The sequence below is a fragment of the Lucilia sericata genome, unplaced genomic scaffold, assembly GCF_015586225.1.
Source record: "Lucilia sericata isolate MDLA Ls3-8-SP2 unplaced genomic scaffold, ASM1558622v1 Contig002095F_arrow, whole genome shotgun sequence".
In the NCBI taxonomy this organism is placed as follows: Eukaryota; Metazoa; Arthropoda; class Insecta; order Diptera; family Calliphoridae; genus Lucilia; species Lucilia sericata.
This window is the reverse complement of record NW_023995945.1, coordinates 1-55000: the sequence shown is the minus strand read 5'-3', so window position 1 is coordinate 55000 and position 55000 is coordinate 1. Positions and strand designations below refer to the sequence as shown.

Below are 55000 nucleotides of genomic sequence, written 5' to 3'. Positions count from 1 at the left end.
TTTCTTGTTATAGAAATTTTCACAAAATTTTCTTGTTATAGAAAATTTTCACAAAATTTTCTTGTTATAGAAAATTTTCACAAAATTTTCTTGTTATAGAAAATTTTCACAAAATTTTCTTGTTATAGAAAATTTTCACAAAATTTTCTTGTTATAGAAAATTTTCACAAAATTTTCTTGTTATAGAAAATTTTCACAAAATTTTCTTGTTATAGAAAATTTTCACAAAATTTTCTTGTTATAGAAAATTTTCACAAAATTTTCTTGTTATAGAAAATTTTCACAAAATTTTCTTGTTATAGAAAATTTTCACAAAATTTTCTTGTTATAGAAAATTTTCACAAAATTTTCCTGTTATAGAAAATTTTCACAAAATTTTCTTGTTATAGAAAATTTTCACAAAATTTTCTTGTTATAGAAAATTTTCACAAAATTTTCTTGTTATAGAAAATTTTCACAAAATTTTCTTGTTATAGAAAATTTTCACAAAATTTTCCTCTTATAGAAAATTTTCACAAAATTTTCCTGTTATAGAAAATTTTCACAAAATTTTCTAGTTATAGAAAATTTTCACAAATTTTTTAGTTATAGAAAATTTTAACAAAATTTTTTAGTTATATAAAATTTTCACAAAATTTTTTAGTTATATAAAATTTTCACAACATTTTCTTTTTATAGAAGATTTTCTCAAAATTTTCTTTTTATAGAAGATTTTTTCGAAATATTCGTTTTATAGAAAGTTTTCTCATAATTTTCTTTTTGTAGAAAATTTTCTCAAAATTTTCTTTTTTTATAGAAAATTTTCTCAAAATTTTCTTTTTTTATAGAAAATTTTTATATAAAGTTTTCTCAAAATGTTTTTTTTATAGAAAGTTTTTATAAAATTTTCTTGTTATAGAAAATTTTCATAATATTTACTTGTTATAGAAAGTTTTCATAATATTTTCTTGTTATAGGAAGTTTTCATAAAATTTTCTTGTTATAGAAAATTTTCATAAAATATTCACTAAACCTTCTTGTTATAGAAAGAAAAATTTTCTATACAAATTTTTTTATTGAGAAATTAAAAAATTAATTACAAAATCCTTAGTTCAAATAAGTTTTATTAATTTTTTATAACAATATCTTAAAGATTTCCTCAAATGTGTTTTACGTTTCAGGGGTAAATTCCCAATGATTCAAATAATTCATCGGGAGCTGAATAAGAAAGATTACCAATATCATGAGTGGTAAACAGCTCAGCAGAGGAGGAACCTGTAACAAATTCAAAAGTAAACAATAATTAATTGGTTAATTTAAATTAAAAAGTAATTTGCATAAAAATTTTACGATATTCAACTTACCAAAATTATCAAAACACATGTAGCTCTTTAAACCCCCTTCAAATCTATAGCAGGGTGTTGTACCTATTGTCACGGGTACGGATAAACTAATTAAAGCTTTCTTATAGCCATTAATTAAAATCGCTTCCAATGTGTATTCTATACTGAACACTAATTCAGGGTCATTTTTGATAGTAGAAATCTGGCTATGAAGGGGTATATTGACATGTGATGTGCATTCACATGACAGATGTTTTTCATAATTAATAATTTGTTTAATTTGTTTAAATTTATTGCTGGGGCTTTGTGGTGTGTGACATGTGGTAAAACAATTTAATTGAATTAATAATTTACAATCGGGTTGTGTTGTTCGATACTTAATGTGATAGGGAACTTTTTGCCCTGGAGTAAAACCACTGCAGGGTATTTGTAAGTTAATTTGACCAAATTCATTGTGACAATAAGCCACACAAGGCTGCAAGAAAGGCGAGAGGACATTATAAAAGGTGAAGGAACATATACATATATTTTTGTGTATTAATAAAACAAAACGATAACAGGTATTGTTGTGTTTTACAAAAATTTTCTTGTTTTTGTTATGAACTTTTGTAATAAAATTCATTACCCAACTTACCTCTTGGTATTTGATATCTTTTGTTAAATCCAGTTTATTTTTAACAACAATTCTTTGGTGAAATTCTTTATTAACTTTCTTTGCATGTTGCATTTGCAGTCTCAAACCATACTCAGTTTCTCCATATCGACAGCGATATGTTGCTGGCGCTTGTTGGGGTATTGTGAAACAAAATCTGTATGTATATTCAACATGTGGCTGCAGCAGTTGTTTGCAGTTCAATGAATCCAGTTTAAGTTGTTCGCAAACATGTTTTTGCTGCTGGTTGTAAAGTGTTTTGTCTGATGCTACTATCTCATGGGTACTGAAGTCATTGTGCATTATATTTTCCTTAGTTTTATCTAATTCCCACCATTGTATCGTAGTTTGGCCATAAAATTCGAGTATAATTGCTGCAATAGTAAAGTAATGTTATAAATATAAAAATCTAATTTAATGTGAAGACCATAAAGAAACAAGAAGGCTGGAAAAAAATATACTTATTGTATATATATATTAGATATGGAGTAATAAACATAAACAATATTTTATCTAATCTAAGATTGTGTTCACACTTTTGGCTAACATCACAATTAACTATATTAAAATTAAATTTAATGGAAACGTTTATGAAGAGTGAATACGAATATGATCTATACTACTTCGTTGTCCAATAATTTTCTTTATACCAAGCAAATTATCTTGAAAATTGCCGCAAAGACGGACAGACACACGACAGACAGACAGACAGACAGACAGACAGACAGACAGACAGACAGACATACAGGCAGATCCTGAACCGATTATTGAGATCAATTCGAACGTCGATTTCTAGTAAAGGATTTCTACCACTTCGTTGTCCAATAATTCATACCAATCTTGAAAATTGCCAAACAGACGGAATGCCACACGGCAGACAGACAGACGGACAGACAGACAGACAGACAGACAGACATAGCTAAATCGACTCAGATAGGGATCATGCACCGATTAGTGATATCAATTTCTAGTTAAGGAGCTTTAATGAATCTCCAACACCTAACACATCCTCCTTCTTAAAAAATATGCATTTGTATATCATCACAGTATAACATTTACTTTCCCATGAAGAAATCAATAATATGATCCTTAAATTTGTAGCACAACTCTCTTACACAGTTATGTTTACAATTTTGTTTACTTATACTCGATATTTGATACAACGTCGATCGACCAAACTCCCACCCATTAACTCACCTTCTATCTGACGCTGTTTTACACTACATATTGTTAATGAACCCGCCACTTCTTCACCGCCATAATAGATATTGGCAATGCGTGACAACTGAAATTTACATGTAATTGACATTTTATGCCAATAATAACAATAATTTAATTTTCCACTTAAATCAAATAATATTTCACAGAATTTTGCTAAATTGCACGTTTATTATATGTAATTGATGAAATGACAAAATTTCGGAAAATTTTCCACACACAAATAGGAGGAACAGACAGGCGGCAACCGATATGACACAACCGAAATCTGTATTGATGGTTGAACGCTTGAAATGAGACTGTTGCAAATCAAGCAGAAAAACATCCACTTGACTTTCTTTGGCCGGTTGTTGTTTCTCAGATTTTTTTTGTTTCGCTTCGAATGGGCTTGTAAGTAAAATCGCAGTTGTGTTTTTGTTTAGTTTGTTGCCGTTTGATGTTTTATTTTAAGAGGACTGTATGTTTTACTTGTAAACAGTTGCTTATTTTTTATTTCTTCTCATATAATCAGATTTTTATAATTTGTTGAACAAAAAAGCGGTTATAATGTTTTTGTTTTGTTTATAATGATAAAGCTGTTAAAATAAATACTACCGAGTTTTTGTTTGTTAACAAAAATAAATATTTGTAAAAGATAATTTTAAGTTTTATTTCTCGTTTATAAATTATAAAGATTTATAATGGATAAAAAATGAATTTGAACATCTTAGGTTATCTTATAGGACCTGGTATGCACATAAAGAAAGTAGCTTTGTCATCTTTTCCTGTATACTCGTGGAACAATTTGTTAAATTGTTTTTTTGTAACCTACATCACAATATGCTATTTGAATAGTTCACGCTTGACTATACTTCTTCTAACTAAATTGTTTGAAATAAGTTTCTTTTAAAAATACCAAATGTGTAGAAACTGTTTTGGTTACTCTAAGTAATTAAACGTATACAAATTTGGAACTATTGGGTCAATAGTATTGGCACATACCTACCAAATATACCAGTTTGGAAAATCTAGTAAAGTAGTGTTTGGCTTATTCGTATTTCTTAAAGGTTTAATTACATATATCTAAATAAAATACTAAACGTTTAGTTTATGATCTGATATCCTACAGTTAACAACTGTTAGCAACAAGAAACTTTAATGAATAATGAATGATATCATGGGTTCGCCTTTAACTAACTAACTAACTAACTCACTAACTAACTAACTAACTAACTAACTAACTAACTAACTAACTAACTAACTAACTAACTAACTAACTAACTAACTAACTAACTAACTAACTAACTAACTAACTAACTAACTAACTAACTAACTAACTAACTAACTAACTACTAACTAACTAACTAACCTAACTAACTAACTAACTAACTAACTAACTAACTAACTAACTAACTAACTAACTAACTACTAACTAACTAACTAACTACTAACTAACTAACTAACTAACTAACTAACTAACTACTAACTAACTAACTAACTAACTAACTAACTAACTAACTAACTAACTAACTAACTAACTAACTAACTAACTAACTAACTAACTAACTAACTAACTAACTAACTAACTAACTAACTAACTAACTAACTAACTAACTAACTAACTAACTAACTAACTAACTAACTAACTAACTAACTAACTAACTAACTACTAACTAACTAACTACTAACTAACTAACTAACTAACTAACTAACTAACTAACTAACTAACTAACTAACTAACTAACTAACTAACTAACTAACTAACTAACTAACTAACTAACTAACTAACTAACTAACTAACTAACTAACTAACTAACTAACTAACTAACTAACTAACTAACTACTAACTAACTAACTAACTAACTAACTAACTAACTAACTAACTAACTAACTAACTAACTACTAACTAACTAACTAACTAACTAACTAACTAACTAACTAACTAACTAACTAACTAACTAACTAACTACTAACTAACTAACTAACTAACTAACTAACTAACTAACTAACTAACTAACTAACTACTAACTAACTAACTAACTACTACTAACTAACTAACTAACTACTAACTAACTAACTAACTAACTACTACAACTACTAACTAACTAACTAACTAACTAACTAACTACTAACTACTAACTAACTAACTAACTAACTACTAACTAACTAACTAACTAACTAACTAACTAACTAACTAACTAACTACTAACTAACTAACTAACTAACTAACTACTAACTAACTAACTAACTAACTACTAACTAACTAACTAACTAACTAACTAACTAACTAACTAACTACTAACTAACTAACTAACTACTAACTAACTAACTAACTAACTAACTAACTAACTAACTAACTAACTAACTAACTAACTAACTAACTAACTAACTAACTAACTAACTAACTAACTAACTAACTAACTACTAACTAACTAACTAACTAACTAACTAACTAACTAACTAACTAACTACTACTAACTAACTAACTACTACTAACTAACTAACTACTAACTAACTAACTAACTAACTAACTAACTAACTAACTAACTAACTAACTAACTAACTAACTAACTAACTAACTAACTAACTAACTAACTAACTAACTAACTAACTACTAACTAACTAACTAACTAACTAACTAACTAATAGGGCTTTTGACCTCATAACTATGTTAACTGTCCTAGTGTCTCTATGCAAATTGCCAAAATTTAGTTTTATATAAGTTTAATTATTGCCGATTTTCGTAATGATTTGACTCTAGCCCCCACACAACGTACCCTCCAGAAAATTACTTGAAACTACACAATTCACTAAAAAATACTGGTATCACGATGAAATTCGGTACAAATAACTTTTATATAAACGTAAATCCCACCAGTTAATTTTGAACGGCTCGGCCAAATTATTGTCCTAACCGCTATACAACTAGACCATCCGATTTGGAACTTTTAGCTCATAACTGCACAACTGAGACTTATATAAGCGCCTAAAGTGACCCTAGCCCTCATACAAAGTGTCCATCTGAAAATTAGTTTAATGTTTTTTTAACTTAAGCCTTTTTGCTTAATTGTAAGTATAATTTATCTTCTATTGAACATAAAATTTTTAGAAATTTCCACATATACTTAAAAACAATTGACAGTTAAAATACTTAGTTCATTTACTTTGAAGCACATGACCTGACTACCAATAAAACGTATTAAACCAAAATAGTATCAAGAATATAAACATACCCTTGCCACAGACACAAGTCAGTCAGGGAGTATGGGTTTCACAAATACATTTATTCATAAATCTAACAAAATAATGAAGGAAAACAAGGATAACAAGCTGCTAAAAAACAGAAGAGGAAAAAACAATTTAAGGAAAATTCATAAGATCTACTTATGTATGTAAGAACGAAGAAGAAAAAAACAATTATTTACTACACATGATACTTTTTTAACAACTATACTTTGAAAATATTTAGACAAATTTTTGAATATTACATATCGTGTGTTAAACGAGGTCAAGGTTTACTAATTCAAAATATTCACATCAAGATGGCAAATAAGGATGTAAACTAAGAAACCTACTAACTACAATTATAGTGTCTGTTTGATTTAAAATACAAAACATGACAACAAAAGTTATAAAAACTCTATGGCGCCAACTTATTGATTCCCACAAAAAAGCCAAAAAATTCAAGCAAAAACAAAACAAAAAACTAAAATAAATCCTAGACAATTGAAATGAAAACTACTACAGATTTGAAAATTTGGCAGGATAATAAAACACACAGTTATTTGCAAAGGGATGCTGTAAGAAGAAGGTTGTGTATTTATTTAGAATAAATAAAAATAATAAAATTACAAATTAAATAATAAAAATATTTTAATAATACAAAAAAAAATATTAAAAATAAAATGCCCACTACTTGTACCTTTGAATTGGATCGTTTAAATCCAATTTATTCTTCTGGTGAATATGTTAATGGACGCATTATACTTAAAACCGATAAAATCAAACGAGTAAATTGTGAGTGCAAAGATTTTCTTTTGTAGTGATGTAATAATTAATTATATTTTATTTTCATTCATTTTAACGCCTCTCAGCTGTCTATGTTACACTGGAGGGCGAGGCCAAAGTTCAATGGTCCATTAGTGGCAAAGAAACGGCCAGTTATTGTGGTCGTCAACAGTATTTGTATTCACGTGCCAATGTTTTCGATAACTCCGATTTTGCTGCCGGTAAACATGTTTACGTTTTAACTTTACGCATACCACCCGACTGCCCATCATCCGTTAAGGGTCCTTATGGTTATATAGCTTATAATATTTCTGTGGTCATCGATAAACAGCGGAGTTTTGATGAAGTCTTCCGAAAGCCTATATGTGTAATACAGACCTTGGATTTAAATTTTCATCCGGAATATTCGGTAAGATTAGAAAATTTTTATTTAGTATGAACATTTTCTTTAGAAAATTTATATTTTTAGTTGAAATTTAAAAATTTTAGTTGAAAATATAGAATTATAGTTGGAAATAGTTTTCAAAGGTAAATGTTTCTCATTTGTATATGGATGTATAATTAGTCAATCAGTTAGTTAGTTAGTTAGTTAGTTAGTTAGTTAGTTAGTTAGTTAGTTAGTTAGTTAGTTAGTTAGTTAGTTAGTTAGTTAGTTCGTTCGTTCGTAGTTAGTTCGTTAGTTAGTTCGTTCGTTCGTTCGTTAGTTAGTTCGTTCGTTCGTTCGTTCGTTCGTTCGTTAGTTCGTTCGTTTCGTTAGTTCGTTCGTTCGTTCGTTCGTTTCGTTCTTTCGTTCGTTCGTTCGTTCGTTCGTTTCGTTCGTTCGTTCGTTCGTTCGTTCGTTCGTTCGTTCGTTCGTTCGTTCGTTCGTTCTTCGTTCGTTCGTTTCGTTCGTTCGTTAGTTAGTTCGTTTCGTTCGTTCGTTTCGTTGTTCGTTCGTTCGTTCGTTCGTTCGTTAGTTCGTTCTTTCGTTCGTTCGTTCGTTCGTTTTCGTTCGTTCGTTCGTTCGTTTCGTTCGTTCGTTCGTTCTTCGTTTTCGTTCGTTCGTTCGTTCGTTCTTCGTTTTGTTCGTTCGTTTTCGTTCGTTCGTTCGTTCGTCTTCGTTCGTTCTTCGTTTCGTTCGTTCGTTCGTTCGTCGTTCGTTCTCGTTCGTTCGTTCGTTCGTTCGTTCGTTCGTTCGTTCGTTCGTTCGTTGTTCGTTCGTTTCGTTTCGTTCGTTCGTTCGTTCTTTCGTTCGTTCGTTCTTGTTCGTTCGTTCGTTCGTTCGTTCTTTTCGTTCGTTCGTTCGTTCGTTCGTTTTCGTTCGTTCGTTCGTTCGTTCGTTCGTTCGTTCGTTCGTTCGTTCGTTCGTTCGTTCGTTTCGTTCGTTCGTTCGTTCGTTCGTTCGTTCGTTCGTTCGTTCGTTCGTTCTTTCGTTCGTTTTCGTTTTCGTTCGTTCGTTCGTTCTTCGTTCTTCGTTCGTTCTTTCGTTCGTTCGTTCGTTCGTTCGTTCGTTCGTTCGTCGTTCGTTCGTTCGTTCGTTCGTTCGTTCGTTTCGTTTTCGTTCTCGTTCGTTTCGTTCGTTCGTTCGTTCTTTCGTTCGTTCGTTCGTTCTTTTCGTTCGTTCGTTCGTTCGTTCGTTCGTTCGTTCGTTCGTTCGTTCGTTCGTTTCGTTCGTTCGTTTCGTTCGTTCGTTCGTTCGTTCGTTCGTTCGTTCGTTCGTTTCGTTCGTTCGTTCGTTCGTTCGTTCGTTCGTTCGTTCGTTCGTTCGTTCGTTCGTTCGTTTCTTCGTTCGTTCGTTCGTTCGTTCGTTCGTTCGTTCGTTCGTTTCGTTCGTTCGTTCGTTCGTTCGTTCGTTCGTTCGTTCGTTCGTTCGTTCGTTCGTTTCGTTCGTTCGTTCGTTCGTTCGTTCGTTCGTTCGTTCGTTCGTTCGTTCGTTCGTTTTTCGTTCGTTCGTTCGTTCGTTTCGTTCGTTCGTTCGTTCGTTCGTTCGTTCGTTCGTTCGTTCGTTCGTTCGTTCGTTCGTTCGTTCGTTCGTTCGTTCGTTCGTTCGTTCGTTCGTTCGTTCTTTCGTTCGTTCGTTCGTTCGTTCGTTCGTTCGTTCGTTCGTTCGTTTCGTTCGTTCGTTCGTTCGTTCGTTCGTTCGTTCGTTTTCGTTCGTTCGTTCGTTCGTTCGTTCGTTCGTTCGTTCGTTCGTTCTTTTCGTTCGTTCGTTCGTTCGTTCGTTCGTTCGTTCGTTCGTTCGTTCGTTCGTTCGTTCGTTTCGTTCGTTCGTTCGTTCGTTCGTTCGTTCGTTTTCGTTCGTTCGTTCGTTCGTTGTTGTTCGTTCTTCGTTCGTTCGTTTCGTTCGTTCGTTCGTTCGTTCGTTCTTCGTTCGTTCGTTCGTTCGTTCGTTCGTTCGTTCGTTCGTTCGTTCGTTCGTTTCGTTCGTTCGTTCGTTCGTTCGTTCGTTCGTTCGTTCGTTCGTTCGTTCGTTTTCGTTCGTTCGTTTCGTTTTCGTGTTCGTTCGTTCGTTCGTTTAGTTCGTTCGTTCTTCGTTCGTTAGTTAGTTGTTCGTTCGTTTTAGTTTTTTCGTTAGTTCGTTAGTTAGTTCGTTGTTCGTTCGTTCAGTTCCTTGTTAGTCGTAGTTAGTTCGTTGTGTTCGTTGTTGGTTCGTTCGTTAGGCCTTCCTTACGTTTCCGCCTCTGCCTAAACCCTTTTTGTCGCCGCTATAGTGGTGTAGGGTATAAAAATAGGAAATGGAATTTCTTAGTTAATAAAATTTAATTTTTAAATAAACAATTTTCATATTTCCAGCTACCGGTTAAAGAGGAAAACGTCAAATATCTCTGCCAATGGCCATGTACATCGGGACCACTATGTTTTACATTAATGCTACCTTACTCGGGCTTTATACCCGGACAACATGTAAAATATTTTCTCGAACTAGACAATCAGTCGCCACACTATGACATTATGGGCGTAGAAGCCTCACTAAAACAGCATTATGTATTTTTGGCGCGTAAACCAGTAAAACGTAATTTCTATACAAAATCTTTGGCAAAGAGTTCAATCGTTGAGCGTACATTGCGCTTGACCAAACGTTTGTATGAGGGTAATGTTTACATACCAACCGATACACCAAGGTCAACTTTAAATCTCAACTATATTGTGTTCATACATTATACATTACAAGTTAAACTAAAAACGGGTGCTTTTCATCATGATACGGATATTTCAGTGCCTGTGGTCATTGGCACAGTGCCATTGAGGCAATTCGAAGAGGAACAGAGAATAATGCAACGTAACTTTAATCGTGATTGTAATTTGTGCAGTGGCAGTACGTTGGGTGGCAGTTTGGTAACATCACAGCCAACCTTGCGTTTGCGACAGGAATTGGAGAATTTAATGGGTTCACAGGATATGGAAGAGGCGGAATTAAATCGGGCGGTGGAAAAGATGTTGGAAGATGAACCGCCATCATATGATAGTTGCTGTAAGTGGAGTTGTGTTAACAATTTGTTTAAAATGTTAAGAAATTACAATTTTTCTTTTAGTACCGCCTTCCTTTAGTTTTGCCACCACTTTTGGTAGTTTCAAGCAACAGGCCTTAGAAGTGGCCGAACTTAAGGCTGAAGAAAATCGTCGTATTAACATACAACTGCCACAATTTCCCGGCTATAATACCTTTAATTCTCATACTCAGGCTCCGAGTCAATCTAATGATTCTTTGTTACAATCGGGTAATATTTATAATTCATATGGTTCTATATATACAGACCACACGGGAAGATCTTTAGATACCCTGGATGTTTTAAGTTGTAGTGGTGCTGTTGTCGAGGATATAGAAGCAAACGAATGCGAACGTGTAGCTTGTAAGCAGTCCAGTAATAGTGACATTGTGGCTAGAGTTATGGCCGCGGTTAGTGAAAATGCTGGTCAGGCTGATATTGAATCGATTGCAGAGACTGAGGATTATAATGATAATGATTTAGAATCATTAGGATTTTCCGATGAAAGTGTACAGCTTGAAATTGACAATTAGTGTGGTGAGAAATTGAATTAGTAACTGAAACAAAATAAATCAGGTATAGTTTTATAGTTATATGAAAACAAGTTATTAAAAAAACCATATTAGCCATAATATAGAGTCAAAATTGCAGTATTTGTGAAATTTAAACACGTCCGTCCATATTGTGCTTTGCTAAGATTAAAATTTCAATCTGAGAATTGAGATGATTTTCGGACTATTACAATTTGAACGAATTAAAAAGGTTAAAAATCGGCCCATGATTTCACACACCATCTCCTTACAAATCCCCTTCTAAAATATCGTATTACGAAAATCGGAAAATCTAAATTCTAAGAATTCCTTTAAACTTTAAAAATTTCTTATTTTTACGATTTTGAGATCGATAAATAAATAAACCAGGACGCCATACGTCTCCTTAAAAAGTCCAAAAAAGGAGAGTATCATGTCTAAGCATGGTTCGAATATAATTTTTTTAAAACTTCTCACATGACTCGAGACTATTCTGCTTATTTTATCAAATTTGTAAAATGTAAAGAAATATAGTATTGTACAATATGGAAGCTTATGACCAATTGCAGATAATTTTATTTAAATTATATTAAAAATTGTACAAACTACTAATAACTCTTATAAATTACGCCAAAAATTTAGACTAAATTGTATCAATCTAGTGCTAAACTTTAATTAAAAATTATTAAGTAATCAAAATTTATTAAAAATCACATTAAATAACATTAACTTGATTAAACAAACCTATAATTACACATAATAGTTTTTTAACGATTTTATGAATCTAAAGTAATTAGAAAAATTTTTAATAATTTTTAGAATTTGCTTAATTTAATTCTAAATTACAAATGCCTTAAACAAAAATAACTACAAATTTTATTGTGTCTTATTATAAAATGTAATTGAAATAATTATTATATTAAACAAATAATGCCTTTCTAAAAAGAAAACAATTCTTAACTAATGACAATAATGAATAAATAAATAAAATTTTAACATAAATTTATATAATATGGACAAAAAAAAATACCAAATGTTATATTTTAATAACAGACATTGTAATAGTAAAATAAATATGTTAAATAACAGAACTTGTTTGAAACTAATTATTTAAAAAGCTTTTCAGAATGAGCTTTTAACAGTGAATGCTAACAGTAAAGTGAACTCACAGTGGTTAAACAATTAGTTTTTTGGAAATAATTTCGTCCACTATTGCATATATTGCAACGAAATTTAATATATCATGTCTAAAGTGATTTGGAAACCTGTTATTTTGTAAGTTACGATATCTGTAACATATCGAATAATCATTGCCTATAACCATATACAGGCGTTAAAGTCAATTATGGGATGATAACCATCGTCAATTATGGGCCGATAATCATCGTTCATATTAAACTTGTTTATGTCAAATTTCTTTGTTTTAAACCATTAATACTTTGAAGGCGATCTCATATGGGAGATAGGGTCAATTATGGACAGATCGTTTTACAATGTGTTAGAGAGATTTTGGTTTGTATAAAACATGTGTACGATGAATTTGAAGACAGTAATGAGCGTTAAAATCATTTTCTGAAGGGGACTATATGTGGGGGGTTGGGTCAATTATAGACCGATCCTGATTTAATTTGGTAGAGAGATTTTTATACATGTATTATTGATCATGTCGAAGTTCATCGATATACTGTAATTTTAAAACAGATATGACTGTTAGAATTGTTTTCCGGAGGGACACTTGTATCGTGCTTTTAACAGACAGACCGACGGACATAGCTAGATCGTCTTAGAATATAGTTCTATATATATGGGCATTTCCAATGAAAAGTCTACTTTGATCACATCACGTTAAGCATCATTAACTGCATATATCTTGGGAAAATATATATTTTTATTTGCTGATGTTTATAACACACAAAAATATTCGTCCTATACCCACCTTAAAGTATACCAATCGGCTTAGAATCGTTTTCTGAATCGATTAACGCCTTTTATAACCCAAAAACGAAGCCTATTGAAAATGATTAAAATCATTTGACCCTAGCTCCCATACAAAGTCCCTTTCAGAAAATTACTTGAATGTCCAAAATTAACTTATAAAAACAAATATCTCGATGAAATTCGGCACAAATAAATACTATATAAGTATAAATATATTTACAAAATTTGATCAGGCTTGGTCCATATTTGCTCCAAGCCCCCATATAAAGTCTCTTTCAGAAAATTAGTTTTTCATCCATAAATTGTTTAAATGTATCGGAAGAAGGTAATATTGAAGATAAATGCTTTATTATAAAAAATAAATCACATTTAATATTCATAACTGGTATCTTATAGTCGGTCACGCCCTATACTTTCTTACTTGTTGATATTGGAATTGGAAGGAATGGTCCTAAGATATTGTCAATTAATGTGCGTGACGTTTTCTACAAAAATAAATGTTTATCAAAATAAAAAATATATAGAAAAACTGCTGAAAATATAAAAAATTTTTTATAAAAAAAAAAAATTTATCGAAAATTTTCTATAAAAAGAAATTTTTATCAAAAATTTTCTATAAAAAGTAATTTTTATCGAAAAATTTCTATAAAAAGTAATTTTTATCGAAAAATTTCTATAAAATGTAATTTTTATCGAAAAATTTCTATAAAAAGAAATTTTTATCGAAAAATTTCTATAAAAACAAATTTTTATTGAAAAATTTCTATAAAAAGCAATTTTTATCGAAACATTTCTATAAAAAGCAATTTTTATCGAAAAATTTCTATAAAAAGTTATTTTTATTGAAAAATGTCTATAAGAAGAAATATTTTTGTAAAAGTAAATTTTTATCGAAAATTTTTTAAAAATAAATTTTATCGAAAATTTTTTATAAAAAGTAGTTTTTATATAAAATTTTTATAATAAGAAATTTTTATCGAAAAATGTCAATAAAAAGAAATTTTTATCGAAAAATATCTATAAAATAAAAATTTTATCGAAAATTTTCTATAAAAAGAAATTTTTATCGAAAATTTTCTATAAAAACAAATGTTTATTGAAAATTTTTTATAAAAAGTAGTTTTTATCAAAAATTTTCTATAAAAAGAAATTTTTATAAAAAAATTTCTATAAGAAGAAATTTGTATAAAAAGAAATCAAAAATTTTTTATAAAAAGAAATTTTTATCAAAAATTTACTATAACAAGAAGTTTTTATAATTTTTATCGGAAACTTGCTATGAAAGGAATTTTTATCGGAAATTTTCTGTGTAAATAAATTTTTATTCAAAGTTTTCTATAAAAGGAAATATTTATCGAAAATTTTTTATAAAAATAAATTTTCATGAGAAATTTTCTTAAAATATATATTTTTTTTTTAATTAAATTCATGGTGTTTTCCGGAATTTGTATCCTATCAGTTATTTATGAATCAATTTAACTGCTGTATATAATTATACAAGACTTGGATCCAGAAGATATGTGAGAGGCCTTTGATTCCTAATATAAGAGTTCTATGTGAAAAAATAACGAAAATCTGTGGTTGTATTAAAAACCTAAAGTTGGCTGTAGTTCTCAAAAAGAAAACAACAAAAATATGTGACACTTTTGTTCTCCGCCGTATGGTTCATCTGAAATCACCGAGTCCAGATATATGTATGTACATATATTCCAACTGGTTAATTAAATACTTTCTTTAAATTCAAAATATGCATGAGATATTCAATAAAATAGATTAAAACAAATGTAAAATTAACATAACTTGTATGCATTTTGCAAATAAAACATATTGAATTATCGATTAACCATTGACTGATAAGATAATGGAAACCGAACGAACGACAGCTGAAAGTGATAGCGTTATAAAAAACAAAATAAATAAAACACTGACAATAGTAGACAAACAGTAAACAGTTGCTAGTCATAAGCTAAATAATAAAAGTAAACGCTTTAAGTTATTAAAAAATACAATAAAATAAATCCCAAAAAAAGTGAAGATGTGTACAACATCATGTACCATAGAATTTGAAAATGCTAACCAATGCTATCGGCCGGGTGAAGTTATCAAGGGTCTAGTGATTTTTAATATTAACGGCACCAGTACTATACTAATCAAAGGTGAATAACCAAAAATAATAAATGAGTCATAATAATAAGTAACAAGTGTTTATTATTTAATATCAATAATTTTACTTCTGCACATATTTTAAAGCTTTATCACTACAATTTACCGGGTTTGCTTGCACCAGATGGGAGAAAACTGAAAAGGTTAAAAAATCTCGAAAACAAAAACCTAAAATTTATATAGAAAATAGAGAAGATTATGTGTCTACTACAAATTATTTAATTGGTTCAGAAATGGCTAATCCTAAGCCTTTAGAACCGGGAAGATATACCTACAATTTTATGGTACAAATACCACAAAATGTGCCCTCGACATTTGACAGTCCTTTGGGTTTTATACGCTATGAGTTAACAGTTAATGCTGATTATTCCGATCACATAGAACAACTTTACAACTCAGCTTTACATATAGAACAGTTAAAAGATTTAAGACTATTAGATGCAGCGGTGCAGTTACCCGAAGAAAGAGAGCAATTGGAACAAAAATCCTGCTTAAAATTCTGGCAGAAGCCGCTACAACTTTATGTCAGTGTTCCACAGAAAGCTTTCGTAGCCGGGGAATGTATCTCTGTACATATTAAACTAACAAATCTGGCTAAATTAAAACTTAATTCAATAACCAGTAATTTAAATCGTATTGCTACCTATAAAGGTTTTATAAATGAAAAAACACCCCAGACTACTACTGAAATTACGACAATTGCCTCAAATATTCATAGTTTATATGGTCAAAATTCCAATATCATACAACATTTACAGCAAATTTTTATACCCCAAGTCCCGCCCACTATGGCCTTTGATGAATGTAAGTGCATAGGTTTACAATACGAATTGGAAGTTTTGGTAATATGTCAAAATAAAAAGAGATGGGTTAGAACTACTATACCCATTTTAATGGGTACTGTATCATTGAAAAGTGATGTTAAAATTGTACCCCTTAATGTGATCAACAACAATACTAATGTGGCTTCAATAACAGTCGCTAGATCAATGGAAGAGTTGACTTTGCCATCTGTTATGGATTTGCAGCCGAATATCGTTGTAATGCAAGCAACAGAAATCAGTGCTTCCATGGGGTCTTTGAGTAAGTACTTATGATTATAGATATAATACATATAATTTCTTATGCATATTTTTATAATTAAACCCAAAAAATGTTGTTGTACAGACGAGAACTTATATACTTATGCCCGTCCGTTCCGTACTAGCTTATGTATCAGTTTAGAGTCTATTCTATGGACTAGTCTATGTGTGTTCTATAATATATTGACTAGTCTATCAAATAGCTATATCTGCAAGTTTGTGGACTAGTCTAGTCCATGGACCAGGATATAGACTATTCTATATTGACTATTCTATGGACTAGTCTCTTGATTAGTCTGTTGACTGTGGGATCAATGAATAAATCTTGGACGATTCTCAGTACACTTGACTAGTCAATGGGCTAGTTTATTGATTAATCTTTGAACTAATCTAGTCGGTTGACAAATACATATATGGAGTAATCTATGATCTTTATAATTTGTAAAACACCTTAATTACTTAAAATTAATATTTTCTTATATTCTCTACAGCATCCACTTTTAAAGAAGCCGAATTTATGACTGGTGTTCAGTTAAATAAAAAGTCTCGACATCAAATTACTGGAGATTTAACAGATTTTAAGCCAAAATATTTATATTACGATTTACCGGAGGAATTACAACATAATCTACAAGATGATATACCCACAACTAGTCAACAAAGTAGACAAAATAATGAATATACTGAAAAGATTGAAATGTTATGATTGGCGATATATAATCATAATTAACTAGTTTTAATATAAATAAAAAATATATTTAAATTTTATATACATAATATTATAAAAGATATTTTATTAATTTTAATAAAATAGTCATATGTTTTGAATGATGTCCTAACAGTAACTGAATTAAGTTCTACAGAATCAATTTAGAGCAGCGTGCTCTCTTGAAGTCCTTATTTCACGCATACGTATACTCACACATGTATAAAAAAAAACTTGTCAGAGAACTTTTTATACCCTACACCACAATAGTGGGGAGGGTATATTGTGTTTGTGCTGAAGTTTGGTCCTATACCCACCTTAAAGTATACCAATCGGTTTAGAATCAATTTTCTAAGTCGATGTCCGTCCGTCTGTCTGTCCGTCCGTCCATGTAAACCTTGTAATAAAATTACAGGTCGCAATTTTGAAGATAATTCAAAGATCTTCTATGGTACCGGAGACGAAGCCTATTGAAAACGGTTAACATCGGTCCATTATTTCACCTAGCCCCCATACAACTCAACCCGCCGAATAGGGCTCTTAAATTAATAATTATGTTTAATATACTCGTATCTCGAAGTTCTATACTAGCCTTGATGACCCTCATGAATTTTATAATAATAGTATAGCCCTATACAAAACCCCCCTTCAAAATTTGACTTAAATGTCCACAATTTTATTAAACAATAAATGGCTTAAGTATATCTGAGACAAGGTACAATTCAACTTAAATACCTTATTATGAAAACTAAATCTCATTTTATTTTTGTAACAGTCGGCCTCGCCCGACTATAATTTCTTACTTGTTTACTCTCTTTCATTCGCTGATTTAGATCAGATATAGGCGAAGTGCTCTTTTACTTTATTGCTTCACACGTACGTTAGCTAGCATATGTACAAAAAACATGAAATACCCGTGAGAAAGTTAACTTAAAACTATCACTATAACTCATTTAGAGCAATCGTAACCAAAAGAGAAGTGTCACGATTATGTATTACTGAGATAAACACGCATTTGTCTTAAGAACACGTAGCAATTTTTCTGAAAAGACGATGCTGAATCAGTTTTTCACGTTCGTCTATATAAGTATATGATATTAGAGCTTTAGGTTTGGGATAGATATCAATTTTGTTTGGACTAGCGCTAAGGAGATGATGATGATTGTAGGAGTTGAATACTTCTTACAAAGAGTAAAGGTAATACTTCAGCATGGAAGTTTATTTCGGTACGGATGAAGAATACATTTGTCCACTGACGAATCGATCACAATAGAATCTGTTCTAGATAAAAGATATCTGTTGCGTAAAAATATACGGGTATCGGGGGGAAGTTTCGTATTCCTAAAATTTTGGGATATATGATTTTCTGTTTTTATTACAAAAATTTATAAAAATATTTAAAAATATATTCGAGCATAAACTGCAAAACTTAATTATTACTTTGTGAATATGTGGGATACAACGGACTAAAGCCTATATGACGATTATGTTCATCTACCTCAATATCTATAAAAGGTGAACCACTACGTATAGCTTCTTCGAAAGATGGAGGACCTGAAAACAAAAAGAAGATAATACAATTAATTTATATCATTATTTAAAATCCATTAAATATATTTACATAATTCCTGATAACTTGGTGGCAAATCATTATCTCTTTCCTCATCCAATGTAAGATCGAGTGCTGTGGGTGCAGTGGCTCTAAAATTATCACTTTCAATGGGAGCTGTTGATGCAAAACTCTCTCTTAATGGTACATCACCAATAAATATTGGTATTCTTACACTATTAACTTTCTTTGCATTACAACCTCCTGTATTTAAAAGAACTTGTAATATATAACTTACACGTAAAATACCTGTATTCTCAGTACTAGGTGGTGTAGAAACTATTTGGAAATCACCATTAAAGATACGAGTGGTTGAGGTTTTACAAATATTATCATAAGTTTTCTTATATAATATGGTAATGTCATCACGTGACCTGAGATGCGGAGAATGGGCTGTAAATCTCATATTACGAGTAAATTCTATAGTGTAGCCATAGAGATCGTTCATTGATTGATTATGGATTTGAAGTGTAAATTTTATCCTTTGACCAATAGCATAGCCTCCAAAGGGAATTGAAAGTGTAGCAGTAATTTTGCCGCCCAGACAAAACCAACTGATGGAATTATATATATCCTCACTTGTAACAGGAGTCTGAATAAAAAGTTTTAATAAAAATAATTACATATTTAGATATTTTAGAATTTGTCACTTTTACCCTAAATGCTGGATTTAAATTTAAATCTTGTGATTTTATCACAGTCAATGGCTTACTAAACGTATTATCAAAACGTGATGGCCTTCTTAGCATTAACGCCAGTATGTAGCGTATATGACCAAAACGTCCTTCACAAGCGGTGGGACATTCTAGAGGTAGTTGTATTTCAAATTGATATGTATAAGTTCCGGGTTGTAGTGTACCTTCGCCATGAACCGTAGTGATATTGTCTATACAATTTGTTAGCCACAAAATTGATCGACTCATTTGTGTAGTTACCATCTGAATGTTTTCGTTTTTCATTTTCAGACCAACATACTTTGCCCTCGCCACGAAATATGATGCGTATGTCTAAAATAAGAGAAATATTTAAAGAAAAATTAGTTTAATTCGGTAAGATTGTGATAAGAGGTTTGTAAAGAAGTGGTCCTTTGAATAGGTAATTTTTCCGAAAATTTCTGGAACTCGAACAAATTTTCGAAAGAGGTATATTTTAAGCTGTGGCCTCCGGTAGGTTAGTGGTTGGTGTTTTAGCCTGGTGTGTTCGATTCCCACCTAACTAACTACTAACTAACTAACTAACTAACTACTAACTAACTACTAACTAACACTACTAACTAACTAACTAACTAACTAACTAACTAACTAACTAACTAACTAACTAACTAACTAACTAACTACTAACTAACTAACTAACTAACTACTAACTAACTAACTACTAACTACTAACTAACTAACTAACTAAACTAACTAACTAACTAACTAACTAACTAACTAACTAACTAACTAACTAACTAACTAACTAACTAACTAACTAACTAACTAACTAACTAACTAACTAACTAACTAACTAACTAACTAACTAACTAACTAACTAACTAACTAACTAACTAACTAACTAACTAACTAACTAACTAACTAACTAACTAACTAACTAACTAACTAACTAACTAACTAACTAACTAACTAACTAACTAACTAACTAACTAACTAACTAACTAACTAACTAACTAACTAACTAACTAACTAACTAACTAACTACTAACTAACTAACTAACTAACTAACTAACTAACTAACTAACTAACTAACTAACTAACTAACTAACTAACTAACTAACTAACTAACTAACTAACTAACTAACTACTAACTAACTAACTAACTAACTAACTAACTAACTAACTAACTAACTAACTAACTAACTAACTAACTACTAACTAACTACTAACTAACTAACTAACTAACTAACTAACTAACTAACTAACTAACTAACTAACTAACTAACTAACTAACTAACTAACTAACTAACTAACTAACTAACTAACTAACTAACTAACTAACTAACTAACTAACTAACTAACTACTAACTAACTAACTAACTAACTAACTAACTAACTAACTAACTAACTAACTAACTACTAACTAACTAACTAACTAACTAACTAACTAACTAACTAACTAACTACTAACTACTAACTAACTAACTACTAACTAACTAACTAACCTAACTAACTAACTAACTAACTAACTAACTAACTAACTAACTAACTAACTAACTAACTAACTAACTAACTAACTAACTAACTAACTAACTAACTAACTAACTAACTAACTAACTAACTAACTAACTAACTAACTAACTAACTAACTAACTAACTAACTAACTAACTAACTAACTAACTAACTAACTAACTACTAACTAACTACTAACTAACTAACTAACTAACTACTAACTAACTAACTAACTAACTAACTAACTAACTAACTAACTAACTAACTAACTAACTAACTAACTAACTACTAACTAACTACTAACTACTAACTAACTAACTAACTAACTACTAACTAACTAACTAACTAACTAACTAACTACTAACTAACTAACTAACTACTAACTAACTAACTAACTAACTACTAACTAGAACTAACTAACTAACTAACTAACTAACTAACTAACTACTAACTAACTAACTAACTAACTAACTAACTAACTAACTAACTAACTAACTAACTAACTAACTAACTAACTAACTAACTAACTAACTAAACTAACTACTAACTAACTAACTAACTAACTAACTAACTAACTAGCTAACTAACTAACTACTAACTCACTAACTAACTAACTAACTAACTACTAACTAACTAACTAACTAACTAACTAACTAACTAAATAACTACTAACTAACTAACTAACTAACTAACTAACTAACTAACTACTAACTAACTAAACTAACTAACTAACTAAACTAACTAACTAACTAACTAACTAACTAACTAAACTAACTAACTAACTAAACAACTAACTAACTACTAACTAACTAACTAACTAACTAACTACTAACTAACGAACTAACTGACTAACTTTAATGTAACGTAAATCACTCTATAAAGACTTTTAAGGGATAGGCCCATACATTTCCTTGACCACGTAATCGGGATAATCTCCCTAATAAAAAGCTAATATTGGCAACCTGGCACAATGTTTGACTATCAATGTTTTAGAGTCTTTGAAAATTATTTTTTGGAAATTATAAAAATACGTACATTTAAAACCACAGAAATCGTTGAACATACAAACAAAAAATTAACCAAGTTTTTATGTTTGTGTATTTATTTTTATCAGAATTCTAATTCACTCTGTATATAAAATGTACTCTCGTACATAAGTATGCACATCTTTCTAAAACATTGATACAAACATTTAATGTAAACATTTACATTAGCCGGCACAAAGTACTAAGTACAACATAATTTAGTACTTACCTCTTATATCTTTGGGGAATGAAGTCTTCAAAACTATCGCACCGCTAATAATTTCTCCACTATAGTAAACTCCATTGGAATTGCTTAGATCGAATTCACATATTGAAGACATTATTTTACAAAATATTTAATTTATATATTTTTTTTTGTAATTTTTAGTATACATATTTAATTTCACTTTATATTGATATTAAATTTCTGCAACACATTTACTTTTGAGAAAATAATGCAAAATGCGTAATTTAATGTTTATTCCGTAAAATGTTCTTAATTGCTAACATTCTATAGAATTAATAAAATACACAAAAGTTATAAACATTGTATCATACCAGTTTTTAGAAATATATACAGAGTAACATGCTTTTGGATTCATTCAATTTATTACTTTTCGAAATGTAAACACAAGTCAGACATGGAAATTTGATATTTTGAAATTAATTTCAACAGTAGTATCCAATATTAGCCATTGTTAGAAATGCTGTAGAAGTACTTCAAAACTACAGATTTTCAAGTTGACCTACCTAAGTCGATTAAACTACTAGGCCTTCACTATCTTTAAAACGCACATGTAGAAATTAAATATATATCTCAATATTTAATGTAAGATTTTCTTTTTTTACAATACTACAGAATTTTCCATCTCTGTTATATAAAAAAGTATACAAAACAGAGAGAGTATTAGAAAGAAATTAGAGAGAAAACATTTTAGAATACTCTTTTATATTAAATTTTTGGTTAAAAAATGTTTGTTTGTTTATATACCCTACGCCACTATAGCAGAGATAGGCTAAGTCGATTAAGTCATGATCATATGTATGTTTTAAAAATGTATACATATGTAAATATGCTCCAAAAACTTATTCTTAAATATACTCAGGGAAATTTGTATTATTTCCACCAGTATCCAGCAATAACTCGATAATAAATTGAACTTATATAACCACTTTTTATACCCACTATCAAAAAAGAATGACGGAATCACAAAATCAATATACACCCTCAATATTGATTTTGTAATTCCTTTTGTATCACCTCGAAATATTGGTCAAAGACCCACAAAAGTATATATTCGTCGTTATTAAATTCTATGACGATCTAGCCATGTCTGTCCGTCTATCTGTCTGTTGAAAACACGATAGAGTCCGAACGGAATGAGCTACACAAACATTCTCTATGGATAAGATTTGTTTGGTTTTCACGTTTTCGATAACCCCCATACAAGTGAACCCCCGAAAAAACAGCTTTAACGGGCACATCTGCTTCAAAAAAAAACGAGTATAGCGAAATGTGGCATAAATAAGTTTCATGTGAGTCAAACTTTTCCTACCAAATTTTATGTGGATCGGTCCATAATTGACCCTACCACCCATATAAGGTATCCTTCAGAAAATGACTAAAACTTTCATTACTGGCTTAAAATAGCGAATATAGCGATAAAATGAGAGGCAAAATGACTCTATTAAATTTTATGTGGATCGGTCCATAATTAACCCTACCCCCCATATAAGGCCCCCTTTAGAAATTGACTGTAATGCTCATTACTGGCTTGCATATATGAATATAGCGATAAAATTCGACACACATAGTTAAATGCGAGGCAAAAATACTCTACCAAATTTTATGTAGATCGGTCCATAATTTACCCTACTCCCATATAAGGTCCCCTTCAGAAAATGACTTTAACGCTCATTACTGGCTTTAAAATCCAAGTATAGTATGAAATAAATAAGTCTCTTATGAGCTAAAGCCTCTCACCAAATTCTATGTACATGGGTCCATTATTGACTCAACATCCGATATAAGGTCCCCTTCAGAAAATGACTTTAACGCTCACTACTGGCTTAAAAATACGAATTAGTATATAGATTACAAGGTTTGCAAGCCCTATTCAGGGGTTGAGGTGTAAGGGGGCTAGGTGAAATATAGACCGATCTTAACCATTTTCAATAGACTTCGTCTTCCGGTACAATAGAAGATCATGTGCCAAATTTAATTGAATTATCATCAAAATTTCGACTTGTATTTTGATTACACTGTTTACAAGCCCTAATCAGGGGATCAGTTGTATGGGGGCTAGGTGAAATAATAGGCCGATCTAAACTATTTTCATTGAATTATCTTCAAAATGGCGACCTGTAGTTTGATTACAAGTATAGACGGACGGACATAGCTAAATCGACTCAGAAAATGATTGGTATACTTTAAGGTGGGTATAGGACCAATATTATAGTGCGTTACAAACATCAGCATAAACCCAATACACCCTCCCCACTAAAGTGGTGTAGGGTATAAAACAATTTTTTCTGGGTTGTTCAATGTTTAATCTAATAAATACTGTTTCCTACTATTAAGACTAGGGTTCTATAAATCGACTTTCGAATAATCGAACAATCGACTTTTTGTCGAAAAAAGTCGAAAAGTCGAAGTCGACTATTTTGTTCCAAAAAAGTCGATAACTCGACTATCGTCTGTGAAAAATGTCGAAAAATCGACTTTGTTAATAAAAGTCGAAAAAAGTCGAAAGTCGAATAAAGTCGAAGAAAGTCGAAAAAAAGTCGAAAAGTCATAAAAAGTGGAAAAGTCGGAAAAAGTCGAAAAAAGTCGGAAAAAGTCGAAAAGTCGGAAATTGTAGAAAAAAGTCAAAAATAGTCAAAAATTTTAAAAAAGTGGAAAGAAGTCAAAAACTCTAAAATAGTCGGAAAAACTCGAAAAAAGTCAAAAAATAGTCGAAAGTCGAAAATAGTCAAAAAGTTGAAAAAAATCGAAAAGTCGAAAAAAGTCGAAAAAAGTCGGAAAAGTCGAAAAGTCGACTATTTATAAAATACTTATAGTCGAAAAGTCTAAAAGTCGACTTTAATTAAATGAAAAAAGTCGAAAAGTCGACTTTTAACTAAATGAAAAAAGTCGAAAGTCGAAAAGTCGACGTTTCGTTTCAACTATAGAACCCTAATTTAAGACTATTAAAATTGTTGATTATTTACAGAATCCAAATAGTGTCTCCCAAATTTACAAATACTTCTATGAGGGGATACAAATAGAGTAAATCAGTGCGTTTGTCAAAAAAAAAAAACACTGCGAGAGAAATAACAAATCAGGGATGGAAAATTCAATACCTTTGTTATTTCTGTAGGTAGATCATTGAATAATAAAGAGACTAGTCCAAGAATTATTGAACAGTCTAGTCCAAAACTCAAATTTTTTTAGTAACGGTAGTATATATAATAGAATATAATTTATTTAAAATAATATATTTCCAGTAATATATAATAAATGCCAAAGCATATGTATATTCTTATATAGTTCTTAAATATATTTGAGGTAGATCAACTAAGCAGCAAGACCATTGCAGACAAACAACGACCATATTATATTATTTTTATCAGTTTCAAACAAGAATCACTCCTTTAATGGCAGACCTATAAATATATCAATAAACTTATAAAATAATGTATATTTATTGACAAAATGCAAAATACCCAAATCCTTATAACAAGATGGTAAATTGCTACTTGTTTGCTTATCCAATGTTACTGCAGGTGCTGTGCATGTAACAAAGGGAAAATTTTCCAAAGGTATATTGTCTGTCAATGGTATAGTACCAATAAATATTGGCATATGTATACTCTTGTCCTTATTACAACCCGCCATATTTAAGGTAACATTCAGTAGATATTGTACCTTTATAATACTCTCACCTGTAGTGGAGGGTGTTGTAGGGCGTATAGGAAATGTGCCGTCGAAAATGCGAGTAGTCAAACGTAAACATTCAACATGATGAGTTTTTTCATATATAATTGTCTCGTCGTCACGAGTCTTGGGTTTGGGTTCATGAGCAGTAAAGGTAAGTTTACGAATAAATTCTATGGTATAGCCAATAATATCGATCAACGATTGATTCTGTACGTGTATCGAGTACTTGACACTTTGACCTATGGCATAGCCGCCAAAGGGTGTATTAAGTTTGACATTCATATTACCCTTCGAACACAAACAAAAACAGAATGTAAAGAGATCCTCAGTTTGAATGGGAATCTAAAGGGAAATAAAGCAAATGTATATTACAAATTATTGAATCATTCATTTCACTACTTACCCCTAAATCTGGATTAAGATTTAAATCCTGTGGTTTAATAACATTCAACTCTTTATTGAATACATTATCGAAACGGTAGATTCTTATGATTTTAAGTGTTAGACTGTAGCGTATGTTACCATAGCGGCCCTCACAGGAGGTGGGACATTCAAATGGTAGAAACATTTGAAAATTATATGTATGAATTCCTGCAGGCAGAGTTCCCTCGCCATGTACAGTTGTGGTGTTATCAATATACAATTCATTTGATTCATAATGAGTAGTTTGATTTACTTTTCCTAGCCTTTTAGTTTTTTTCCAACATACATTTGCTTCGCCAAGGAATATTATGCTTATGTCTAAAATTAAATAAATAATATAATTTTTAACAAGAAGGTAATATTTAGCTAGATACATATTAACAAGTAAGAAGTCTATATTCGCCTTTGTCGAATCTTATATACCTTTCACCATAGTGTGTTAAAATTGTTTAAAAATTATTAATTTTAATAAATTTAAATTTGTTCCATTATCCCGACATTCAACAACGCCAAATGCTACCCTATAAATATCATGGATAGATTTTGTTTTTTATAGAACTTGTTTATGTTAAATTTCATCGATATAGTCGAATTTTTAATAATTAAAACTCGTAAAGAATGAAAACTCGTCTAAGAATGAAAAATGTTCTTAAGTATAAACTTTTTATGTCGATTTTCAGCGCCGTACTTGTTATTTTCAGAATCCTCCTCGTCAAAGAGGAGAAACTTAGTTACGTCGAATTTCATAAATTTCAATGGGGGTGGAGCTATCCGAAAACGTGAACCAATATTGCCCATTTTCCAAACAAACCTTATCAATAGAGAATATTTGTGAAAAATTTCAACTGTCAAGCTCCTCCCGTGTGGTCTTTATCGCGATTTCAACAGAAGGACGGACATGGCATGACAAAATCAATATATCCCCATCTTTTTTGATGGTAGTTAGTTTGTATTTAGTTAGTTAGTTAGTTAGTTAGTTAATTAGTTAGTTAGTTAGTAGTTAGTAGTTAGTAGTTAGTTAGTTAGTTAGTTAGTTCGTAGTTAGTTAGTTAGTTAGTTAGTTAGTTAGTTAGGTGTTAGTTAGTTAGTTAGTTAGTTAGGTAGTTAGTTAGTTAGTTAGTTAGTTAGTTAGTAGTTAGTTAGTTAGTTAGTTAGTTAGTTAATTAGTTAGTTAGTTGTTAGTTAGTTAGTAGTTTAGTTAGTTAGTTAGTAGTTAGTTAGTTAGTTAGTTAGTTAGTTAGTAGTTAGTTAGTTAGTTAGTTAGTTAGTTAGTAGTTAGTTAGTTAGTTAGTTAGTTAGTTAGTTAGTTAGTTAGTTAGTTAGTTAGTTAGTTAGTTAGTTAGTTAGTAGTTAGGTTAGTTAGTTAGTTAGTTAGTAGTTAGTTAGTTAGTTAGTTAGTTAGTTACGTTAGTTAGTTAGTTGTTAGTTAGTTAGTTAGTTAGTTAGTTAGTTAGTTAGTTAGTTAGTTTAGTTAGTTAGTTAGTTAGTTTATTTTTTAGTTAGTTAGTTAGTTAGTTAGTTAGTTAGTTAGTAGTTAGTTAGTTTAGTTAGTTAGTTAGTTAGTTAGTTAGGTTAGTTAGTTAGTTAGTTAGTTAGTATAGTTAGTTAGTTAGTTAGTTTAGTTCGTTAGTTAGTTAGTTAGTTAGTTAGTTAGTTAGTTAGTTAGTTAGTTAGTTAGTTAGTTAGTTAGTTAGTTAGTTAGTTAGTTAGTTAGTTAGTTAGTTAGTTAGTTAGTTAGTTAGTTAGTTAGTTAGTTAGTTAGTTAGTTAGTTAGTTAGTTAGTTAGTTAGTTAGTAGTTAGTTAGTTAGTTAGTTAGTTAGTTAGTAGTTAGTTAGTTAGTTAGTTAGTAGTTAGTTAGTTAGTTAGTTAGTAGTTAGTTAGTTAGTTAGTTAGTTAGTTAGTTAGTTAGTTAGTTAGTTAGTAGTTAGTTAGTTAGTTAGTTAGTTAGTTAGTTAGTTAGTTAGTTAGTTAGTTAGTTAGTTAGTTAGTTAGTTAGTTAGTTAGTTAGTTAGTAGTTAGTTAGTTAGTTAGTTAGTTAGTTAGTTAGTTAGTTAGTTAGTTAGTTAGTTAGTAGTTAGTTAGTTAGTTAGTTAGTTAGTTAGTTAGTTAGTAGTTAGTTAGTTAGTTAGTTAGTTAGTTAGTTAGTTAGTAGTTAGTTAGTTAGTTAGTTAGTTAGTTAGTTAGTTAGTTAGTAGTTAGTTAGTTAGTTAGTTAGTTAGTTAGTTAGTTAGTTAGTTAGTTAGTTAGTTAGTTAGTTAGTTAGTTAGTTAGTTAGTTAGTTAGTAGTTAGTTAGTTCGTAGTTAGTTAGTTAGTTAGTTAGTTAGTTAGTTAGTTAGTTAGTTAGTTAGTTAGTTAGTTAGTTAGTTAGTTAGTTAGTTAGTAGTTAGTTAGTTAGTTAGTTAGTAGTTAGTTAGTAGTAGTTAGTTAGTTAGTTAGTTAGTTAGTTAGTTAGTTAGTTAGTTAGTTAGTTAGTAGTTAGTTAGTTAGTTAGTTAGTAGTTAGTTAGTTAGTTAGTTAGTTAGTTAGTTAGTTAGTTAGTTAGTTAGTTAGTTAGTAGTTAGTTAGTTAGTTAGTTAGTTAGTTAGTTAGTTAGTTAGTTAGTTAGTTAGTTAGTTAGTTAGTAGTTAGTTAGTTAGTTAGTTAGTTAGTTAGTTAGTTAGTTAGTTAGTTAGTTAGTTAGTTAGTTAGTTAGTTAGTTAGTTAGTTAGTTAGTTAGTAGTTAGTTAGTTAGTTAGTTAGTTAGTTAGTTAGTTAGTTAGTTAGTTAGTTAGTTAGTAGTTAGTTAGTTAGTAGTTAGTTAGTTAGTTAGTTAGTAGTTAGTTAGTTAGTTAGTTAGTTAGTTAGTTAGTTAGTTAGTTAGTTAGTAGTTCGTTAGTTAGTTAGTTAGTTAGTTAGTTAGTTAGTTAGTTAGTTAGTTAGTTAGTTGGTTGGTTGGTTGGTTCGTTCGTTCGTTCGATGTTTTCTGGTTAGTTGACTGTGTAAATGTACTTTTATAGAAATTTAAATTTTTATGTTGACAAATGCATTTTAATTAAAAAAATATTCAAGCGTGTTTATACACAGAAAAAACTGAAAAACGATTTCAATTACCAAAACCTCGTTTTCAATTATTTTATTTTTTGAAGTTCAACCTATAACAAAAATTGTATATTCAATTACTACTTATAATTGGTTTCGTACACAAATTTTTATTTTTTTCTATTTTTGTTGTTGTTAAATACGTATTTGATTATACATTTTTATGAATCAAATACAAAATGAATTGAACCTTTTTAAAATTATTGATTAATCGTTTAATTGAAAATTTTTAAAAATTAATTTTTTCTGTGTACATACATTCATATACATACATATGTATGTATCATATATTTTTTTATTAAATTTCGGTAAAATTCTAAAATTAATTCACAACACCATCTTTTCCTTTCTACAAACCTCTGACATCTTTGGGAGCGGTTGTATTTAAAATAATTTCACCACTAATAGTGTCGCCACTTTGATAAACTGCATTAGGTTTGTTTAACTTAAATTCACATGTTGATGGCATTATTTTGCTTAGATTTTTATTTATTTTCCAATTATTATATGCCTAACGTCAACAGTTGTTGGATTTCTATTATTGTTACTTAAAATCCAAAAATAAGTATATATTCATAAAATCACCAATCTAATTGCGTAGTTTAATATTCATACTACGAGTTACTTTTTATTACTGAACTTTTTTATATGCCTTCATAGTGGGCCACAGTTGCCAGATACATTTGGCGCATAATTGACAAACTGAATGCATCTTAAAAATAATAAATAATTTTTGATTAAATTAAAGAAGGTATGTAGGTATATGTAAATAAAATTGTTAAAATGCCTTGACTAATAATTAAATTTTAATTTTGTATAATAATTTTGTTTTATAGAATTTATTCTACTTATAATTTGCTATTTTGTCAAAATTATAATGTGCAATTTTTATATTTTAAAATCGCGAAATCTGGCAACAGTCATAGTCTCTCCTGTAGGAATGTTCATACATGTGTACAGACATACATATGCGCTGAACAATTTTTGCCGAATGCGGTCAGACATCGTTACTCTACGCAAGTTACCGATTTCGTGTCTGACGCGTCGGTAAGAAAACATTATGAAAATTATAGGGGATGTTGCACCGATTTCGTAACTCATTATCTGTGGAAATTTGGAAAGTCATTACTAAGTTTTTGCTGGGAAATTCTATAAAATTCCTTTTTTATACCCTTCACCACCAACAGTGGTGATAGAGGGTAATATACATATAAGTTTGTCATTCCGTGTGTAACACCAAGAAATATTCATCTAATATGTTTTTTGTACATACAAATTATTCTACCAATTTTTTTCGGATCGGTCCATTATTGGTTATAGCTCCCATATAAGGTCCACTTCCGAAAATAACTTAAACGCATATATTTCTTTTGAATAATAAAGCTATCGGGATAAAGTACAACTTGAATATGTTTTGTGTACATATAAATCATTCTACCAAATTTTTTCCGGATCGGTCCATATATAGTAATAGCTCACTTCAAAAAATCACTTAAACGCACATATATCATTATCAAAAATCGATATAGATATGTTTTTTGTACATATAAAATTCGACATAAATGTGTATTTTTTTATATATAAATCACTATACGGTTTTTTTTCCGGATCGGTCCATGAGTTGACCTAGCTCCCATATAAGTGTTGCTTCTGAAAATCAGACATAAGTATGTGTTGTGTATAGATAAATCATTCTATTAAAATGTTTTTGAACTGGCCTATTAACATACATTTTTCTGGACCTAATAAAAATTAGTTCGACATATGCATAAATGTTAGTACCCTCACTACGGAAACAGAAATTTTGTCAAGTTATATATAAGTCAAGTTATATATAAGTCAAGTTATATTGCTAGTGGAGGGTATTTATGATTCGACATATCCGAATTTAGCACTATAACTTTTTAAATATGTACTTGATGAATTTCTAAATATGAGCACTGTTTTTGAAAAAATAAAATAACATTTCTTTTAGAGAATGTGCAGATTTGTCGTATATAATTCGTGTACCTTATACTCTTTCATATCAGAACATGTGCAGACCATTCTCTTAATGTCTAAAGAAACAAGTAAACAAGTGAGAGTACTATGTATGTATATACCCAGCAAAAACTTACTCATAAAACTAATGAGTTAAAAGGCTATTAAGAATAATTTTATGGATTGGCATTTTAATTCATTATTTTAACAATTCGGTATCATTAAAGCTAATTACTTACCACGTCCGCTTACAAATAAGTACTTAAATAAGTTATTACAAACTGAAAATTTAAAAGTTATTTTTTAAACACAAACGATATAGATATAAAATTCGAACCTGGATCTCTTGTTCTTTAGTCCTCTCTTGTACTGACCACACCTCTGTTTAGTTATTTTATGGTTAATCAAATAATAATTATACCCTACACCACTTTAGTGGGGAGGGTATATTGGGTTTGTGCTGATGTTTGTAACGCACAATAATATTGGCCCTATACCCACCTTAAAGTATACCAATCGGGTTAGAATCATTTTCTGAGACAATTTAGCTATGTCTGTCCCTCTGTCCGTCCTTGTAATCAAACTACAGGTCACAATTTTGAAGATAATTCATTCATGAAATTTGGTACATGACCTTTTATTGTCACAGGGACGAAGCCTATTGAAAATGGTTTACATCGGTCCATTATTTCACCTAGCCCCCATACAACTGAACCCCCGAATAGGGCTTGTAAACCTTGTAATCAAACTACAGGTCGCAATTTTAAAGATAATTCAATGAAATTTGGCACATGATCTTCTATGTTACCGGAAACGAAGCCTATTGAAAATGGTTAACATCTGTCAATTATTTCACCTAGCCCCCATACAACTGAACCCGCCGAATAAGGCTCTTAAGTTCATAATTATGTTTAATATACTTGTATCTTGACAAAAAGCTACAAAACCAAGTTCTATACTAGCCTCGATGATTCTCATGAATTTTGTAATTATAGGGTCTCATTTGACCATAGCCCCTATACAAAGCCCCCTTCAAAATTTGACTTAAATATCCACAATTTTATTAAACAATAAATGGCTTAAGTACATCTGAGACAAGGTACTATTCAACTTAAACGCTTTATTATGAAAACTAAATCGCATTTTAATTTTGTAACAGGTGTAGGGTCGGCCTTGTCCGACTATAACTTCTTACTTGTTTTTATTTTAATATGTATGTATGTATGTATGTATGTATGTATGTATGTATGTATGTATGTATGTATGTATGTATGTATGTATGTATGTATGTATGTATGTATGTATGTATGTATGTATGTATGTATGTATGTATGTATGTATGTATGTATGTATGTATGTATGTATGTATGTATGTATGTATGTATGTATGTATGTATGTATGTATGTATGTATGTATGTATGTATGTATGTATGTATGTATGTATGTATGTATGTATGTATGTATGTATGTATGTATGTATGTATGTATGTATGTATGTATGTATGTATGTATGTATGTATGTATGTATGTATGTATGTATGTATGTATGTATGTATGTATGTATGTATGTATGTATGTATGTATGTATGTATGTATGTATGTATGTATGTATGTATGTATGTATGTATGTATGTATGTATGTATGTATGTATGTATGTATGTATGTATGTATGTATGTATGTATGTATGTATGTATGTATGTATGTATGTATGTATGTATGTATGTATGTATGTATGTATGTATGTATGTATGTATGTATGTATGTATGTATGGATGGATGGATGTATGTATGTATGTATGTATGCATGTATGTATGTATGTATGTATGTATGTATGTATGTATGTATGTATGTATGTATGTATGTATGTATGTATGTATGTATGTATGTATGTGTCAAATTTTATATGCTCACCAAAGTGGATTTTAAAAAATTTTACATTTATTTTTTTTCTCTTAAATTTATTAGAGGTAGACCATTGCAATGTTCCAAAATGGAAACAACGATTAAGTCTTTTATTTTTATACCCTCCACCACCATCAGTGGTGATAGAGGGTATATATAACTTTGTCATTCCGTGTGTAACACCAAGAAATATTCATCTGAGACCCAACAAAGTATATATATTCTGGGTCCTTATCAAATTCTGAGTCGATTTAGCTATGTCCGTCTGTCCGTCTGTCCGTCTGTCCGTCTGTCTGTGTAAAACACGCTCACGATAAAACGAAGCAATAGAGCTTAACCAAATTCACCCAAAATGTTCTTCATTTTCCTAAGTTGTTTGGTATTGCAAACGGGCAAAATCGGTTCACACCGGGAAAAGTTATGAATCAAAATTTAAAACAACCTCGGAAAAAAATAAGCATTTTCTACACATTCTGATGTAATTTTCTCGAAAACTATGCAAGATAATTCAATGGAAATCACCACACATTCGTTTCTGCACAAGATCTTGATTCCTGCTGAAAATTGCCAGAATCGGTCCACAATTTCATATACCTCCCATACAAAAGTACATATTCCCGGAAAATGGGTTTTTTGTTAATAACTTCCGCCACAATGTCGATATCTTCACAAAATTTTACAAATTAAAATCTTATGTCAATAGAATTCTTTCAGAGGAAAAATTTTATGGATCGGTCCATAATTGGCCATAGCTCCCATACAAGGTCCCCTCCCGAAAATCACTTAAACGCGCATAACTCATTACTAAATTAAGATATCCAGATAAAATTTGGTATAAGTATTGCCCATATGCATAGAAATCTTACTGTGAAAGTTTTTTCCGATCGGTCCATAATTGGTCATAGCTCCCATACAAGGTCCCTCCCGAAAATCACTTAAACGCGCATAACTCAGTACTAAATTAAGATATCCATATAAAATTTGGTATAAGTATTGCCCATATGCATAGAAATCTTACTGTGAAATTTTTTTCTGATCGGTCCATAATTGGTCATAGCTCCCATACAAGGTCCCCTCCCGAAAATCACGTAAACGCGCTTAACTCATAACTAAATTAAGATATCCATATAAAATTTGGTACAAATATTACCCATATGCACAGAAATATTACTGTGAAATTTTTTTCCGATTGTTCCATAATTGATCATAGCTCCCATACAAGGTCCCCTCCCGAAAATCACTTAAACGCGCATAACTCATTACTAAATTCAGATATCCATATAAAATTTTGTACAAGTATTGCCCATATGCATAGAAATATTACTGTGAATTTTTTTTCCGATCGGTCCATAATTGGTCATAGCTCCCATACAAGGTCCCCTCTCGAAAATCACTTAAACGCGCATAACACATTACTAAATTAAGATATCCATATAAGGTTTGGTTGAAGTATTACTCATATGCACAGAAATATTACTATGAAATTTTTTTCCAATCGGTCCATAATTGGTCATAGCTCCCATACAAGGTCCCCTCCCGAAAATCACTTAAACGCGCATAACTCATTACTAAATTAAGATATCCATATAAAATTTGGTATAAGTATTGCCCATATGCATAGAAATGTTACTGTGAAATTTTTTTCCGATCGGTCCATAATTGGTCATAGCTCCCATACAAGGTCCCCTCCCGAAAATCACTTAAACGCGCATAACTCATTACTAAATTAAGATGTCAATATAAAATTTGGTACAAATATTACCCATATGCACAGAAATATTACTGTGAAATTTTTTTCGATCGGTCCATAATTGGTCATAGCTCCCATACAACGTCCCCTCCCGAAAATCACTTAAACGCGCATAACTCATTACTTAATTAAGATACCCATATGGTACAAATATTACTCATATGCACAGAAATATTACAGATAATTTTTTTTTCCGATCGGTCCATAACTGGTCATAGCTCCCATACAAGGTCCCCTCCCGAAAATCACTTAAACGCACATAACTCATTACTAAATTAAGATATCCATATAAAGTTTGGCAGAAATATTGCTCATATACTGTGAAATTGTTTTCCTATCGATCCATAATTAATCATAGCTCCCATACAAGGTCCCTTTCAGAAAAACATTTAAAGGCACATAACTCATTACCAAATAATGATATAAATAAATACTATTTTTGTTCATAAATACTATTTTGTAATGCAAAAAGCACTTAATGCTATTTCAAAAATTTTTCACGATCGGTCTATATTTGGTCATATCTCTCATACTAGATCCTGCCCCTAAAAGCGCTTTAACCGTATTTAACTATATTATATATATGTATGTATTTTTAAAATCCTTAAATCTTTCACACACATGCATACATGCAAATACGAGATATCGCTAAAGCATATCTTAGGGCGCTATAAAAATTTAAATGAAAGTGGCGTTTCTAATGTTCAATAAATCTTGGAATTGTAGTAGATTTAAGCTGTTTAAATCTTGGGATTTTTCTAGTTAAGACACGAGAAAACTTATTTCTACAAATATTTTATTAATTAGAAATGTATTAATACAAAAGTTGCTGGTGGAGGGTATTTAAGATTCGGCTCAGCCGAATATAGCACTCTAACTTGTTTTTTTTATATTTTACAAAAAATTTAATTTACTGCTTAAAATTTTCACGAGAAGGCGGATCTATAAAAATAATTTAAAATCAGATTAATATATATTTGCAAACTGCAAATCCCATAAATATTTATACTTACCCAAATCCTGATAACTTGGTGGTAAATCATTACTGCGTTGCTCATTTAAAGTTAAAGCAGGTGCTGTTGGTACAATAAGGGGATCATTTTCCAAAGGTATCACATTTTCTCTCATGGGAATAGTACCAATAAATATTGGTATGAGTATACTCTTATCTTTATTACAGCCCGCCATATTTAAGGTCACCTTTAGTAGATACTGCACTTTTATAATACTCTCACCTGGAGTGGATGGAGTTGTAGGACCTATAGGAAATGTGCCATCAAAAATTCGAGTAGTCAAACGTAAACATTTAACATCATAGGATTTTTCATATACAGATGTCTCATCGTCACGAGTCTTGTGTTTAGGTTCATGAGCAGTAAAGGTAACTTTACTTATAAAGTATATGGTGTAACCATTAATATCGATCATTGATTGATTCTGTATATGTACCGAGTACTTGGCAATTTGACCTATAGCATAGCTGCCAAAGGGTATGCTAAGTTTGACATTAATGCTACCCTTTGAACAAAACCATAAGCAGGAATTAAAGTTGTCCTCAGTTTCAATAGGAATCTAAGAGGTGGTAGAAATAAAGAAAATTATGGAATAAATTATTAAAACATTTCACTACTCACCCTTAAAACTGGACTGAAATTTAAATCCTGTGGTTTAACAACTGTTAAAACTTTATTGAATATATTATTGAAACGATAGGGTCTAGTAAGTTTGAGTGTTAGTGTGTAACGTATGTGACCAAAGCGACCCTCACACGAAGTGGGACATTCAAATGGTAGAGCTATTTGAAAATTATATGTATGAATTCCAGCGGGCAGAGTTCCCTCACCATGTACAGTTGTAGTGTTATCGATATACAATTCATTTGATTTATAATGAATAGTGTGATTCACTTTTCCTTGTCTTCTAGTCTTTTTCCAACTTACTTTCGCCTCGCCATAGAATGTTATGCATATATCTGAAATGAGATAAAAATAATATTTTTAATACCGATTCAGAATCTGATAATTGAATTTTTTTTCGTTCATTCTCGTTTTTGAGCACATTTGAGACGTTATAACAGTACATAGACCTCTTTAAGATATATCGAAAAAGTATAAATATATAGCAGAGATATTTTAAAGTCAACAGGTTAGACTTTCGGATGACATAAAAAATTTATAAATAAAGATGACTTCGCGCGGTTATAACCATGCAAATATGGCCAAAAACTAAGTTTAAATATATCTCAAAACCCTGATGTCAGATTCGGAAGAGTACCTATACCCCTACCCTATGAACATTATTTAAAAATTTAAAGTTATAATCGGTCATGACCTACCATATTATACCCTACACCAGTGTGTATGTTTCATTATTAGGACTATCTTTAATAATAAAGTATTTTGGTAATTTTTACCGTAATTCTGAAATATTTTCAATAAGCTTCGCCCTTTTGTCGAAAGAAATATGTCAAATGTGTCGTATATGTTATCATCAAATTATCTTGAAAATTGCGAACTGTAGTTTGACTACAAGATTTACATGGATGGACAGACAGACAGACAGACGGACATAGCTAAATCGATTCAGAAAATGATTCTGAGGCGATTGGTATAATTTAAGGTGGTTTTGTGCGTTACAAACATCAGCACAAACCCAATATAACCTCCCCATTAAAGTGGCGTAGGGTATAATCAATAGAAATTCAGAAAATATGGTAAAAGTTTCAATTTACTTCAGACAAATGATTTTTAATACAAAAAAAAAATTATAAGAAGTTGTATATATACTTAGAACACAATATAATATTTGAAATTTTTTTTAATTCCGCACTAATTTCTACAATTTTATTACAATATTGTTGACAACATTTTAATAACCCATATATTTGAAATGAAATTTCTTTAAAATTAATCTTAAATTATAGGAGATAAGAAATCGAATATAATATTATTTATGCCAACCTCTGACATCTTTGGGAGCGGTAGTATTTAAAACAATTGCACCACTTATTGTGTCGCCACTTTGATAAACTGCATTAGGTTTGTTCAATTTAAATTCACAAGTTGAAGGCATTATTTAATTATATTTTTGTTTATTTACTCCATTTACCATAGACCTTACGTCAACAGTTGTTTGGTTTTTGTTAATTAAAACAGAAACAATATATGTATATGTTCAGAAAATAACCAACCGGCAAAATTTAAATGCGTCGTCGTTTAATATGCATTCTACAAGATACTTTTTGTTACTAAACCTTTAGATATTTTATATACATACATACCATAGAAATGCCTCCATTGACAGTTCACAGTTGCCAGATGCATTTGCTATAAAATTGATAAAAACAGAGTTAATCTCAATAAACAATAACTATTGATTAAATTTTATTTTAAGTAATTTTTTTATAATAATTAAAAATTACGCCAAATATCATAATTTTAACAAATTCATTTAGTTTTATAATAAAAATATGAAGTTAGTATATGTTTAATTAGTATGTTATTTTCTCATTTAAATTTGTAAGATGTGGCAACAGTTATAGTCTCTCCCATAGGCAAGTACATACAAATATTTTGTATATATAAATAATTCATTTGAGTAATAACATATAAGACATTTTAAGAAAAGTGCTGTAATTGGCTTTGACGAATCTTAAATACGCTCCAGCTATAGGGTACTTTTTGTTAAAACTCATGTAAATATATTATTTTAAGATATTTTATAAATTGTAAAAGTAATTGTAAGGTCCACTTCCGAAAATCACGTGAACGTATATATTTCACTAATAAATTAAGATATTAGGGTAAAAATAAACTTGAACATATTTCATCGGTCCATAACAGGTTATGGCTCAGACATTATTTAATTTCATTAATTAATAGCGATATTCAAATTAAATTCGACATGAGTTAAGGGTTAATTAAAATTTTGTCGATGACATCATAAATACCGGATTTCATTATACATATATTTGTATTAAGTTTCATTTAAATCGGTTCAAAACTAAATAATATTGGTTTCAGGAGAATTTCCCAATATTGCATAGCTTTACTTTGACCTTCACAGTTTATGAGTTTAATATTATTCGATTTTACTGAACCTTCAGACGTATGTTTAATATTATCTTAAATGGTATATTCTGAAAAAGATTAATATAAAATATGCATAACAGTTAAGAATAAAGACTGTTTTTCAAAACGGAGACGGAGCCGGCCACTATTCGCAACTTTATATTTGGGACTCCAGTAGGAAGGACTACTTTTTTATTTCCATATTCGGAATCAGCACACCAAATAACAGTAAATTTTTCAATTATTCGACCAAGATTTAATAACCTAGATCTTTGCCAATGGGACAACATCAGTATAAAAGATTACTGCTCTGTTACATATAAGATTTTTTAAACTCCAAAAATTTAGAAACTTTTGGTTTTATATATTTTTATTCAAAATAAAAAAGAAACTTTACAAACAAAAACAAGTAAGAAACTATAGTCGGGCGTTGCCGACCATATGATATCCTACACCAATTACGAATATTAAATTTCAATGATAAAGAATTTATGTTGAAATTATCCTTGGTTCCAAATTTATTGAAGAATTACTGATTTACTGAGAGAAGCCATACAATTTGGTGGATAGATTTAAGCTAGTGTTTATAAGTGAATTGTGAACATTGAAGTCATTTTCTGAAGGGGCTAGGGTCAAATGAGGCCCGATCATTGCGAAAATCGGCAGTATCATTTAGACTTATGTAAACCTAACTTTTGCCAATTTTTATTGAAATAGTAGAACATTTAACATAATTATGAGCTCAAAGGCCCTATTCGAGGGATCGGGTGTTATGGGCGCTAGGTGAAATAATGGACCGATTTCAACCATTCCTCCTTGGACCAAAAGAAGTGTACGTGCCGAATTTCATCAAATTATCTTAAAAATTGCGACGTGTAGCGTGCCCACAAGCTTTACATGGACACACAGACAGACGGACGGACGGACAGACAGACTCAGAAAGTGATTCTGATTGGTATACTTTAAGGTAGGTGTATGATAATTTTTTTTTTTGGGTGTTACAAACATCAGCACAAACGCATAATACCCTCCAAACTATAGTGGTGTAGGGTATAAATATCAATTCTGTTTAGCTTATCACAACATTTTTCATGTTTCTAAAAACTGTGATACACGGTTGTCAGATCTTACAACGTTGTCAGTAAAATGTGCATAAAATGTCTAACAATCGTGTGAACTCAAAATTAACATTACTGACAATGTTGCAAGACAAAACATGCAAGTTGACACTGTTGTTAGACATTTTCTGCATATTTTACTGGCAACGTTGTTGCAACGTTGATCTAACAACCCTGTATACATAGCTTAATAAACGTTCATATTGTTAAAACTTTAAGATAAAAACGTTAAATACAGACAAATTCCAATTCCACATTATATGCTATAAGTGATTTCATTCCGAAAGAATTGCTTTTTTTTCGATCGGAATGGAATTATGTGACAGACCTGATAATATTCAAATATATTAAGTAATATGAGGTAACTTAGTTATCAGATTGAGAATACATGGGATACAATGGCCTAAAGTCAACATGACGATTATGATCACTTCTATTAATATCTATAAAGGGTGAGTTGCAGCGTATGGCTTCTTCAAATGTGGGCGGACCTATGGGAATGAAATACAGTTTAACTTTTTTTTTCTTATAAACAAATACTATACTTACCTAACTCCTGATAACTTGGAGGTAAATCATTGCCTCTTCGAACATTCTGCGATGCCACACCTATAATGGGATCATTTACAATAACATCTATTGGTGTCTCTCTTAGTGGTATGGTGCCAATAAATATTGGCACAGTTATGATATTATCACTCGAACAATTATCAATATTTAAATCAATTTTTAATGTATATTGTACACTTATAATACTATTATTTTCGGTGGTGGGCGGTGTAGAACCTATATTAAAATTGCCCTCAAACAAACGTGTACTTAAACGTAAACATTGATCACTATATGATTTTGTTGTTAGAATACGTTTATCTTGTCGTGTTTTGTAATGAGGCGTACGGACTGTATATGTTATATCGCGTATAAATTCTAAGGTATAACCATAAATATCGTCCATTGTTTGATTTTTAATATAGAGAGAATATTGAACAGTTTGACCGATGGCATAGCCACTAAACGGAACGGTTAGAGTGGTATTAATACTACCACTAGAACAAGACAAAAAACAGGGACTGAAAATATCTTCACATTCCATGGGAATCTGTAATAAATATATGAGGTATACAATTTAATTTTCAATAGGTGATATTCTTTTAAATAATAAACTCACCCTAATAGCAGGATTTAAATTTAAATCTATTCTTTTAATTATACTTAAAGGTATACTAAAATCAATATCGTTATCTGAAGGTCTATTAAGTTTTAGTTTAAGTTCGTAGCGTATATGACCCCAGCGTCCTTCGTACGAGGTGGGACATTGCAGCGGTAGAAGTATGTGAAATGTATATGTATTAATTCCTGCAGGCAGGGTTCCTTGTCCATGCACAGTTGTAGTATTGTTCACATATAGCTCATTTGATTTGAAATAAACCGTATGATTTCCGTATGTACCATTTGATATTCTTCTTCTTTCTGTTTCACTCCAATTTACCTTACCCTCACCACGAAAAATTATACATATATCTAAAATTAGAGAATAAATAGTATTTGTTTTAGAAGATGTACATCCGATAACTTTCTAAATTGACACTTTTAAATACAATTAGTGGAAATTATTAACGAACAAAAATTGTCGAACAAACCAAAAGATCAGACAAATTGTTTTATTACGAGAATGCGGCATATTTCTGGAAAAACATCATATATGTATGTATATTATCAATATGTTTTAATATACATACATATAAGGTTAACCAATAAAATTTTTATGATAAAGAAATGTTTCTCCAATATTCTTCATACATAAATATGTAAGTATATATCTCGATAATCATATGTTTTTACTAACCTTTTACAACTACGGGAGAAATACATACATACATATGTGAGTATATATCTCGATAATCGTATGTTTTTACTAACCTTTTACAACTACGGGAGAAATAGTTTTCAAAACGATCGTACCGCTAACCGTATCCCCACTATAATAAACTGCATTGGAATTATTCAGTTGAAATTCACAAGTTGTAGACATTTTTAGTTGTATTTTTTTCTTATTTATATATTGAATTGTATTAAAGCATTATTTAAACAATAGTTTTTTAACTACATTGGCAGTAAATATGTACAGATAAAAATATATATTTTCTTCATTGTTCAATGTTTAATCTAATAAATACTGTTTGCTACTAATTTCTAAGACTTTTTTCTGTCTATAGTCACTAAAGTGTATTTTTGATTATTTACAGAATCCATATGGTGTCTTCCAAATTTACCCTATGAGATGATAAATATAGAGGAAATCTGTAAAGAAAAACTGCGAGAGAAGTAAGAAATCAGGGATGGAAAATTCAATACTATTGTAATTTTTTGTAAGTAGATCATAGAATAATAAATACACTAGTTCCAAAAATATAAACTAGTCAATAGTCATAGTTTTTAATATAGAACTAATGCATCCTAAACTAGTTAGTCAGGAAAATTTTATTTAGACTAGAGTAATGAATATACCATTATAGATTAGTTAATAGACTTATCAATATACTAACTTTTTATCAATATACTACTCCACAGATTAGTTAATAAACTAAGTACATATTTATAAGTTATTACATTAGTCAATCGACTAATACACCGAATAATCTAAAGGCTAGACTATATACTAGTTCACAGACTTGTCCATAGATCAATCTGTAGAGTAGGCAATATACTGGACTGTATTAATCCATAGACTAACTAATAAATTCGTTTATAGACTAGTTCTTTAGCTAGTCACTGGATTAAATAATGGACTAGTCAAGAGACCAGATTAAGGGTTTCCCACGTTTTTTTTTTTTTTTTTTGATTTACAAATTTATTGAGAAATTTATTTAATTCTGCGGATTTCCATGTCTACTCTCAACTACTATAATAGGAAGAGTTTTATATGTTCGTGCTGATGCTTGTAACGCCCTGAAATAAAGTATATCGATCGATTTGTATCATGAATAGATTTAATGATTTACATGGAAGGACGGACAATGTAAATGGAAGGACGGACATCATTCCCTCCATACATGTACAGTTTCCAATTTTCAAGATGATGAAATTTGACATAAATGTCAATGCCTTGCTCTTATCCCGTTCAAATTGGTTGAAATCGGTCCATTATTTCAACTTGATTCCATACAACCGGACCTACCGATTAGGACTTTATAGCTCATAACTATATTAAATGTGTATATATCTTTGTAAAAAATAGCTCAACTTAATTTTAAATGAATGAAAATACTTCCGATTTTCATAATGATCCGTCCAAAAGACTTTAAGGTAAAGACTTTAAGGTTAGAACTTTAAATGACTAACAGAGTGAATGAAATGTTGTAAAAATATGTTTTTTTTTATTTAAAAATATGCCCTGCAAATATTATATTCGAACACACAAGTACAAACTCATTCATCACTTTGGGAATATGAGGGATACAATGGCCTAAAACCAATATGACGATTATGTTCATTTTTATCAGTATCTATAAAAGGTGAGCTGCTGCGTGTTGCCTCCTCAAAAGAGGGAGGACCTATATAAAAAGAGAAAAATATATTAATTTTTTTTTTACCACTCAAATAAATATCATTCCTACCTAATTCCTGATAACTTGGTGGCAAATCATTGCCTCTTTGGTCATCGAAAGGTAATACAGGTGCTGTGGGTATGACACCTATAAGACGATCACTTTCCAATGGTTCTATGGGCGTCATGCTTTCTCTTAGTGGTACAGTACCAATAAATATCGGTACTTTAATAGTATTATTGCTAGTACAACCGGACATTTTTAAAATTACTTTTAGATAATATCTTACTTGTATTATACCATCACCTTCGGTGGTGGGTGGTGTAGACACAATATTGATATTACCATCAAAAATACATGTAGTCAAACGTAAACATTGTTTACTATATGATTTTGTTTCTAAAACTGTCTTATCTTCTCGGGTTTTGTGATGTGGCGTATGGGCAGTAAAGGACAGTTTACGTATGAATTCTACTTTATAACCATCAATATCGTCCATAGATTGATTTTGAATATATATCGAGTATCTAACACTTTGTCCGATGGCATAGCCACCAAAGGGTATAGTAAGTTTGGTATTAATAGTACCACCCGAACAGGAACAACAGCCGGAACTGAAAATATCCTCATTTTGAATGGGAATCTAGGTTAAAAAAGAATTACAAATATTAATTATATCAAAATTGGTTATATACAAAAATTACCTACCCTAAATACTGGATTCAAGTTTAAATCTAGTGTTTTTATTACACTCAACGGTTTACTAAACTCATTATCGAAACGTAAGGGTCTATCTAGTTTAAGTCTTAATTCATAGCGTATGTGACCCCAGAGACCCTCACACGAAGTGGGACATTGTAACGGTAGCATAATTTGAAATGTATATTTATGAGTTCCTGCAGGCAATGTTCCTTGACCATGCACAACTGTTCTATTGTTTACGTATAATTCATTTGATTTGAATTGAACCGTATGATTGCTATAAGTACCATCTGATTTTCTACGTCTTTCCGTTTCGTTCCAACTTACCTTTCCTTCACCGCAGAAAATTATGCTTATATCTAAAATTATAGAAAATTATTATAGTTGATATAAGTATTATGTCACATCTATAACTTGATAGAAACCTAAAATATTGGACCTGCAGCACTTAATACATGTCCGTCCGTCCGTCCGTCCGACTGGCTGTTAATGTAAACCTTGTCCCTAAAGCACAGGCCGGAATTTTCAATATATTTTGATTAAATTTGGACCATACGCTAAAAGTCTACTGACCATACAACCAGATTTACCGATTTGGACTATTAGCTCATAACTTCAGAAATCGGCACAACTAAGTAAAAGCGTTATTATCACTTCCGATTTTTGTAATAATCAGCCCTCATTTGACCTTAGGCCCTATAAAAACTCGCCTTTAGAAAATGACTTAAACGTCCATAATTAATTTATAACCATTAATATCATAATGAATAACTTTTATATATATATATATATATATATATATATATATATATATATATATATATATATATATATATATATATATATATATATATATATATATATATATATACTCATAACTGGTGTAGGGTATTATATGGTCATAGTTTGTTTAAAAACAAACAAATTCTGTGAGTAAATTTATAAATTTACTCTATCCCAAATCAATCTATAACAGCGCTCTCATTGATGCCAAAATAATTCTGATCAAATTTTGATAACATATTCATATTCAGAGCACATCTCTGCCAAAGACATTTAAAAATGCCAAAATCTCTGTTTTTTTCAAGGTTAAACATTGAACTTTGGTAAGTAAGTTAGGGAATAATGTTTTGTTTAACATTAATGTAAGACAATTAAAAAAAATTGTTTTTTTTTTCATTTTTTATAAAAAAATCATATCTGCTACTTACCTCTTACACCTTTAGTAGAAGTAGTCTTTAAAACTATTACACCACTAACAGTGTCACCGCTATGGTAAACTGCATTGGGATTGTTTAATTGAAATTCACATGTTGAAGGCATTATAAGTATTTATTAGGTAGTTTTTTAATTTGTATAGATATTTTATTTTATTTTAATTATAATCTATTTAGCATTAACATTTTGTCTTTATTTTTTTTTAATTAATTCATACTAAATTTCTAATAAACAGCAAACAAAATAAGTCACCCAACGTTTGATCTAACAGATACTTTTTGCTGTTAAATTTGTCGATGTTTTATTTATAAATGTTTATTTACAAAATTTATATGCTATCTCCGAAATTTTCAGAAATATAGAGAAAATGTATGTGTTTACTAATTATCTCTGAGAGTGATTGAGAGAACGAGAGGGAGAAGTAATTGGAAATGTTAAGAGCAGTAAACTATGTGCGAGTCAAGGCACATTTGTACATGGGTATGAGAGCCCGTACGAATGTTAAAACATTTTTTGGGTTTTTGGACGTAAACGATTTTGTATGTACGATACTGTCAAACTCCGCGTAAAAAATTTACCAGTCTATAGTCGTTTTCTCTCGGATGCAAGTGCCTGAGAGCGATTGTTTAACGTACCCAGTTATGCTTGCATGATGTCACGTTAGAATTTACCTAAGCCTATGTGATTTTTTGTCTAATTGTAGATTAATTTAAATATTTACCAATAACTTGTTGAAAAATTTTTTTACGCACTATCAAAAATGATGGGAGTATATTATTTTTTGTCATTCAGTTCAAGACAAGACTATAGATTGGTCTATAGTTAAGATTAAAGACTGGTCTATAGTCAAGACTATAGACTGGTCTATAGTTAAGACTAAAGATTGGTCTATAGTCAAGACTTCAGACTGATCTACAGTCAAGACTATAGACTGGTCTACAGTCAAGACTATAGTCTTGACTATAGCCAGGTCTATAGTCAAGACTAAAGACTGATCTATAGTCAAGACTAAAGACTGGTCTATAGTCAAGACTAAAGACTGGTATATAGTCAAGACTAAAGACTGGTCTATAGTCAAGACTATAGTCTGGCCTATAGTCTACAGTCAAGACTATAGACTGACCTATAGTCAATGCTATAGACTGGTCTATAGTCAAGAAAATAGACTGGTCTATAGTCAAGACAATAGACTGGTCTGTATTCAAGACTATAGACTGGTCTTTAGTCAAGACTATAAACTGATCTATACTCAAGACTATAGACAGATCTACACTCAAGACGTTAGACTAATCTGTACTCAATACTATAGACTGGTCTATACTCAAAACTATAGACTGGACTATAGTCAAGACTATAGACTAGACTATAATCAAGACTATAGACTGGTCTATAATCAAGACTATAGACTGGTCTATAATCAAGACTATATACTGGTCTATAGTCAAGACTATAAACTGGCCTACAGTCAAGACTATAGACTGGTCGATAGTCAAGACAATAGACTGGTCTATAGTTAAGACTATAGACTTTTCTATAGTCAAGATAATAGACTGGTCTATACTCAACACTATATACTGGTCCATACTCAAGACTATAGACAGATCCATTCTCAAGACTTTAGATTAATCTATACTCAAAACTATAGACTGGACTATAGTGAAGACTATAGACTAGACTATAATCAAGACTATAGACTGGTCTATGTCAAGACTATAGAATGATATAAAGGCTATTCTATAGACTGGTCGAAAATAAACCTGTTTATTGTTGACCAACGCTTCAGACCACGGACTGGTCTACAATCAATCGGTAATCATAAGTAAGTTTAAATAAAGTTTAAGAGAAAAGCAAATTATCTTTTATATATTTTTATATCAGTTAAAATCTGAGTATAATTTTAATATATATCTTAAAATATAAAAATTTGGCATAACTAAAAAAATAGCGTATCAAAAATATCAAAATATATTATATTTGTATTAACGTAAGTATTTGTCTTAAGTAAAAAAGGCATTTATTTTTCATTATAAGGCACATTATACATGGGATATAGTGGTCTAAAACCCACTATACGATTTCTGGCGTCCACATCAGTATCAATAAAAGGAGAATTACTGCGGGTAGCCTCTTCAAATGAGGGTGGTTCTAAATATAAAAACAAATTGGAATAAATCAAGTTCTTCGATACTAGATAATAAGACATTTTATCTATGAAACTTACTTATATCATTATAACTTGGTGGCAAATCGTCATCAATACTATTTATTTCAGCTCCCGCTAGTTCGGGAGCAGTAGGAATAACTGGTTCCACACGAACGTTCATTACAGTCTCATTAGCTGGTAAACTTTCACGCAATGGTATAGTACCTATAACTATGGGCATTTCCATGACTGCATTCGAACTGCAGCCGGGTAAATACAATGTAACCTTTAATTTATATTCCACACATATAATACTAGATCTTGGAGTGGTCGGCGGTGTGGATGGTATGTACATCTCACCCTCTATAATACGATTAGTTAAGCGCAAGCACTGTTCACTAAATGTTCTCGAAACTAAAGTATTTTTGGAAGTACGTTCCTTACGGCGGGGAGACTTTGCGGTAAAAATCATTTTCTTAGTAAATTCTATAGAATAACCCTGGGTGTCACTCATCGATTGGTTCATTATGTGTAGAGCATATTTAATAGTTTGTCCAGGAGCATAGGCACCATATGGTATTTGTAGAGTACAAAATATTTTACCTTTTGTACAGGGCCAACAACATAATTTACTAATAGTCTCCAAAACCAATGGTATCTAGAATAGAAGAAAATAAAATTATTTCATGTTGCTGTTTCATATTAAGGCAGTGATGCCAAGTGTAGGGATTTTTCCCTTTTGTAGGGATTTTTTTCAAAATTTTCACGTGTAGGGAAAAAGGGAAAGATTTCTTACTATTGTCAAATTGTAGGGATTTTTCAATTTCATAGTTTTTAACAGCTAAAAATATACCCTTTCATGTATTAAACTTTAAAATTAAAAATGAAATCAGTTTTAAGTGTATCGTTAGTAAAAATTCCGCTTGTAATTTCTACAATATATGTACCTACATATCTCTACAAGACTGGCATAATCCAAAATTCGGGTTTCTTGAACTGAGGTCTACAAAACATGCGACATACTAAAATCTTTCATATAGATTTAATGTTCTGAAAATTTATAAAAGTAAACCGCAAAAAGTAAACGCAAAAGTAAACCTTATTTAAAATAATTATTTTATGAAAATTATTTTGTTGGGGGCACATAAAATAAATTTTTAACATCGAATCGTGATACTGCCATAAATCTTTCAATTGTCTTGGTTTTTTAATCTTAACTGAAGAGTCAGGGTTGGAAGATTTGTATGATGTAAAATTGAAAGAAAAAAATTTTAAAATTTAAATTCTAGAAATTTTATTCCTAAAATTAAAAAAATACATATATATGTATATTATAAAACGGAGCTAATATTTTAGTTTTTTTTATGTTATTTTTGTATTTTTTTAAGATAAACTTGGAAAAAAGTAGTGTAGGGAAAAATGTAGGGAAAATAAAAAGTGGGTGTAGGGAAAAAAGGGATTTTTTCTCATAAGCGTAGGGATTTCTGAAAAAAATCTCCTGGCATCACTGTATTAAGGGGAGAATTGATATTACCTTATAGGCTGGATTTAAATTTAAATCAATAGTTTTTATTATAGTCACCGGCCTTTTATAGATATTATCGAAACGATAATATCGATTAATTTTTAATGATATTTCATAACGTATATGACCATATTTGCCCTCACAGGATGTGGGACATTCCCAGGGTAGCGGTATATTAAATGTATAGGTATGTGTACCAGCTGGTAGAACTCCATCACCATGTACCATTGTACTATTATTGACATACACTTCATGTGATTTATAGTAGGTGGTATTAGTCGAACTGCTTCCATCGCTGTTTGTTGTAGAGTCAGATTCTTCCCATTTGACTTTTCCTTCGCCTAGAAATATAATGCTGACATCTAAAAGTGAAATAAAAGGAAAGAAATATTTTTCATTAGTATAATCTACTCTGACTGGTATGATTTGTTTATTTTGAAGTCGGTGATGAATTTCACTCAGATCTTGCTTAACTTGTTTGTATTTCTCTATGCAATATATTAAGTATCAATAAACTAATAATGATTTTTAATGAATTATAGCTTTAAGTTACGCAAGTATTTATAATTTTGTAATTACTCATTCATACATGTTCTTAAAAGATAATAATTATCCGATACAAGTATGAGTCATACAATTCATCAAAAAATTCAGACTTCTGATTTCAATATAAACTTATAGGGTTAAAATGTACAATTAGAAATATTTTAGGGGTTGACTCATAAGTTTCGAAATTTCAATAAATTACATTTGATAAAATTAAAAATACATTTTGGGTCCTCATTATATTCTTAAACATTCTAGCCACGTCCGTCCGACTATCCGCTGAAATGACAATACGTTCCCAACGGGAAACTTTAAAAAGCTGAAAATTTTTCCAAATATTTTTATACCCTGATGGGTGGTGTATTAATTCTGTCATTTCGTTTGTAATAAATTGAAATATTATTGTAAGACCCACAAACTTATATATTAATGTATATTCGAGGTACTCAATAGATTCTAACACGATTTGGCCATTTTCTTCTTCAATAGGGTGGGACCGAATGAAAAAATTTAGAGGGCTGAAATTCTTAAGACTAACTTTTAAAAATGATATACATATAGAAATTCGACTTAAACAAGTTTTATAAGTACCTAAATCTGTCTACAAAGATTTATGAAGATCGGTCTTTAATAGAACCTTCTCAACTCCATCAGAAAATTACTTTATCGCTAATTACGGGCATGAAGATAACATTACCAATTTTTCATAAAACTCAAGATAAACAATATAGGTATGACTCAAAACCTCTCTTTCAAGTTTTATGAGGATCGGTCCCTTTACCCTACCTAGCGTATGAAATCCCCTTTCGGAAATGACTTTAAGGCTCATAACTGGCTGCACAAACGATGGTATAATTTAACATAAACGAGTTACATATTAACGGAAATCTCTCTACAAAATTTTATGACGATCGGTACATAATGGATCCTACCGCCCATGTAAGGTCCTCTTCAGAAAATTACTCTAATGATATAACTGACTTAAAAATGTCAGTATAGTTATACCCTGCACCACTATAGTGGGGAGTGTATTATACGTCTGTTCTGATGTCTGTAGCGCATAAAAACATTGGTCCTACAACCACCTTAAAGTATACCAATCGGCTCAGAATCACTTCCGGAGTTGATTATTCACTTCTGAGTCTATTTAGCTTTGTCCATTCGCCTGTGTGTCCATTCAAGATAATTTGATGAAATTTGACACATACTCTTCTTTTGACCTAAGGACCATTATTTCGTATAGCCCCATAACCTCTTAACCCCCGAATAGGGCTATTGAGCTAATAAATATGTTAAATGTTCTTGTATCACTTAAAAAATCGCCAAAACTTAGTTTTATATAAGTCTTAATGATACTACTGATTTCCTCATTTGAACCTATCAAAGTCGCCTACAGAAAATGACTTGATGGTCAAAATTCACTTATAGACACAAATATCATGATGATATTCTGCATAAATAGACGTAAATCCCTCTATCAAAGTTTATAAGGATAGGACCAAATTAACCTCCTGCCCCCATATAACCCCTCATTTAGAAAATCCCTTTTTGGGTATCATATGGTCGGTGAATTTTATGTCAACAGAAATCTCTTTACTAAGTTCTATGAGAAACGGACCATAATTAATACTACGCCCATATAAGATCCCCTTCAAAAAGTATGTTAACGCTCTTTGCTGACCAATATAACCGCGAAATTCCACAAAAACAAGTTTCATACGAATGAAACTCTGTTTCTGGTGAACGGTATATATGTAATTTATCACTGTTACTTCTTTAATCAAACTAAGGTTTTACTGACGGTTGCTATGCCCAATTGAATAAGCTAGTCTTTATTTCGCCCGCTTTTGCGTTATTTTTTCTTTCTGTGACACATAAAAACTCTTAAAGTACCTACATTGTTTTTCTAAAAAAAAATTGTTCTTTTAGACATACAAATTAAATGTACATAAATTTATAATGAAATACATATTGACATTGAATTTCTTAAAAAAAATCGCTTTTGTATTACTCACCTCTTACATTTTTGTCACTTGTGGTGCTTAGAGTAATAGTACCCGCTATTATTTCTCCACTAAAATAAATAGCACTTGGTTTGTTCAAATCAAATCTGCAAGTCGAAGGCATATTTTTAAAAATTGTTTGTTTATATTTATATTGAATAATAGTAATATTTTAATAAACAATTAAAAACTTTAAACTAAAACATTATATTTTATTAACCGAGTATTTGTAATTAATTATTCAAGACTCCTGAGTAAACTGACTGTGGGGTTCGACAAATTAATAATTTTCTTCCAACAATAAGTGTGTGTATAATGTTATCATAAAAACAAACAAGGCATCTACAGTTCACGAAATAATTATAGGATTAAAATGTTTTTACAAAAATTAAAGCCTCCGGTAGTTTAGTTGGTTAACCGCTAGGGACACTGTAACAGAAGCGCACTACAAGTCTAAAGGTGACCTAAATGTATTTCTTCTGATACTTTCAAACTATCTTACAGACTCTTATATCTTGGAAATAAACGACATAATTCTAAAACCTTAATAAATTTTATTTGTTACAAAAATCTAATTGTGTCTTATAAAGATTTTGTGGTGTGTAATGCATTCATTTTAAGAGTTCCATTTCAATATAAAGAGCATATTCGTTGGTAATGACATCATTAGTCTGTGTTGGGTGAGAGCTTTTCTGTTTTGCTGTTGTTTATATTTTGTAGTCTGTAAAGAGTTTGCTGTGAAAGTGCTTTTTTTATTGACTTTGTTTGGGTTTATTCTGTGGGAATCCCCTTAAAACTAGTAACACAACATAGAACTTGTTAAAACTTCTGAGCTTTTCATATAATGCAATGTAACTAAATTGAGAAATTCAAAAAACCAGAAATATTAAAGCTTTTGGAATGTTTAATACTTTTACAAAGAATTTAATTCAATATATTGCAAAAAATTCATATAAATAACTTACTGAAAGCGAATTTGCATTTATTTCAGCAAAATCAGAATATAGAGATGACTAAAAACCCACATTTCGGAAACGGTTATTTTTTTCAAGTGATTTCCCTCGAAAGTATGATTATAGATTTAGGCTCTTGTCGCTTTAGACCACAGATTTATTTTTTATCAAATTTTTGCCTCAAGTTTTTTAAGTATTTGATATGATTTTTTTGTAATTTTTACTGGAGATAAGAATTTGAATCATCAAATATATTTTTAAACAAAAAGTTATACCAGCACGAGACCCTACACCGATAGAATAAGAAGTCATGTAATTGATTGCAATATATTGATGAAGTATTATTTTCTGAAAGAGACATGTAAGAAGTAGAAAAAAACATTATAACTAACTAACTAACTACTACCCTAACTAACTAAACTAACTAACTAACTAACTAACTAACTACTAACTAACTAACTAACACTACTAACTAACTACTAACTAACTAACTAACTACTAACTAACTAACTAACTAACTAACTAACTAACTAACTACTAACTACTAACTAACTAACTACTAACTAACTACTAACTAACTAACTAACTAACTAACTAACTAACTAACTAACTACTAACTAACTAACTACTAACTAACTCTAACTAACTAACTAACTAACTACTAACTAACTAACTACTACTAACTACTAACTAACTACTAACTAACTACTACTAACTAACTACTAACTAACTAACTAACTAACTACTAACTAACTAACTAACTACTAACTAACTAACTAACTACTAACTAACTACTACTAACTAACTAACTAACTAACTAACTAACTAACTAACTAACTAACTAACTAACTACTAACTAACTAACTAACTAACTAACTAACTACTAACTAACTACTAACTAACTACTAACTAACTAACTAACTAACTAACTAACTAACTAACTACTAACTACTAACTACTAACTAACTAACTAACTAACTAACTAACTAACTAACTACTAACTAACTAACTAACTAACTAACTAACTAACTAACTAACTAACTAACTAACTAACTAACTACTAACTAACTACTAACTAACTAACTAACTAACTAAACTAACTAACTAACTAACTAACTAACTAACTAACTAACTAACTAACTAACTAACTAACTAACTAACTACTAACTAACTAACTAACTAACTAACTAACTAACTACTAACTAACTAACTAACTACTAACTAACTAAACTAACTAACTAACTAACTACTACTAACTAACTAACTAACTACTAACTAACTAACTAACTAACTAACTAACTAACTAACTAACTAACTAACTAACTAACTAACTAACTAACTAGCTAACTAACTAATGTGGGGACCAAATTAATATCAAAGTATTTAATTCTATTTCTTTAATTTCGATAATTTGTTTGGACCTTATCGTGTAAAGCCACTTAAAAACGTTGGAGAGATTTTTGGAAATAAACGTTATGTGGGGACTAATTTAATATGAAAGTATTTAATCATTATTCCGGGGTTATGAGAAATCGTGGACTGGTATTGTCCATTTATAATAACAAACGAACCTTATCTATGTAAAATTTGTCATCTTCTAACTCCTAAAGTTTGGATCTTGTCGTGCAACAGACGTACATATATATTTAGAGCGTAGCAAATCTAATATGGATCCAGTATACATAGTATGGATACAGTATATATAGTTTTTAGGCCAAATATCTATGTTTTTGGATGGTGGGTACCAAAAGATACTGTCGGATCTTTTTAAATAAAAATTTTCCTATTGAAATATTCATGGTATGATGAGTATGCATTTGGTCTTACACTGTAAATAAAATAAATTTTAGAAAATGTATAAAAATATATGGAAGACATATAAAGTCGTTGTTTTGAAGCACATGCTTGTGGAGTTAACAAGAAACAAATTTTGAGTTATATCTGTCTTTCATTTGCTATACATATATGTATATGTATGTCATATACATAAGTTTTACCTTAAAAACTAACTTTCGGAAACACGTTTCCTTAATCAATTCAATTTTGTTGTAAAATTCTTTATGTCATTTTTACTGACACATTTATACTTTTTATATAACCTAGACCTTCAACCTTGTTTTAAATTTTACCCTCATTCGTAATACTAAGCATTTGTCCATTTCTTATTTATCCACTTCTTGATGCTGCTATTGAAATTCTTAGAATCTTAATGAAAACTTGCTTAAGGCTCTTAAGATGAGAAAAAAAAAAA

General features: G+C 30.3%; 8 protein-coding genes across 20 annotated transcripts; 2 read left to right on the top strand and 6 right to left on the bottom strand.

Moving 5' to 3' along the window:
* Window positions 1-1083: 1083 nt before the first annotated feature.
* Window positions 1084-3627, bottom strand: LOC119613378. Its single transcript, XM_037969409.1, has 4 exons — window positions 3172-3627; window positions 1957-2348; window positions 1344-1797; window positions 1084-1254 (listed from the first exon to the last, which is right to left on the bottom strand). The coding sequence occupies exons 1-4, from the start codon at window positions 3281-3283 to the stop codon at window positions 1157-1159; spliced, it is 1056 nt and encodes a 351-aa protein (XP_037825337.1). The 5' UTR covers window positions 3284-3627; the 3' UTR covers window positions 1084-1156.
* Window positions 3628-6978: 3351 nt separating this feature from the next.
* LOC119613376 (arrestin domain-containing protein 3) lies at window positions 6979-11799 on the top strand. The gene is made up of 4 exons (XM_037969407.1): window positions 6979-7188; window positions 7266-7588; window positions 9952-10630; window positions 10692-11799. Exons 1-4 carry the CDS (start codon window positions 7077-7079, stop codon window positions 11177-11179), a joined length of 1602 nt encoding a protein of 533 aa, XP_037825335.1. The 5' UTR covers window positions 6979-7076; the 3' UTR covers window positions 11180-11799.
* A 3244-nt stretch (window positions 11800-15043) lies between these two features.
* Window positions 15044-17143, top strand: LOC119613375. Its single transcript, XM_037969406.1, has 3 exons — window positions 15044-15270; window positions 15365-16360; window positions 16851-17143. Exons 1-3 carry the CDS (start codon window positions 15150-15152, stop codon window positions 17063-17065), a joined length of 1332 nt encoding a protein of 443 aa, XP_037825334.1. The 5' UTR covers window positions 15044-15149; the 3' UTR covers window positions 17066-17143.
* A 1265-nt stretch (window positions 17144-18408) lies between these two features.
* Window positions 18409-22372, bottom strand: LOC119613374 (arrestin domain-containing protein 17-like). 3 transcript variants are annotated; one of them, XM_037969404.1, is made up of 5 exons: window positions 22095-22372; window positions 19331-19681; window positions 18850-19266; window positions 18687-18791; window positions 18410-18619 (listed from the first exon to the last, which is right to left on the bottom strand). In XM_037969404.1, exons 2-5 carry the CDS (start codon window positions 19631-19633, stop codon window positions 18572-18574), a joined length of 873 nt encoding a protein of 290 aa, XP_037825332.1. In that variant the 5' UTR covers window positions 19634-19681; window positions 22095-22372; the 3' UTR covers window positions 18410-18571. The 3 variants fall into 3 exon arrangements, with proteins under 3 accessions (XP_037825331.1, XP_037825332.1, XP_037825333.1); XM_037969405.1 differs by having other exon boundaries at window positions 18411-18619; window positions 18913-19266; XM_037969403.1 differs by having other exon boundaries at window positions 18409-18619; window positions 18687-19266.
* A 2939-nt stretch (window positions 22373-25311) lies between these two features.
* On the bottom strand, window positions 25312-31757 carry LOC119613373 (arrestin domain-containing protein 17-like). Of its 3 annotated transcripts, none has more exons than XM_037969400.1 (6): window positions 31605-31757; window positions 31507-31548; window positions 29645-29999; window positions 26188-26525; window positions 25571-26126; window positions 25312-25510 (listed from the first exon to the last, which is right to left on the bottom strand). In XM_037969400.1, exons 3-6 carry the CDS (start codon window positions 29754-29756, stop codon window positions 25491-25493), a joined length of 1026 nt encoding a protein of 341 aa, XP_037825328.1. In that variant the 5' UTR covers window positions 29757-29999; window positions 31507-31548; window positions 31605-31757; the 3' UTR covers window positions 25312-25490. The 3 variants fall into 3 exon arrangements, with proteins under 3 accessions (XP_037825328.1, XP_037825330.1, XP_037825327.1); XM_037969402.1 differs by having other exon boundaries at window positions 25790-26126; window positions 31605-31756; XM_037969399.1 differs by having other exon boundaries at window positions 25312-26126.
* A 3959-nt stretch (window positions 31758-35716) lies between these two features.
* LOC119613371 (arrestin domain-containing protein 17-like) lies at window positions 35717-42902 on the bottom strand. Of its 9 annotated transcripts, none has more exons than XR_005232230.1 (7): window positions 41958-42902; window positions 41280-41632; window positions 40661-41210; window positions 40440-40602; window positions 38204-38249; window positions 38032-38150; window positions 36626-36895 (listed from the first exon to the last, which is right to left on the bottom strand). XR_005232230.1 is itself a non-coding variant. In XM_037969398.1 (5 exons), the coding sequence occupies exons 2-5, from the start codon at window positions 38244-38246 to the stop codon at window positions 35834-35836; spliced, it is 972 nt and encodes a 323-aa protein (XP_037825326.1). In that variant the 5' UTR covers window positions 38247-38249; window positions 40661-40831; the 3' UTR covers window positions 35717-35833. The 9 variants fall into 9 exon arrangements, 5 of the variants coding, with proteins under 5 accessions (XP_037825326.1, XP_037825325.1, XP_037825324.1 ...); XR_005232227.1 differs by having other exon boundaries at window positions 42032-42902; XR_005232229.1 differs by having other exon boundaries at window positions 36640-36895; window positions 38044-38150; window positions 42032-42902.
* A 564-nt stretch (window positions 42903-43466) lies between these two features.
* On the bottom strand, window positions 43467-45878 carry LOC119613377 (arrestin domain-containing protein 17-like). Its single transcript, XM_037969408.1, has 4 exons — window positions 45573-45878; window positions 44368-44720; window positions 43729-44302; window positions 43467-43665 (listed from the first exon to the last, which is right to left on the bottom strand). The coding sequence occupies exons 1-4, from the start codon at window positions 45682-45684 to the stop codon at window positions 43541-43543; spliced, it is 1164 nt and encodes a 387-aa protein (XP_037825336.1). The 5' UTR covers window positions 45685-45878; the 3' UTR covers window positions 43467-43540.
* A 1591-nt stretch (window positions 45879-47469) lies between these two features.
* Window positions 47470-52064, bottom strand: LOC119613380 (arrestin domain-containing protein 3-like). Its single transcript, XM_037969410.1, has 4 exons — window positions 51809-52064; window positions 49257-49609; window positions 47801-48380; window positions 47470-47724 (listed from the first exon to the last, which is right to left on the bottom strand). Exons 1-4 carry the CDS (start codon window positions 51918-51920, stop codon window positions 47594-47596), a joined length of 1176 nt encoding a protein of 391 aa, XP_037825338.1. The 5' UTR covers window positions 51921-52064; the 3' UTR covers window positions 47470-47593.
* Window positions 52065-55000: the final 2936 nt, after the last annotated feature.

Coding starts and splice junctions, on each gene's coding strand:
- LOC119613378 (XM_037969409.1), bottom strand. CDS start 3,283: ATGTCAATTACATGTAAATTTCAGTTGTCACGCATTGCCAATATCTAT. Junction 1,798..1,956: donor AAGATATCAAATACCAAGAG/GTAAGTTGGGTA, acceptor CCTTTCTTGCAG/CCTTGTGTGGCTTATTGTCA. Junction 1,255..1,343: donor CATGTGTTTTGATAATTTTG/GTAAGTTGAATA, acceptor AATTTGTTACAG/GTTCCTCCTCTGCTGAGCTG.
- LOC119613376 (XM_037969407.1), top strand. CDS start 7,077: ATGCCCACTACTTGTACCTTTGAATTGGATCGTTTAAATCCAATTTAT. Junction 7,589..9,951: donor ATTTTCATCCGGAATATTCG/GTAAGATTAGAA, acceptor TCATATTTCCAG/CTACCGGTTAAAGAGGAAAA. Junction 10,631..10,691: donor GCCATCATATGATAGTTGCT/GTAAGTGGAGTT, acceptor TTTTTCTTTTAG/TACCGCCTTCCTTTAGTTTT.
- LOC119613375 (XM_037969406.1), top strand. CDS start 15,150: ATGTGTACAACATCATGTACCATAGAATTTGAAAATGCTAACCAATGC. Junction 15,271..15,364: donor CAGTACTATACTAATCAAAG/GTGAATAACCAA, acceptor CATATTTTAAAG/CTTTATCACTACAATTTACC. Junction 16,361..16,850: donor TGCTTCCATGGGGTCTTTGA/GTAAGTACTTAT, acceptor TATTCTCTACAG/CATCCACTTTTAAAGAAGCC.
- LOC119613374 (XM_037969403.1), bottom strand. CDS start 19,633: ATGAAAAACGAAAACATTCAGATGGTAACTACACAAATGAGTCGATCA. Junction 19,267..19,330: donor ATTTAAATCCAGCATTTAGG/GTAAAAGTGACA, acceptor CTTTTTATTCAG/ACTCCTGTTACAAGTGAGGA. Junction 18,620..18,686: donor ACCAAGTTATCAGGAATTAT/GTAAATATATTT, acceptor TTTTGTTTTCAG/GTCCTCCATCTTTCGAAGAA.
- LOC119613373 (XM_037969399.1), bottom strand. CDS start 29,756: ATGCCATCAACATGTGAATTTAAGTTAAACAAACCTAATGCAGTTTAT. Junction 26,526..29,644: donor CGCTCCCAAAGATGTCAGAG/GTTTGTAGAAAG, acceptor ATTTAATTTTAG/ACATAAGCATAATATTCCTT. Junction 26,127..26,187: donor ATCTTAATCCAGATTTAGGG/GTAAGTAGTGAA, acceptor ATTTCCCTTTAG/ATTCCCATTCAAACTGAGGA.
- LOC119613371 (XM_037969394.1), bottom strand. CDS start 42,143: ATGTCTACAACTTGTGAATTTCAACTGAATAATTCCAATGCAGTTTAT. Junction 41,633..42,031: donor TTCTCCCGTAGTTGTAAAAG/GTTAGTAAAAAC, acceptor CTCTAATTTTAG/ATATATGTATAATTTTTCGT. Junction 41,211..41,279: donor ATTTAAATCCTGCTATTAGG/GTGAGTTTATTA, acceptor TATTTATTACAG/ATTCCCATGGAATGTGAAGA.
- LOC119613377 (XM_037969408.1), bottom strand. CDS start 45,684: ATGCCTTCAACATGTGAATTTCAATTAAACAATCCCAATGCAGTTTAC. Junction 44,303..44,367: donor ACTTGAATCCAGTATTTAGG/GTAGGTAATTTT, acceptor TTTTTAACCTAG/ATTCCCATTCAAAATGAGGA. Junction 43,666..43,728: donor ACCAAGTTATCAGGAATTAG/GTAGGAATGATA, acceptor CTTTTTATATAG/GTCCTCCCTCTTTTGAGGAG.
- LOC119613380 (XM_037969410.1), bottom strand. CDS start 51,920: ATGCCTTCGACTTGCAGATTTGATTTGAACAAACCAAGTGCTATTTAT. Junction 48,381..49,256: donor ATTTAAATCCAGCCTATAAG/GTAATATCAATT, acceptor CTTCTATTCTAG/ATACCATTGGTTTTGGAGAC. Junction 47,725..47,800: donor ACCAAGTTATAATGATATAA/GTAAGTTTCATA, acceptor TTTTATATTTAG/AACCACCCTCATTTGAAGAG.